The sequence below is a fragment of the Solanum lycopersicum genome, chromosome 10, assembly GCF_036512215.1.
Source record: "Solanum lycopersicum chromosome 10, SLM_r2.1".
Taxonomy (NCBI): domain Eukaryota; kingdom Viridiplantae; phylum Streptophyta; class Magnoliopsida; order Solanales; family Solanaceae; genus Solanum; species Solanum lycopersicum.
In genome coordinates this window covers 360,510-414,248 of record NC_090809.1, presented here as the reverse complement: position 1 = coordinate 414,248, position 53,739 = coordinate 360,510, and the positions used below count along the sequence as shown (strand labels likewise).

The window sequence follows — 53,739 nt, the reverse complement described above, 5'->3', positions numbered from 1 at the left end:
TTTCTATGCATACGGTTGGCCATCACGGCTTGTACGACCCATTTGGAAGGTCAAACGAGGCCCAAAGCGAGCATACCCCTCATTTCGACGATTTTCGTGTGCTATAGCACACCATTTTTTGGGTGATTCGGATTCTGACATCAAAAATGCCAAATTTTTTCGTGGACGTCTGTAAACACCTTGTCTATGCATACGGTTGGCCATCACGGCTTGCCCGACCCATTTGGAAGTTCAAACGAGCCCCGAAGCGAGCATACCCCTCATTTCGATGATTTTCGTGTGCTATTGCACATCATGTTTTGGGTGATTCAGATTCCGACGTCAAAAATGCCAAATTTTTTCGTGGACGTCTGTCAAGACTTTGTCTATGCATACAGTTGGACATCACGACTTATCCGGCCCATTTGAAAGATCAAACGACCCTCGAAGCGAGCATACCCCTCATTTCGACGATTTTCGTGTGCTATAGCACGCCATTTTTTGGGTGATCCGGATTCCGATGTCAAAAATGCCAAATTTTTTCGTGGACGTCCGTCAAGACCTTGTCTATGCATACAGTTGGCCATCATGGCTTTTTCGACCCATTTGGAAGGTCAAACGAGCCCAGAAGCGAGCATACCCCTCATTTCGACGATTTTCGTGTGCTATAGCATACCATTTTTTGGGTGATCCGGATTCCGACGTCAAAAATGCCAAATCTTTTCGTGGACGCCCGTCAAGACCTTGTCTATGCATACGGATTTCCATCACGGCTTGTCCGACCCATTTGGAAGGTCAAACGAGCCCCGAAGCGAGCATACCCTCATTTCGACGATTTTCGTGTTCTATAGCACACCATTTTTTGAGTGATCCGGATTCCGACGTTAAAAATGTCAAATTGTTTCGTGGACGTCCGTCAAGACCTTGTCTATGCATACGGTTGGCCATCACGGCTTGTCCGACCCATTTGGAAAATCAAACGAGCCCCGAAGCTAGCATACCCCTCATTTCGATGATTTTCCTGTGCTATAGCACACCATTTTTTGGGTGATCCGGATTCCGACGTCAAAAATGCCAATTTTTTTGTGGACGTCCGTCAAGACCTTGTCTATGCATACGGTTGGCCATCATGGCTTGTCCGACCCATTTGGAAGGTCAAACGACCCCCGAAGCGAGCATACCCCTCATTTCGACGATTTTCGTGTTCTATAGCACACCATTTTTTGGGTGATCCGAATTCTGACGTAAAAAATGCTAAATTTTTTCGTGGACGTCCGTCAAGACCTTGTATATGCATAGGGTTGGCCATCACGGCTTATCCGACCCATTTGGAAGGTCAAACGAGCCCTGAAGCGAGCATACCCTTCATTTCGACGATTTTCGTGTGCTATAGCACACCATTTTTTGGGTGATCCGGATTCCGATGACAAAAATGCAAAATTTTTACGTGGACGTCCGTCAAGACCTTGTTTATGCATACGGTTGGACATCACGGCTTGTCCGACCCATTTGGAAGGTCAAACGAGCCCCGAAGCGAGCATACCCCTCATTTCGACGATTTTCGTGTGCTATAGCACACCCTTTTTTGGGTGATCCGGATTCTGATGTCAAAAATGCCAAATTTTTACGTGGTCATCCGTCAAGACCTTTTCTATGCATACGGTTGGCCATCACGGCTTGTCTGACTCATTTGGAAGAAAGTCACAACTTTTCATAGAACTCACAAATTTTATTAAAGTCACAATAATTCATAAAAGTCACAACTTTTCATAGAAATCACAACTCTTCATTAAAGTCACAACACTTTATTAAAATCACAACTTTTCATGTAATGGGAAAGCTAGTTTTGAAAATAAATAAATTAAAAGGAATTTTTGATTTGTGATAGCGCCATATAGGCTGGCACAAAGTTCTCTTTTATAAAAATATATGATTGTTGAAAAAATAAATTTTGATATCGAAAAATGAAGTCTTAAAATTCATGTCTAAGTTTATTCTCTTTATATCATGGTAATGGATTGGATATGACAAGCTATTCTTTTTATTATGCTATGTTTTCTTTTGTTTAGTCTCTATTTTATTGATTTGCTTTTATTTTATATTAGAAGAGTTTGTTAAAACATGAAATATATCTTTACTGGTGAAATAGCTGTAAGGATCATGTCATATACATTGCAAGTTTAAACATGTCATATGCAAAGTTAAGAGTTGCCAAAGAAAGAGACATTATTTTTAAAAACGAACTAAAAAGGAAAGTACGACAAAACAAATTAAAACATAAGAAGTATATATATGTAGGGTTCAAGCTTAAAACGTTGTCAAACCCAAAACATGTGGTTGGACTTGGATCCGCGTTGGGTCATGCACATTGGGCTTCTAGGAGTGCATTGAAATCTTCCCTTGCCTTGCGCATGCGAGGAGTCATGCAGGACGTAGGCAAGCCAGAGTCAGAGTCAAGGTCAGGGTCAGGGGATGAGGTAGAAAAGCGAACATGGCGCGCTGTGGACTCACTAGTTTTTGCTGTGGTGATGTTCTTTAGGACCCCTTTTGGTTCCTTGTCAAAAACAAATCCAGTTGTTACTGGTGAACAAGTCATGTCCTTATCATCCCTGCATTGGATTAGCTCAATTGGTAGATCAAAGAAGAGATTGGAATCATCATTTTCATTTTCTTCACCATTGATTATAGCTGATGATGTCCATGATCCACATTCAAATTTCTCCAATGACACTTTTCTTGATACACTGTGTACTATTTCAGTTTCTATTTCTACCCTCCTGGCTCTCACTTGTTTTGCTTTTCCTAAACCAGGAATAAACAAACACATAGCACCACATTTGAACTTTTGATCAATAGATTCTGCTTTATCTACTTTGCTTTCCTCAACATGTTTAACACTACTATTATTCATTACCTTTGTGATTAATCCAACAACATGTTTATCGGGTGGCGCGCTTGATCTTCCTTCACCACATGATTTGCTCCTCCTTAAGTGGTCTTCTTTCAACCGTTCGAGGTTTGCCAGTGCCACAGAGTGTTGTCTAGCCAAAGGGTTGTTGGAGAGAGGAGAAGGTTGGTTTTTGGACTTTTTCTTGGATGCAAATCTAGGTGATGAAGTTGTTGAGTTTGGAAGGCTGTTGCTCAAGAACTTCTTTGATGGTGGCATAGGCAGAGGAATTGTTAAAATGTCAGATTTTTTTGATTCTTTCAATGAAATGGGGAACTCAGATTCATTTGAATCTTGAACATTTATGAATGAAGGCATATTTGAAGTTTGGAGTTTGAAAGTTGAGTGAGAATGGAGATGTCCATCAACTATAGATTTTAGGTATTTAAGGGGCAGAAAACTAGGCATAGATATTGTGGGAGACATGTCTTTGTATTGTATCTTAATTAGTTATGATTGTCACGTCTTCTTGTCCCAACGTGTGTGGAAAACAAATCTCATTAATATAATTATATGTGATACTTCGACTAAATTAGCATCAACTAAGTGGACAACAAGTTCTAGTATGAAACCAAACTCTAATAGTACCTTCTTTATGCACAAACCTAGCTAATTGAGACAACAAACAAAGGTTCAATATTTATTGTACCCTCTCCATCACTCCATCAACTCAAAAAGAATAAAGAAAATCTCTAAATATTCTTATATTGATGTCTGGTGACTACATGAGTTGCTATATTTTAGACAACTTAATTCAGACTTTTAAACTCAAGTTTAATCAAATGAACGTGCAATCACACGGTTGAATATAATAGAATTATAATTATTGAGATGAGACAAAATGACACCGTCGCCTATGCAAGAGATCTAACTGATTCACTTACATACATATAACTAAAAACACACATTCACAGAGTATATGTATAATGGATTTGATGCCAGGAGAGGGGAGACTTTACTCAAAATACATCATGAGCTCTATATTACAACTGATACAAACATACATTTTCTATAACAAAATTTAAGTATCCACTATTGTTATGATTCGAAGGACAAATCGTGTACACTGACAATTTATCCACCCTGCAAAAATGCCAAAAGGTGTATCACTGTAGAGAATTATAGAACAGAATCAACACAACAGAGATGCCAATGATGATTGGTAATGCAGAGACCAAGTATAAAGCTCCATATCCCTGCACGAAAATGTCCCTCGTCAGAACCAGCTCCAAATGAAGCGGTAATGACAGCAACATATCTAGCAAAGTTCCATATTACAATCAGATTTTATGACTTAAGTTTTATCTCAATAAGCACCTGATTTCGCTAATCAAGCACATAGTCTAAAACTAAAACCTACAGTTAAGAGAATTTTCCGTAATTACTACTTGATGGAGCTATATTATATATAATGCATCTGAAAAGATTTGAGCTCTTTGCAGCTATGCTTTATTCTACCAGGATCGTAATCTTTCATGAAGCTAACTTTTTTCTGGGCTACCAGCTAAGCTTGATCTATAGACTGTTGGCCAAGCTTCCAAAACACCTTATTTTCAAAAATGATTTTTGTCAAAAGTGCTTTTCAAAAAAGTACTGTTGAAAATAGCAATTTGTGCTCGACTAATAAATTTAGAAAGAATTTGTGCATGCTAAGGTTCCAAAAGTGCTCACGGGGAAAAACTACCTTTTTCGCTTGGCCAAACACCTTTACTATCTAAAATAAGCATTTTTTTTAAAAAAAAAAAAGGTTACTTTTGGGTTTTGGCTTCTCAGAAGCTTGGCCAAACAGGATTAGTCATGATCTGATGCAATTAACTTTTTAAGAAAAGTGAACTAGTTGTTTTGCCAGGTATTCACTCAATAACATGTAAAAGTTGGTGCATTTCACGTACTCCATTAAATTGCAAGCTGATTATCGGAAATAGAACTTAGCCAGCCTAATGAACAATCAGAACATGAGGAATAACCAGAGAAATATCTAAGCATTTATATCATCGACTAACCAGAATTGGAGGAACATCTGGTTCGTCACTATCAGCTGCCTCCTCAATCTCAGCTGCTGAATCCCAGTCAATCTTGAGCCGCTTAGCAGCCTCTTTTGGATCAATACCAGTGTCAGTGGCTTTTGCATACAGGGATCTGCTCTTATTTTGCTTCAAGGCTTCAACCTAAATCCAACAAGAATACAGTATAACTACTAATTGTCTGAATGATGAAATTGGTTCCACTACAAAAACATCGCATTCCCAGGGGATGTACAATCAATCAAGGAGTCTCATTTGATTTCAAGAAATGAAAAAAATAAATCAAGATTTTCTTTCATGTAAAAGCTTAATGCATGAAAGAAAATAGTGCTGGAGTACGAACTTCCAAAAAGAAAGAGAAGAAAAAGAAATGATTTCTGCTACTTTTCAGAAAAGGAGAAAATGGTTTGGGAAAGATATAAAACTGTCCAGAAATCAAAACTTGACGAGAAACTATTCAACCAATAAATCAGTGTTAAAAATTCCAATGCAATTAAAACATCGCATTTTGATCAGCGTATTTGACTTTGGGAATGAAAGGTTTAATTCAACACCATGGACTGGATGGTTAGAATTTGCTTTCTGTTGATTGGTGTAAACTGATAAAATTTCACTAACATATCACCAAGCCATTCAAGCTAACTTTTATTAGGAAAAGAACTCGACTTATATGTCAAATCATTGAGATTCTCCCCAAGCAGTATACATCCCTCATTTAGAACATAAGAAAATTAAATTTCTTATCAGAGGCCATCTCATTTACTTTAGATGACTCACTATAAAAAGGAGTCTACCAAAAGAAGTAGTATCTTGTTGAAATATTTTTAATTTGAAATGCAAATCAAGACCACTTCTTATCCATGGTCTGGATCGTAACATGTCTCGATCTTCGATAATAACCTGAGTAATGCTATTGCAGTCTCTCCCCACCTCCCACCCCAACATTAAGTACGTCAACTGACTCTGGCTATTAAAAACTAGCACATTTTATTAGAACGACTGATAACTGCATAAACCTGCTTCAAAAAGCATATAGTGTGTTTGTCAACCTACTATGCAGTGCAGTTGAGTAAAATTGTGAAATCAAAATATTAGATTGTTTATGGATGACTTTGAGACACAAGTGAACCTAGTAATGCATTTGTTGGCCGAGTGCTATGGAAGAAACAATCAAGCCACCTTACAGAGAACTGAATTGCCATTTCACAGCCCCTCCTCCCCTCCCAAACTAAAAAAGTAAGTGTTTTTTCTGCCGCACAGGATGGAAGATGAACTGTGAGCGTTGACTATCATGCTTAATTGTAGGATTGTGCCCAGAAGAATGTTTGATGTCACAGTAATACCTCCAAATTAGGCCATGAATTCATCTCTTCCGCAAGCATCTGCAGAGCAACCCGATCTTTTGGTACTTCTCCTTCATTTATCTTCAACAAAAAAAAATTATAATAAAGGATTAAGCAAGGCCTTAGAAAATATATACTTAGAACCATGTAATGCAACATTAAGAAGAAAGAAATAATTAATCAAGATGTTTATGAAATCTTCGACACAGGTCTGCATTAGGGATGTATGTAATCAGCGTGATTCAAATATCTATGGCTTATTTTAGACTACAATTTCAGAAGTCTATCTTTCTTACTTAAACCCTGTGGCTAGTCAAACACCATCACATAAATTGAGATGGAGATAGTAATATTTAAATTATCTTCCTTGAGCACATCAAACTTTTATTTTTACCTATTTAGGTTCATTTTCATATTTTCTCCATATTGCTAGTTTTACTCAACTATCACATTGTCAGAATATATAAATGTGTATCTACCATACTGAAATTTTATCTTTGTTAATATTTGGAAATCTGCATGTAAATGTCATCTATGGCTATCACGTTTGTTCTTCGCAGACAAAACCTCAATAACATCTTCTATCGGTCCATATATGGAAATTTTGGTATTGCGTTGTCATCGAGAACCTCTGTTCAATTGAGCAAACTTTCTATCAGCGTGATTCAAATATCTATCTGATTCAAGATGTTATGAAATATTCGACACAGGTCTCATTTGTTCTATTCTTATCGTCAATCAATTCATCAACTAGGCTTGGATCATAAGCATATGAGCATTCTAACTAGATATCCTATATTTCAGGTAACATCTGGAACCAACAGACTTGGGTGCTTAGTATTCCAAATCATAGCTCCCGGTCACACTTCCAGAACCAGATTACAACTTCGATCGCAACAAGAAGAAATACAGTTCCGGAGAAGCCTCCCGAGTAAAAAGCCATAGTTGATTTGAGGCATTTGTGGAGCAAATACTTACTTCTTCTAAACAGGCAGCTAGGTCATCCCTTGTGGGAGCATTTTCATCGTCAATGCCAAGAAGCCGCTTTCGCTCAATGTCCCTGGGATCTTCAATCATTATAGTCAATTTAACCTGTAATAAACCCAAAGGATTTAGTCAATCTAGAAACAATTTGACATCTAAATTACCCCATCGAGATAGTTAACTAAAACAGTCTACCAATCAATTAATTAATCAACTATTCCTGAATCCCAAGTTAGTTGGGTTTGACTATGAGAATCGTTAGTATCCATTCCACTGTATTCAAGTCCATTTCATTTCAGTACTGAAAGGCAAAACAAACAAATTAAGTCTCTTTGTCTAACTCTCCCGCTTACTCCTACATGGACTTACAGGTCCCGTATTGAAAGAAAAAGATCTCCTCATAAAGACCAGCGCTATACACATGATGGCATGAAACTCAGTTGTGCATGTTATTTGTTCGTCCACTTCAAACACTAAAAATATACTCTTTTTGGTTCAAAATGACAAGTGTTGGTTTAGTTACTTAATTAGGGCAATGAAGGCTCATTTATTATTAGATAACGAGCCAGCTGCAAGCACCTATCTCTATCAAAATGTAAAGCAACAAAAGGAACTTGAACTTGAACTTGAAGAAGCAGAGGAAGCTAATGTAACTAAGCTTTTAGTTCTAACTCTAAGTAAGAGGAACCAACATCTTTCAGATAACATTAGCTGAATAAAAACTGAAAATTTGCACAAAACATTACAAATTTGGAACGCAGTGAGCTTATACTAGTAGACAGCCTCGTTACAATATTGTAGAAAATTCAAAAGATAAAAGTGAAATCCACACCTCACCGAACAGCATATCCCGATTTCTCTTAAGAAGCTCCAACACCTACAAAATTTACAACCCTATATACATCAGAAACATCACAATCCGGATTGGGTGAAAGCCAAAAAAAAAACAAAAAGAAAGAGACTAAACTCGTTTAATTTGAGAAACATATTCAAGCGATTCAGGATCTGGGTCATCGTCATCTTGTTGGGTAGCAGTGGAAATGGAACTTTCTTCCTCATTAGTCAATTGGGTGTCTTCTTGACTCACAAACAGAGAATTGCTTCTGCCTCTGCTACTAAATCCAAAATTTTGTAGATTGGAGTGAGATAAAAGGCGTTTATGTGTAAAGGGTGAGATGGAAATTGAGCAAATTTTGCAGTTTGAAGAAGTTAACAATGGGAGTGATGATGATAAGGAAGAAGAGATGAGTGGGAATGGCAGCTGAAGCGCCATTGGAGACGGTGGAATATTTATTTATTTAGTAGAGATAGAGCATTTTTGCGGTTAAACAGAATGGATAACAAAAATAAAATACTCACTCACTCCTCTATTGATTTTTTCTTTTTTTTTTTTCGCATGAATACTGTTATGCCCTGTCATTTTTTTAAATATAAAACATGAAAGTTTTATTAATTGAGATTAGTATTTATTATTCGGATATGATTATAAAGCATTTTTCTCAAATAGAGACTTGACATATATTAAAAGTTTATTTCTGAATTATTTTTTTTATTCGTCACATAAAATGATTTGTAAATTTCAAAATAACCTAGGTTGTTTCCATTTTCTAAATTGATGCGTCTGTCGGCTTTCTTAAGAACATGTTTCAACGGTGTCTCTAATTTCAAACGAGAAATTAGCAATGAATAAAATTTCATTATTAAATTTAGCAATAAATTAAAAAATCAGTGTTTTAGCCAGAATTATGTTACCAAGGAATTCCAATGTATTTCCTCTGTTTATCTCACTTGTGCCAAATTCACAAATGTCTTTTAATATAATTATTTGAAAAGTGGATAGTCTATTGTGAATCACCAACCATAAAAAAACGAAAAAATATTGTGATCTTATTTGAAGTGTTATATAGAGGGTTGTAATGGCTAAAACTTATGTTTGGAATATTTCTTATAACTTTACATGTATAAAGTAGCGGAGATGTAATTTGAAAAAAAATTAGAAAATATTTAAGAAAAGAAAATGATTATTACAAGACCTAACTTCAAGTGATCATATAAATCCTTGTACAATCATAGTGCACAATAAATTTCAAAATGAATGGCACAATGATGTATAGGATCTCAATCATAGAAACACAAAAAATAAATATATTTATCGACATGTCTAATTACATATAAAATCATGACAATAACAAGCGGAAGCATATCACTTTGAAAAGATCCAAATTGGAACTCTAGTGTAGAAACTACCATAAATTTCTAACATTCTAACTAGTATATTAGGTTTTGGAATCAAAATATATATGTGTGTGTGTGAGAGAGAGATTAATAACTTCTTGACTAATTGTGTGATATGATTGACATAAAAAACTTTTACAACATGTGAGTGATATCATAAAATTAAATATATAGCTATGATATTAAGCACTAGCTAGCTACTCAGCTAGCTACGACACTCAATGATATATCTTCATATGCTCATAATTAACTCATGATCATGATATCTACAAATTATAATCTCTATTCAATAAATAAATAGAAACCCTTTTAGAAATATATTGGCCTAACCTCACAAATAAGGGTTGGACCTTAAAATCAAGTAGTCACACAATTTATAACAAAATTAGACATTTTATGATAGTAAACATTTTTATTAGCGTACAATCGTATTATGTAGGGTGAAAATATAATATAAATATTTATAAGTCTTCTATATATATAAATATTATTAAAGATTTATGTAATTTTGAATGTAATAACACTAATTTAATTATCGCTAAATAGTTTTATGACAATAAATAAGGAACATCATTTACCACTTGATAAAATGCAATGTGTTTAGATTATTACAACATTATAATCTCTTTTTATCATCTATGTGGATAACTTGAACTTTCTGCCAAATATAGTATTTTTTAATCCTATCTAATTATACACATATATGACTTGTATAATTATCTTCACGTTATTAAAAGTTAAAGGTCCTCAACAGAATTGACAAAAAAGGTAAATTTTTAATATTTAATCTATAAGTTAAAATGGAAAAGAAGGTGCGGTCAAGTTTAAACTTCATACTTAATTAAAGACTGTGTTAACCATTTAACAACTTTTCAATTTTTTCATATATAAGTTTGTTTCAGTCATATATAATTGAAACACATGTTAAACTTAATTAAAGTATCAGTCGTATATATTTGAATGCAAAAGCAAGAAAGAAATATATTATTTTACCTGAAAGTTATATAGTATTAGGTATTCATAAAAAAAATATATATATTAAAGTGTTCGATGGATATTATTTAAATAAAATGATTAAAATAATTATCGATTTATAACCTATTAATACTAGTTATCTTTTTACTTAATGTCCTTAATTATGTTTTTGCAAAATTTAGATATATATTCTTGTGTCTTCTTCTCTAACTGATGTATTTGGATTTAAGTCATTTGTGCTAACGATAAGATCAGTGAAGTAAACAAAATCCTCAAAGTAGATCTTCTTTTACTTAAGGATCTAAATAATTCCACTTATTGGTGTTTGGTCATTAATAAACATGATATAACACAAACATGTAAATATTTAATTATGTGAGGGTATCTTTTTGGATCTTAAAAAGAAAGAGAATGTTTAAAGAACGTCGCCAAGATATGACATTATCAAGCAGTCAGTTTTCTTATAGTCATACTGGTTGCATGAACTCAAATTAAGAATTAATGAGAAGAAAGAAAGGCAAAAAAATGTAAAATGAACTTTTTTTCTATTCTCCATTTAGTTTGTTACAAGGGGATCGTCTTCAAATGGAGGATTTTTAGAACACGATAATACTAAAGCACTGACTCAAAACAAACATAAAAAAAGCAATATGAGTAACTATTATACTAGTAATAAAAACAAAAGCATCATGCATCGTCCGTTGTCATATTCTTCTCTTCATTATTAATAATGATTTTCTCTAAAGAATCATCTTTCTTCTCTTCCATTTTCTTATACATTCCATACAAATACGAAGAAAATCCCCAAATACATAACAAAGTTGAAATTACTTTAATCAAACCAAAATTATCCTTAAACACTATAACCCCTCCCAAAACATTAACCGTCATTAACGCCGTCATGCAAACTCCTCCTGTTAATGAACTTGACAAGAACACCATCCCAGCAGTACCCATAAAACAAAACTGCCACGTCACCACGTTAACCATCACCGTTAACCAGTATGTTTTTTCACCCAAATCGAACACATTTTTGGCCTCTTTTTTCATCTCATAAAACCCACCGTTTATAATCATTCCTAACGTGGCCAAAACGGTAGCTGATAATTCCATCACCATTTGCATTTCCACAACCATAGAATAGCAACAAACCTCTCTATATATTTTTTCCATTAATGGAAGATAAATAGCGAACAATAATCCAGCACCAATCGTTGAGAAAAATCCTATGAAATACTTTGTTTTCGTCAGATCCTTTGGTTTGTCATGACTCGAACCCAAGGCCAATAGTACTGAACTGAGGGTTAGTAAAAAAACACAATTGATATTTGTGTACGTGATTTTTTGTTTCACAATAACGACAGAAGTGATAAGAGTGAAGACTAGTTGCAGCGATAACACAAGAGAATTAGTCGAAACGGGGAGGTAAGAATTACCCCAAGAAAATAAAAGGTTGTTGAGACCTAAGAAGAGACCAATTACAATAGATAGTAACAACATTTTTGGTGTGAAGTTTGTAAATGGTTTCCTATTGCTTGATTTAAACACATAAAAAGGTGAATAAACTGGGAGGAGGAGAAGAGGGAATCCAGCAGATTGGACCCAAGTTGAAACCCAACGACTATTACCTTTGTGGTTAAAGTAAAATTTTGATAGTAAAGAGGATGAAATTGAGCCAATAAATAGTAACATATAGTTCATACCTAGAAGAAATAGGTAGCATTTATTAGTGGTTTCACTACTAGTACTCATGTTTGTTTCTTCATGTATAATTTGGATTTGGACAATTTCATCACTATTTTCATTGTCAATGATCATCAAATCTTTTAGATTTCCTCTTTGATCATCATGTTCTTGTGGTTGGGGTTGAGATACAAACTCCATTGAAAGAAAATTTAGATTAATTGGTTTGGATGGATGGATTGGGGTGGTGGTGGGAGGGGTTTCTTATATAGAGAAAAAGATGCTTTTGGTGTATATATATATATATAGGGGCTTGGCTATATAAAGGTAGACTCTAGTGAGGAAAAATAGATCAATAATAAAAAAATTATTTTTCTTTTTACCCTTTTAAAAATCTACACACCTTATATTATGCAAAATTTACTTTTACATGTTTCCCCATATCTTTTTATATATATATTTTATCAAATAATTTTATTTTTTATGAATGAATTTCAAAAGATAAAAATTTTAATTCTTTACAAAATATTAGTTTTCGTATACACGTGCATTGTACATGAGTATTTTATTCAAACAAGTAAAAGTTTAAGAGTTTGAACTAACTTATAATCCAAATAAAAATATAAAATTTATTTTAAGTGTAAAATGAAGTTCTTTTCTTCTCAACTTTTTTCTTGTTTTCCGTTCTCCATTTAGTTTGTTCCAAGGGATTGTCTTCGAATGGAGGATTTTAGAATTTAGATACACGACAATACTAAAACAAAAATAAAAATGCAATATGACTAACTATTATACTACTAATAAAAACAATAACAAAAACGTATCGTCCTCATGTATTGTCCGTTACAATTTATGTCATATTCTCCTCGTTCATCTCCATCATCTTTATCGTTATTATTATTAATCAACGTCTCTAAAGACTCATATTTCTTCTCTTCCTCCTTCATCTTCATATACATTCCAAACAAATACGAAGAAAATCCCCAAAGACATAACAAAGTTAAAATTACGTTATTCCAACCAAAATTATCCTCAAACATCATAACCCCTCCCAAAATATTAACGGACATTAACGCCGTCATGCAAACTCCTTATATTATGCAAAATCTACTATTACTGTTGTATTTTATTATATTGGATTTGGATTCTTTCCACTATTTCTTTTTTTATATATTTGTATCAAATAATTTTATTTTTTAATTTATGAGTTTCAATTTTAAAATTATTTGTTCTTTTTAAAGTATTAGTTCTCGTACATGCACGTGTGTATTCTATGCTAACAAATATAAATACTTTAGAAGTTTAAGAATCTAAACTAATTATAGTACAAATAAAAATATAAAGACAGAGAAGAAAAAATACATTCTTCTTAGGACTTGATATATAACAATATATATTGTAAATGAAAAAAGAAATACAAAATACAAAAAAAAAAAAAAAAAAGAGTTATAAAATGAAAAGGTATAAATCTCATGAAACAAATTAAAGTTACGATATCAATTTTATTTGACTTCATTAATTTCAACACAAACAAAACTATATGTGAAAATTTATTTATTTAAAGTATTTCAATTCATAAAATTTAAATTTTGAATCTAATAAAAAACAAGCCTAAGCAAAAACCTTTCGGCTGATCATAAATAGGCTAATTGAGTATCCAATATTACATATGAACATGCATGATGATGATGACTAATGCACATTTTAGTGAGTAATGACCGAACGATATGAGCAAAAAAAATACTTAATTCGTTTTTATTTACTCGTTAAATTTTATTTTTTTTTGATTTCTTCGATGCAAATTAAGGAAGATAAATTTTTTTGTCTTCCTATTATATATTCAATTTATTAATATTGACAAATTATTTAAATGTCGCTTCTGGGATTTTAAAGAGTTTAAGGGACGACATAGGGATAGTGCAAGTAAAAGTTTAGTGAACTCGGAATGTTCTAGGTCTTTATATAATTATGAATAAACTAAAAATCTTGTAACCAAAAAAAAAGAAAATTATTTAAATGTTTTTTTGTTAAGGGTAAAATTATATAATTGCAACCTTCTAAATAACTGAATTTTTTATAAAAACAAATCTTAAAAATCTATGACCTGATTCAAATCATTGACCGAAAAAAAATTTAGAATTATATTCATTCCAAAATACATAGTCAAAGTACACTTGGTAAGTAAATCTCTATTATTATATCATAGCTGAGTCACTATATAAACTCACCAAAAGCCCCCATTCATCCACCCTAACGATCGAGTCCAAATTTTCATTGTTCTTTGTTTATTTCATTCAATGGAATTTTTAGGTCATGAAGTTGAGACAGGATTTTCAAAAGAAACAAACACTAGTTATAACATGTTTCTTCTAGTAATTAACTATATGTTACTTTTTATTGGCTCAATTTCATCATCCCTAGTCTCAAAATTCTATTTTAATCACAAAGGTGATAGTCGATGGGTTTCAACTTGGGTCCAATCTGCTGGATTCCCTCTTCTCCTTCTCCCTATTTATTTACCTTTTTATGTTTTTAAATCAACTAATAGAAAACCATTTACAAAATTCACTCCTAAAATGTTGTTACTATCTATTGTAATTGGTTTCTTTTTAGGTCTCAACAACCTTTTAATTTCTTGGGGTAATTCTTACCTCCCCGTTTCGACTAATTCTCTTGTTTTATCGTCACAACTAGTCTTCACTCTTATCACTTCTGTTATTATTGTTAAACAAAAGATTACATTCGCGAATCTCAATTGTGTTATTTTACTAACGCTTAGTTCAGTACTATTGGCTTTGGGTTCGAGTCATGACAAACCAAATGGTTTGACGAGAAGAAACTATTTTATAGGATTTTTCTCTACGATTGGTGCTGGATTAATGTTCTCTCTTTATCTCCCATTAATGGAAAAAGTATATGGACATGTTTATTGCTATTCTATGGTTGTGGAAATGCAAATGGTGATGGAATTAACAGCTACGATTTTGGCCACGTTAGGAATGATTATAGACAGTGGATTTTATGAGATGAAAAAAGAGGCCAAAAATGTTTTTGATTTAGGTGAAAAAGCATATTGGTTAACGGTGATGGTTAACGTGGTGACGTGGCAGTTTTGTTTTATGGGTACAGCTGGGATGGTGTTCTTGACAAGTTCATTGACAGGAGGAGTTTGCATGACGGCGTTAATGGCCGTTAATGTTTTGGGAGGGGTTATAGTGTTTAAGGATAATTTTGGTGGAATTAAAGTAGTTTCGACTTTGTTGTGTATTTGGGGATTTTCTTCGTATTTGTATGGAATGTATAATATGAAAAAGAAGGAGGAGAAGAAAGAGGATTCTATAGGGATTGAAGAACAACAATTTGTAGCTTGAGGATATATAATGCTCATTTGACAAGTTAATTATTACTCTAAAATTTTTGTTATTGAGACAATATATGTTCTCTAGTTTCTTTGGTTGTTTATCACATTGGAAGAAAATTTTCAGTTTGAATCAACGACTTGTCAATCTATCTATATATTTTCTATCTTTTATTCTTGTTCCTAGATTTAGAGTTTTGTTTACGAATTTTTGGCTTACATCAATAGGTATATACATATAGTAGTAATTTGTATTTAAGGTACTAGGTAATTGTGCTGAAAAATAGCTAGAGTCGAATAAAAAAGGGATCTAATAAAAATTGATAAAACATTCTATTAGTCCATATTCGATATGGAATAAAAGCCGGGTACACGAACAAATAATATGGATATCTACTACTTTTTTTCTTATGTAAAAGAATGAGTACTCTCAAATCATTTTTTTTTTCTTTTTAGGGTATGTTTGATATGAATAAAAATATTTTTCAAAAATATAAGTGATTGAGGAGTCGAATCTTGGATTGAGAGCCAGGTCACGCTTTAGGTTCAAGGTCAGGAGTTTGATCCTAGGTTGGATTTTAGGTCTAGGTTTCTAATCCTGACTCGAGATTCAAGTCTCGGATCGGAAATAGGGTCCTGTGTTGAGGTTGAAAGTCTTTTATATATATATATATATACTACACTCAAATATGAATGAGTATTGTGATGAACATGATCAGTTTAGTTAGAACCCAAATAGGTCAAGATCAGTTTGGTTAGAATCCACGTAGGTCAAAGGACAGTCCAATGATACATAGCTCAGGTGAAGGTTTGCCAAATATATGATGTAATATCCGGAAATTATATATAGGTGAATTTGTTGATATACATCGATCATAAATGTGATAATATTTGAGTTTTCTAGTAAGTTTTTCGCAAAGCCCAAATAAAAAATTTAAAATGATTATTATATTTTAGAATATTTAAACTGATTATTCGATCAACCCCCAACCCACGGTCATTTATGATGGTAAAAAAAGCATTCAATAGGTTTTCTCTTTAGTCATACACAACCATTACTATATAATGTTTTATTTATTTTTGGTTTGACTTTCATCACCTTTTTTTATAGAGAAATCACTATATAAACACTCACCAAAACCCCCCATTATATTCATTCATCCATCAAAGTTCCATTGTTCTTTCTTTTCTTTTAATATATACTAATAATAATAGCAATAAAATTCGATGGAGTTTGTAGGTGAATATCAAAGTGAGATAACAAATGATTTGATGATCCAAAATGATCATCAAGTCGAAGAAACAGGTAGTAGTAGTAGTGCTAGTACTACTTCAAACGGCGGTACTAATAAACGTAACCTAACTCTTTTAATAATTAACTATTTGTTACTCTTTAGTGGTTCCATATCATCCTCTTTACTATCAAAATTTTACTTTAACCACAAAGGTAATAGTCGTTGGGTTTCAACTTGGGTCCAATCTGCTGGATTCCCTCTTCTCCTCCTCCCAATTTATTCACCTTTTTATGTGTTCAAATCAACTCATAGAAAACCATTTACAACCTTCACACCAAAAATGTTGTTACTTTCTATTGTAATTGGTTTCTTCTTAGGTCTCAACAACCTTTTATATTCTTGGGGTAATTCTTACCTCTCCGTCTCGACTAATTCTCTTCTTTTATCGTCACAGTTAGTATTCACTCTTTTCACTTCTGTCATTATTGTGAAACAAAAAGTCACATATTCAAACGTCACTTGTGTTGTTTTACTAACCCTTAGTTCAGTTCTATTGGCGGTGAACTCGAATCATGACAAACCAAAGGGTATTACTAGGAAAAAATATTTCATAGGATTTTTCTCAACGCTTGGTGCTGGATTGTTATTCTCTCTTTATCTCCCATTAATGGAAAAAATCTATAAACATGTTTATTGCTATTCCATGGTTATGGAAATGCAGATGGTGATGGAATTAACCGCTACCGTTTTCGCAATGTTGGGAATGATTATTGATGGTGGTTTTACAGAGATGATAAACGAGAGTAAACAAGTATTTGATATGGGTGAAAAAGCATACTGGATAACGGTGATGTTAAACGTGGTGACGTGGCAGTTTTGTTTTATGGGTACTGCTGGGATGGTGTTCATAACAAGTTCATTGACAGGGGGAGTTTGCATGACAGCGTTAATGGCTGTTAACGTGTTGGCTGGGGTTATAGTGTATGGGGATAATTTTGGTTTAATTAAAATAATTTCAACTATATTATGTGTGTGGGGATTTGGTTCCTATTTGTATGGATTATATAAGAAAGAAAAGGAGAAGAAGAAGAAGAAAGAGGATTCTTCTACAGACAATGATGATCAACATTCAGTAGCATGAACAAGTGTCACAGACTTAGATTCTTACTATTGATAAGTGACGAACGTTTTGAACGTTTATGTATTATGAGTCAATGTTTAAATATTGTTATGTACCCAAATCTTCATTAGAAGATAGATAATCAATCCCTTGTATAACAAGCAAAAGGATGAATGGGAAGAAAAGATTTTTATTCTATATCTATCTATTTATTTTATTTAAAAAATGAAATGATTGAAATTCATATATCACTTCTCATTTCTAGTAATTTAATTTCATTGAATTTTACTAACATGTTCTTAGATCATATTTATTAATGGCTAAGCACCCATAAGTAGAATAAAAGAGGATCTAAATTTAAGAATTTATTTTTTCTTCATTGATTTTATTATTTTTAACAGAAATGACAAAAATAACTGTAGAAAATAATGAAGGTCATTAAGTTGAAACTTGACCTCACCTTTATTGTATAATTAAGTTTAAACTTGACCTCACCTTTATTGTATAGTTAAGTTTAAACTTGACTTTACCTTTATTGTATTATCTAATCTCTTGTAGTAATTAAATACTCATACCAATTGTTCGAAATGACTCTATTGAACAAAAGAAAATTTATATGTAATTAGACAAATATACATGGACTAAATAATATACATATGAAGATACTTGGTACGAATAAACCAATCAGTTAGAGAAAAAAAATTTAAAAAGTAAAAGGTGACTTAAACCACAAACATAGTGTACCAAAAATAATCATCAATATCAAGTGGCTAAACTAGAAATTAACTTAATAGATAATTTAATATATGTCCAGATGAATTTATTTGAAAAAGCTCATCAAGTGCACAGTAATATTATAAATATATATGTTACAAACAAATATAAACATTTTTTTCTACAACCAGATCTAAAGTAGTATGTTACAAACAAATATATATATGTTTAACATACATTAATATATAAATCAATTTTTCCTCTACCAATATTAATAATAGCAATAATAATAATTATTATAATATTATGATATAAACCATCTCTTTATTTTTAAATTCTTTTTATATCTAATGATGGCAAAGTGAAGGTCGAATTGGGCATGAATGGATCAAAATGATGATATGAAAACAAATAAAATACATTTGAGTCGAAAAGTCAAATTGCAATAAGGATATTTTTAGAAAAAATGGTGCATGGTCACACTTTGAGTCTACAAGAATATTGCTATTACTAATATTTATATTAAGATAAATTTTCTATATTATACGTTGATGAAGCAGTTTTTTTTTTTCTAATTTTATGCAAACACAAAATATTTTATATATCGAGCTAAATTTTTGTGGTAACCTTCACACCTAAATAATCACGCGAAGGGTTAATGCGTAAAAAGCTCATTATATAGTAGTATAACTTAATTCATTTGTAATATGTGTTACGATTTATTTACCTTTTGTTTACTTGTAAATACAGCCACCTAACATACCGTAATACTCAAATAAGACGAATCTCGATATAGTTATTTTAAGTTATTTATTATTTGCAAGGTTTAAGATAAAATTATTATTATTATTTTAATCCTAATTTGTAGCTTAAATGCCAAATGAAGATAGATTATATCTTTATATAGACAACATGAATGAAGGTAAACTAGGTAAAAGTCGTCTTCCGAATTACTAATATTTAAGAGATGAGTAAAAAAAATAAAGCTCTACATATAATTTGAAAGCGAGAAAATAATATATTTATAGGAGAATTGGTTGTAAAGGTTATTTATAATTATTTTTTTTGTTTTATGATTATTTTTTTATAAGAGATTTTAATTTTTTATCCACATAAGAGATTTTTATTTTGAAAAAAAATATTATTTATTTCTAATTTGTAAATCATTAAGAGATTTCATTTCCTCCATATTTACCCTATATCATGTGAGAGTACATATTACTGAATTAATAGGGAATTATCGTCTCCAGTATAAAACTTTCAAATATGGAATTACGTAATTATTGCATGTTGCATATAATATCAGATACACTAATCAACTGTAATTTTATATGACTATTGTTGTTTGAGAAATTAACCATGATTTGAAAACATAAACTCGACTACTAGTGTTCCAATAAGTTTGAAATTTTTTGTGATTTAACAATAATGATAAATTTTTAAAAACTACATCTCTATTAATTTGCCAATTCATAAGTAATATTATCATTAATATATGGAAAAAAGATAAAATTATACCCCAAACTATCGTAAATTTGATGCAAATATCTTTCGTCATATTTTTAGGATATCAGTGCACTTGTCGTCCAAAATTAGGACATATATATTCTTTATACCAACGGATGTGCTCGTGTCATAATTTTATTCACTGACATGATATTTATTAGATATTGGATAAGATTGTGTCACACGTCCCTATTTAGTCTGTTAGAGTGAAAGGCGTATATGCTCCAACTTTTGAACGACTTAGACACTTATGTCCCAAAAATATAACAAAAGATATTTACAACCATTTAGGATAGTTTAAAAATTTGTTTATCCTTTTTCCCTTAATACATTTAACTAATAAGAACAACTGAACGAGTATGTTCTTCTTGTATGCGGTACTTTTAAATAATTATAAACATATAACTATATATATGTTAAAATTTTATAGTAAATATATATTGATACATTATTCTTGTATGCGTGTTTGTATATGACATATTATCTATGTATATGTTTAATTTTAATAATAATATTTCCTCGATCCAATAATAATTGTTTTTTTGATGAACGGAGTATAGTAATATTTTTCTTCGTTCTTCAAACGAGACGTGGTTTTTGGAGCTGGTGAGTCTCCCAACTAGGCACGTGTCCAGTTGGCAAATAAAATGTACCCTATTACTCAGACCAATTGTCTTCAAGGCCCTTTCTTCTAAGATAGACTCCTCAATTTCAAGTTAAAATTCAAGATTTCCACACAAACTTGATGGTTATACGAGAAAGATAGTGAATATCTTTTGCCATTACCATATTCATGCAATGACATATTCTTTTAATTAGTACAACAATCCAATAGAAAGAGAAGTAGTCTAATCAATCTATAGGCAAGTTTGTAGGGAAGATACTGATTTCTTCGCCAATTATCTTTTAGCTTTTCCTATTTATTCCAATCAGACTACTATGTCATTTTAATTGCTTTTTGATGAATTAGTTATTGTTGAAACTTGGTATGGTTGTGTGTTTAGAATCGTCTTTTCTCTTTCTTCACACTTGAGTAGTGATTTTGTACGCGAGCTTGTTACAAATCTTTCATCGTGAACTTTTTCAGACCCTGGGAGATGTTGTCCGTGCATTCTAATTTCCCATTTATTCTAGTTCAATTCTACTTCACTATTCTCTTTATCACTGCTCATTCCTTCTCACATGAAGCTTTTTGTGGTGAGAAATGTGGGGATTTTCACATACCATTTCCATTCTACATGAATCAATCTATATGCAATTCATCACTCTCAGATGATTTTCGTCTTTCGTGCATCAACTCAACCTCACCTTTCCTCAACATTGGTTCTCAAAGCTATCGAATTCTCCACTTCTTCTCTGATGGAGTGCTTGTGGACTTCCCAAACACAACTTATTGTCGTCAGTACAACGACTTAAAGTCGTTTGGATTTAATGGAAATGACTACTTTGGTATAGCTCGAGATAATATCTTAGGATTGTATGACTGTGAGGATTCATCCTTGTGTAAACCAGATTGCGAGAAAAGCATAATGCCTCATTGTGATGGATCCCCGGGTAGAAACAGCTATCCTCCGTGTTGCTATCCGTTATCTGATAGGAGTGCTTGGAGTGCAGATCAGAGAGATGGTTTCTCTGTTTTTTCACAGTTTGGATGCAGGGGATTCTCATCTTGGGTTGACATATCTGGCAATCAAATAGGAAAACGCGGTGTTAAGTTGGAGTGGGCTGTTCCAGGGAATTCAACCACAGCTACTTGTGCTGCCAATGCAGATAGCATCAATGCCACAACTGTTGCTTCCGGGATTAGATGTGAATGCCAAGATGGATATGTAGGTGATGGTTTTGCTGTTGGAGTAGGCTGCCTCAAATGTGAGTTCACGCTTACCTAGTGTTTTATACGTTACTATAAACAGTTACGCGTTGTTGTAGGTCATCTTTAACTTTATGGTGTAAAAAAGTTGAAGTTTATTTTTCCATGATTAACTAGTAACAGAATGTGAGTTATTTGACAGCTTGCATCAAAGAAGGAAAGGAAGCATATGGCAAAGCATGTTACTCAACTAGTCATGGCAGAAGGAAAACAAAAATTCTAGCTGGTCTGTACTTTGTACTGGTGACTCTAATTTCAATTGAATACGGCACGTTTTAACTCCAGTGCACATCTAGACACCTCAACTTGGTCCCAACTGACAACGAAACACTCCAACTCGGTGTGCAACTGATACAGTGGAGAGGCGTTTAGATGTGCATACTCAAAGTTGGAGTGGTTTACTTGTCAGTTGAGGCTAAGTTTTGAGTGTCTACTCATGTATTATGCCGTAATTGTTAACTCATAGAAATTGTGTGTACATATATCCCACAGGAGTTGTCACTTCAGCACTCACCATTACCTCCTTGACAGCACTTTTCTGTGTTTTAAGACGGCCTATGAAGACGGACATATTTGATCATCCTAGTATGAGACGGAGTCAGGGTAACGTCTCGTTCCAAAAACCTTGTACAATTCGAATGTTTACTTACCATGAGCTAGAACAGGCCACAAAAGGTTTTCAAGATGCGCAAATACTTATTGATCATGGTGGTGGCAAAGCTACATTATATTCTGGAGCTCTAATGGATGGATCAAGAATTGCTGTACACAGACTCCAATGTGATAGTGAACGAGAACTCGTTGAGGTCTTGTCACGAGTGGAGGCATTACATGCTGTTTCACACAAGAATATTCCACACATTCTTGGATGGTCTGTCGATTCTGGATACACCCCGCTAGTGGTGTACGAGTATCCTGTTAATGGAACGCTTGGAGAACATCTTTTTCAAACTAAAGATGAGACGAAACGAGGCCTTGATTGGCACCACAGAACAAACATTGTTGCTGAAACAGCAAATGTTCTTGCATTCCTGCAGTCTGAGATATGTCCCCCCATCGTACATCATGAACTCAACGCCAGTTGCATCTTCCTAGATGAGGACATGACCGTTAAACTTTTTGGGCTAGAGCTCCCCACAAACGACAAAAAGCATAGCGATGTTTACAACTTGGGGTTGGTTCTTTTGGAGGTTATTACTGGTAGCAGCTCAGATCATGTTCCATCAAAGACAGCTTTACAGAAGATAACAAGTGGGAAAGTAGAAGAGATCGTTGATCCACGTCTTTACTATCACGAGCAGCCTATTTTGAGGAGGGAACAGATAGAGATAGTTGCAGACCTTGCAACAAGATGCATAATATTTGGTTGCCAAAATGGGAAATTTCACATGGGAGATGTTTCAAGAGAACTTGTTCACATAACAAAAGATGGAATTGATGGTAGAAGTAGGAGATGTCCATCAACTAATAATCTTGAAGAAACTTTTTCAAATTCAAGCCTTCTTCAGATGATATCTATGTCTCCTGATTCAATACATGTCCCTGCAGCCAGAGGGTTCTCTTAAGCTATATAGGTTCACATCAAAATACATGCTGTACAGTAATGACCTGCTGCTTTTATTTCCATATTCCGATTTTTGTTTCAATAAACTTGAACAATATCCTCATACTATTGCATGCACTTTGTATTTTAATAACAAATTACCTCATGTTTTAGCTTTAGCTTTTGCTTGGTCACACCACACCCTTTAAGAAAATTACTAATCCTACAAAGTGAGAGAGATATTCTTACCCTTAATAAATACCCTGAAAAAGATGAGTTTCTTGATTAGTCCTTATCCTTAATATAAAAAAAAAATTAACTTTCTTTCATATGGAAACCTTCTATACTGATATGCTTGCCTAGCCAATATAAATATTAATGGAGCAAATCACTTTTAAAAATGAACAATGTAGAAATGAGGGGAGAAAGTTTGCAGATACTCTATACATCAAAACTCATAGAATTCAATAGAAATGTGCAATCAAAAAGGTGTTTTTTCTTATACAACTTGGAAACTCCAATATATATATATATAGACAAACTGTAATTGGAATACATATAAGTTACACCAATTCAATATAATTGGAGATGAGAAATGTCTGCAGTATAAAGAACTGAATACCATATATATAGCTAAAGAAAGAAGTAGCATAGTTCAGCAGCGTCTGATAGAAACTGAAAACCAAAAATGTAGGTACGTCACGCCACAAGACTGGAGTTGAAAAAGATTTTACGAGTACCGTCTATTTAAGAGTTCCAATAGAAGAGCTGCTGCGGAATCCTTGGCTTTCTTTACACTCGGCATAGGTTCCCCAATACATTCATCTGTAAATCCTTTGTCTGAAATATTTACGCGTACTCCATATGTAAACCTCTTTGCATGTGCTGGACCACCCTCGTGCACACATCTGAGAAAATGACCAAATTATTAATTCACCAGCAATATGATAACAATTGCATAGCATTGTAAGATGAGAGTGCTAAAAACTCTTCCTTACCGATACAGTGGCATAGGCCAATTTTTGCGCAAGCATATATCATTTAGTGTCTGCCTAGTAAAACTCGGGTTGCCATTCTTCTTTTTCTTTGTATCATCAGCCTTCTTAGCTTCAGCTTCCTCCCTCTCTTTCAACACAACAAGGGCATTCCTGGCAGCCAACTTCTGTGCCATTTTCTTCTGAGGATTCTGCGCCATTCCAACCTGAACACCATCCACATATACTTCAACTGTAGCCATATTCCCACTTCGAGTTGCTTTGTACTCTAAGCCTTGAGCTTGTTGTTGACAACGCTCTTGCAATTCTCGAACTGGATGCATCGGCAGTGTTTCTGGTGTAACCATTGGATGCAATAGCGGTTGAAAAACCTGGGAAAATTCACAAATCAAGTAAGTCGACATACCAACTCAAATTCATGTGCCAATAGCTCAATCGCATGATACAGCACCGACTTAAATTATATTAAGGCCCTTGAAACTAACCTCCCATACAGATTTAGTATTACATCCACTGTCTAGAAAAATAGCCCCAGCAATTGATTCAACAATATCACCAAGAACTTTAGGAGCTTTGCAATCTCCCAAACCAAAGGAGTTGAAACCTGGTTTTGATAGTTCATTTTTAACCTCATTCACAAAGTCACGAATCTGGAAAAGACGTAATAAAGAAAAGTCATTGGTAAAATTATACTTGGCAACCATAGAAGGCCCAATACTGACTAGAAAAAGGAGTATGCAAAGTGGAAGCATAACTAAAGAACCTGTTTTTCTAGAGCACTGGATCCATGACGAAGGTGTAAATGAAGACTGTGCTTAACAGCAACACGTGCAAAATTTTCATTGTTGACAGCCGCAGCTCGCAAGTCAGTCAATCGGCCTGGGGGAAGATCTGTGTATGTAAAGAACAAGTGCCTCGTGATGAGATGATCTAATACTGCATCACCCACAAACTCCAGTCTTTGATAACAGGAGACCCCAGAAGATGGGCGTGAAGCATGGGTAATTGCTTCTAGCAGTAGGCCTTTATCATTGAAGCTGATGTTCAAAGCACCTTGTAATGCATCAAACTCAACACTCTTGAGTACATTCTCAGGAATGCTACAAGACCTAATAGAGTATTCTGTCTCTTTGAAATTGAAATCGAAATCAACCTCAACTCCAATCCATTTCATGAAGTGGTTTGCAGCATACTTTCCACCCTCAACGTAATATACTCCTATTAGTGCTTCCACAACATCAGCCATAGTCTTACTAGAGAGTACACGATATGACCCTGAATCATTATCAAGCTCACCTTCTTCAGTTTCCTCATCTTCAAACTCATCACCAGCTAGAGCCTTTGCTGCTACAGTACCATTTTCTGCTGTTTCATGATCAAATATCGATGTTTCATCCTCATTGAGGTCCTCGTCATAGACAGGCAACACCCCAGGAGCGGCCCATCTTGATGGAGAAAATCGATCTGCTTGGATATACGACTGGATTCCCTTACTCAAGGCATTTTGATACAGTACCATGTTGCTTACCATTTGCTGTCTCATCCTGGTGAGTTGGCCTTCATGTTTCTGGGGATACTTAAGAAAAAGATACCGACTAACAACCCATTTCAGATATGCATCTCCAAGAAGTTCTGCTCTTTCATAGCAGAAAGTCTCCTGACAAGAAGCAGCGGTCAATGCTTCCAAGATCTGTAAGAAAAAAAATGGCTTAAGCAACCAAGTGAAATTGCAAGACAAACTCCAGAAAATCATGAGGTTTATTTTACCTTCAGTGCTGGTACAGGGTAACCAATCATTTCCTTAAGCTGAACAGCAAGCAGCATGCTCTCAATCCTCCTCATGATCGAGGGCAATCTTTGAGCACCCCGAACAAGGGATCCAGGAAGTGGATGCAAAACACAGAGCTCAGGAGGGAGGAAAACATAATACGTTTTGTCAGTTGCCTCTTCGAGTTCACCCTCATGTTCTACAAAAAGTTCCAAATTTAAGACTTTTAAGGCATGAGAAGAGATGAGATCAGTCCTTTAAAAAAGGGAATGCCAAGTATAACCAGACCTTCTGAATGTTCAAATCGTGGTGACAGAAGGTTTTTGCAATATGAAACACCACGCCCTCTTATTAGAGGTTGCTTTTTATAGACCAAATCAACTCCATACCTGCATACAAATTGGACTGGACAGCCAATTGCACCAAGGTTGTACTTGAAAACAATTTAACCTTCTACATGAGAAGCCTTTTGTTATTCAAGTACAACCAAGGTGCACTGGAACCACCCAATCCTTGCAAACAATTAAGCATTTGTAAGCTGCAGAAATCAAGAAATGCGGTTCAAACTTCAAGGACACGGAAAAAGAGGAGACATTAAGATATTAGTGGAAACATACTGAGAATGAGGAAAAACTAAGATAATAGTTGGAAACATACTTTTGCTTATAATATGCAGCATAACTGCTGTACTCAAGAGGACCTAGGTAACCTTCTTTCCTTGGAAATGAGTTCTCTGCAGTCATATCACTACGAATGCAATCAACATAAAATCTCTTTCCAGAGTGAGCTGCAGTGACAATTCTTCCTACAATATCTTCGGCTCTAAGAGAACAATCAGCCATCATTATCTTGTCTTTATTCAAATCAACTTCAACATCATCAAGGCTACTTCGGTTAGGGACCAAACCAGATGCTTGGACCAGATCATAGTGTGCTATAGCACCTCTAACACCATATGTAGGATGAGACTTCAGTCCGATGGCCATGCCATGTCGCAGTTTCGCAAAGCCATATTCTCTTCGGTCTCCACCAAGAGAACGCTCATTTGTACCAAGATATACATCTGGGCGAGCTCTCTGAAGAGGATTGCTCCATACACCAGTTTCGGTAATTTTTTTAATATGATCCCAGTTGATATCTTTTATAGGATCTCCAGATTCATCACCACTAACAGGGGCAAATAGATATGCCTTTGCAGGGTCCCATGGAGTGGTGGACGGCTCAACATCAACATCCAAAACAATGCTCATCATTCTTACATGAAAACTCTTGAGGGACGCCAACTGCCAATCAGCAGAAATTAGAATTTTGTTCAAGGTACTTAAATGCTAAGCTTAACAATAGTTCATTATAACTTAAGATAATAAAAGCAAACCCAACCTGAAACTCTGTAACATCTATTGGCCCTCTGAAGACAAGAGTCGCCTTTGTTACTACAGTTCGAGCAATAAATAAATCCATTGACATCGATAATACCTGTACCGATAAATGATATTAGGTCAAAATGATTATTAAGTGAGGAAACAGTAACAGAATTCATATCTGGTAAACATATGTTCGTGTTTAAGATATGAAAGGCAAAAAAGAAAAAACCTCTGCATCCAGCTCGTTGCCAAATAGTATTGCAAACTCTGACACATCAGTTAAGAATGGGTCCTTCGAGGGGCCAATATTTACACATTTGATAGCATACATATAAAGATGAATGAACTTTGAGCTGACAAGAGGATCCTTTCCCGACAAAATCCAATCACCCTTCAGGGAAAAAAAATGAGTTGTCCATAAGTGTGTTGAGAATATTGAAAGACAATGATTAAACGAAAGTTTGTTCCCCAAGTGAGAAAAATGTATAAAAATTATTCCTTTGTCATAACATATATAAATTACATCTTTGGTTATCAAAACAAGAAAAATAGTAGGATAGCCCGGTGCACAAAGCATCCCGTGTTAGCAGGATCCTTAAATAGATAAGATTTTTCTTTCTGTAACAGTTTTATCATGGTCGGTGTGTGAGCCACCTCAACTATTCAGTTGGGTACCCAATGTTTGACTAGTAAGCCACACACATGGATGCAATATGTAGATCAGATCTTATAGAAAAAAAATAAGAAAGATTAGATATGACTATTAATAATTGTTTTTTTCTACAAGCTCATCAATTGATACTACAGGTCTAATGAAAGAACATTCTTACCACTCCTTCCACTCATACATTGCCATGCCCAGATTTTTCAAAACAGAAAACAATAAACTTAAGGATCAGTTAGATTGGTGTCTGAAGCTTTCAATAAACCTGCATATTCCAATGAAGCTTCTACAGGCTACAGCTATATTTAATGTTTACTATCTCAACACATCCCACAAAAGCATTTGCTTTCTTAAAACAAGAGAATAGAATCTACGCCTTTATCATTCACTCTAATTTGTTTAACATAGCTCTCCTGTTTTTTTTGTGTGACAGAGTAGGACGCAATACATCCTTTACAGGGGAGGATTGCCCAAAACCATATAAAAAGACCAAGGATCCCTTATCCTACCGACATGGGACTCCATCGGTTATTACAAAGTTTCTATATGATAGTTTACCAACAATTGAAAAAGTTTCACCCACGTTCTCATTTTATGAGTGCTAAAACTTGAGCTTTATTCTATTCATACCTTTGTAATCATATAGGCATCCAAACTTGATTAATTAACCATCCTTATAAATGTCGATTGTTGTCTTATTCTACCTATGACTTCCTTCTAAAGAACTCATATCCACGCAACCAATTACATATAGATTCTCTGAAAATTGACCAAACAAGTTTGACATTTGGTTGAAAAGATGATACAAGTTTTTGCATAAAGCTTTTCAACTTTTGCAAACTTTGTACGCAAAGATTTCCTAAAAAAAGAAAGTAGACAAAACTTGCCAAGCTCAGACTCGAAAAAGTCCACTTCTTTGAAAACTGAAGACCTACAAAAAAGTGGCTTTCCAACCAAAAGCCTCAAGTTCTGAAATATACTTGAGCCTGAGACAACTATTTGGGGTTTCCTTTCCCCTATGCCAATTGAGTTCTCTCATTTGATAATTTTATTCGTCAAACAAGAAAAGCATAAAGCAAAATAACTAATAATGAATACCTTCCTAAGAAATTAATAAATGCAAGAATAATACATCACAGAAGAATTCAAGCACTAACCCTCAGAATATCAGCTACACCTTCAGGATAAAATTCCCTGTGCCTGGAAGTTCCAGGAATTGGATCTCCTTCTTCATCCTGTTCAACTTTCTCCGACTCCACCCCACTTCCCTTGTCAGGCAAGAGCATGTCCGTAAATGCCCCCATCTGGTGGAGCTTCTTGCAAGCATCCAAGCAAGCAGCCTGCATCAAAACTACTTTTAAAACTTGCTATACCAAAATTGGTAATTGAGAACAAAAGGGAAACACAGACCTGCTGGGCGAGGCGCATTGAGCTGCATACAGGGCCATCAAGTGTCTCGAAAGGTGCATTGCAGGGCAGTTGAAGCCTGCATGAATATTCAGTAGGGCAACCTGACTTCTCGTGACTCTCCATTATAAACTCCGGACGGAGAATCGAGTACCTGGAATGAGACAGAAAACCTGTAAAACCGGTCACTAAAATAAGTTTCTGACTGGTGTATGTATGTAATTCCACCTGTCACTTGGTAATTGGGAGCAATAAAAGTGGATCAGCCCAACAGCAGAATTTAAGCTCACAACAGCTCCAGTTGACTCCACCTGATAAACTGAATCTGTTGGTGCCTCCGCAGAGATCAACTTGGAGGCATCTTTGAGATGACTAATATCAGTCCGCTCAATTGCTTCTTTCCGCAGCGTTTCTTCACTGTTTCTGGCATTCCTCAGAAATGCTTCATGTGATGAATTATCTCTACACAATGATTTATTATAACGGTTTAGAATCCATATAGCGCACAAGGAAGAGGACAATACATGCTGGAATACATAAAGATGCAGATACCTCTCAACCATCAAAATATAATCTGATCCGGGCTTACGGGCACGGCCCCTAGACTGTATATACGCCAAAATAGTTTTGGCCAGATCAAACCGAATGACAACATTGCATTGCCGGATGTCAAGTCCTTCTTCAGCTACACTAGTAGCTACTAGCAAATTAATCTAACAAAAACATGAAAACAATAAGGAGAAAATAGAACAAATTAATCTGACAAAAGCATGAAAGGAGTTAGTAGAAAATAGAATTATCAACTATACACGAGCTGCTTTTGACACACAGCCAAAGTTCTAAAGCAAAAAATTTCCAGAGTTTCAGTTATGCATAGAGCTGACCACATGAAATTAGGAATTCTCAACAGTAAGATGCAATAATGAGAGCATAATTTGAATAATATTAGGCCATCAAAAGACAACTTAAATTACTTCTTAATAGGTATTAGTACTCTGCAAAATTCCAACAGAATAAGTTGCGGCAGAAAATTCAAATTATATCTTGTTTTAGAAGTATTTAATCAACAGAGACTATTTGGATGTGCTAATAACTTTATGGCTTTTGGATATTAGTATTATTTTGGGTTTTAAAAAAACAAGCTTAAAAGCATTGTTCATCTTACCCAAACACTATTTAAAACTTATTTTGATTTAAAGCACCTAAAATATGTCAATCTAAATAGGATCTTACAACAAGAAGAAAAAACATTAAACAAAACAAAACTCTACATTTAAAATTCAACAGCATTTTCAGCAACGAACTCAAGAGTAGCAAGGCAGGCAGTAAAGCTTTTAAGTAGCCATGTAACACATAAAAGTTGACTCCAACATAAAATGCATAAATAAGTCAAGGCTACTAATCTAAAATATCATATAATTACAACAATCTACAACCAATAAAAAACAGAGCAAGCACTTTAAATGGCATTGATAGGTTACTGATGTAAAACTAATAACAAAGAAATTGAGACATAGCTTGGTAATGAGACATACACGACCATCTCGAAATTTGGCTATTGTGTCCTGCATTTGACCTGTTCGCATTTCTTGACTATTGTTATGCCCGATTAAACTTGATGAATTGATAAAACTTAGGGAAGGGAGCTCCTCAAAAACCTGCATGCTTAACAAAACTTATTATAGCGCATAGTGCTACGACAATTGACTATCCTGTTAAGAAAATGAAAGTAGCAACAATGCACCTTTGGAAGAACCAATGCAGTCACAACGCGTTCAACAAATATTATAGCACGAAAATCTTCAGTATGCTGATACTTGAGAAGAATCTTAATTAATGATTGAACTTTAGGTGTCACTTTCCCATCAGCCACTGCAGCTCCTAGAATCACATCTACATGCTCTCCAACAGATACAACTGCAATAGACATCTCCAATTATTTCAAAGATCACAATTACATGCTTGGTAAAAGATATAAACATGAGAAGCAGACTCCAGACAAAATCCAAGAAATAAAAGTTCAGTGCATAAGGATATTGGCCACTATCTCACTTTCCAAAAAACTGGTAACGTTCTTTTGATAATCATGGTATCCAGGCCATGTTGCGTGTACCTCAACTAATTGCACGGAGTACATAAATATCTGATTAAGAATCAAATATATGTAATATGGACACATAATTAAACTGACTGTAATAGGCACCATGACTTTCAGAAAATTCAAATATATGTTCTCCGCATTCACAAAATTCAATGTATGAGTTGTAAACATTTTTTGTAATATGGACACATAATTAAACTGACTGTAATAGGCGCTTACCATGACTTTCAAGAAGCTCGCCCTCCTCCATCTCATCAGGCCTATCACTATTTGGATTGTCACCTTTATGCGTCTCTGCATTCAAGTTACTTTGTGCTACAGCTCCCTCTGATAACTGACATTGCAAGAGAGAGACAACCTTATCCAGGTAGGATTCTTGGAACTTGACATCAAGCTGGTAACTTGCCCTTTCATCATTTTGTAGAGCTGTCAAAAAAGAATGTGCTACCTACAACAGAAAAGGAGTTTCAGAAGATGCTGCATGCAAGAACATCACATTTACAAGGTAATAAGGCACAACAAAAGTGGTAACATCTGCTACCTTATAGGCACACCACTGTCCAAGTTCACCAAGAGCATAGTTGATAGCCCTCAACTTTTGAATTAGATTAGCAGCTCCATCACTTTCAGTTCTTTCAGAAACACCATAGACTTGGCGCAGCTCTCCTCTAGCTCCAGCATCACAAGCCCCCATAAACTGCCATTTACTTCTTCTGGAGCTTAACAGAGCAGCTTCTTCAACCTCTGATTCCATTTTTTTTATTTGTTCATGAAAAGACCACAGACTAGCAGCTTTATCATACTCCACTACTACTTCTGACGGCATTGGCACGTGTTTTTCCAGCTCCTTGCGGTCTTTTATGGTAAAGACGACAGAATCTAATTTAGTCTCCAAATTACGAATCTTTATTGCACAGTCAACCTGGCTGGAAACACCTGCATCAATCGATACATGACAAGTTTATAAAATGCAGTAGCTAATTGGCAGTAAGAATACAGAGAAAAATAACATGAATAGAGCCAAATTTTTAATATTTAATACAAAAAGGAAGAGGAAACGTTGTCTCATGGCCATCACTGTCGACATAATTCATGCATCCCAAACATACAGAAAAATAGAAAAGGAAAAAGCATGACCAAGCCGAGTTTAAGATTTAGTAACAAAGTAGTGAAGAGGAAACTTCAACTGCAAATTATAAATTACGATAAAACCAAGTTCAAACCATATTAGGGGAAAAAAAGGCTACCCTTCAAGTTAACAGGTGAAGCAGTCATGCCAAAAACAGATGGCCTTTTCTCCTTTTGTGTTGTATGATAGAACTCAGACATTACTAAAGAATATGGATGCTTCTTCACAGCATGGTGGCATTCATCCATAATAAGGAGATTAATTGCTTCCATTTTTATTATACTGTGCCTCAATATGTTCAAGAGAATCTGAGCAGTCATAACTAGGACCTGCAAAAGACAGAAGTACTAGAGTGAGAAGGAATGGGAATTTCAACCAACTCCCACAACACAGTGATGTGATAGTTTCTCCATCTTGTTTCATATACAGAGGTTAATGCGCAACCTGAAAATGAGATCACACTGACGCATGCAGCAAACAACTCTAGCTATTTGTTCAACTTGAGACTAAAGAAAAAATACCTCTTTGCATGGATGGGTAGGCTCAATAGAAGAATGAGATTACACCAACATCCATATTCTTTAATAACATTAACACTATCTTGATATATTATCAATCAAAAGTGGATATTTGTTTATCAAAAGAAAATTCTAGCTAGATTTCTAGCTGAAACCAAGAACTGGAAAAAATTGAAGCAATTGTGATCCTTCAGAAGGTTGAAATATAGATCGAGAATTCAAATAGAAGATCAGCCTTCCAGTAACACAAAAATGGCTTCTGCTGATGGAGAAAGAGAAGACACCCCAATTAGATTCAGCAACATTGTTCATATTACACTTTACATTTTTTCAAAGAAAAAAAGAGAGTGACTCTGAAGTAGAATATCCAGATTACTTTGGTACATTGTTTCTTTTTTTATAAGGACTTTGGTGCATTATTTCTTCAGCAAGTGAATTAATGAGTTTGAATTCCACCAACCTTTGGATATGAATTACCAACAACATAAGCAGTGAAATCTCATAGGTGGGATCGGGAGAAGGTTGAATGTGCAAGACCTTACCCTTACCTCGTGGAGGTAGCGAGGTTGCTTTCAAACAAGCCTTGGCTTAACTAACACATATCAAAGTAGATTTTAAAGGAGAAACAGAAGGAAGTCATTGCAATGGATGTGTATTCCCTCGTTCCAATTTTTAGTATGCGTGGAGATCAAGAAACAAAATCTTGCTAAGTCATTATCACGTAAAACACAAATTCGAAGACATATCAGGTGTGTTTAGTATGGAGATTTACCAATTTTTCCATGTTACTAGTTCCTTGAAAATGAGGAAAATAACTTCCCCAATGAAAATAGGGAAAAGAAGTTTCACAAGTGGCATTCCACATTGATTGTGTCTCCTCCCCACCACCATCCAACGCACCTCATCTTCTCCCGCCCCCGTACCCCCACCCACCTCTCATAATACTTATCTAGATTATATAAAATGTTTTTAGGATAATATTTGTGCTCACGTACCAAATACAAGAAAATAAGTAAGAACTCCACTTATTTTCCATGGAAAACATATTCCTTCATACTGCACACACCCATCATCTCCAACACCGCAGTCTCTCCAGTATCACTAAGATCATCAAGTTATATACTTTTGCAGACGCACTAAACAAGGGACAGTTTTGTCAATGCATAGTAGGTGGATATAGGGAAGGACCAACACTCCTTACGGTGTTGAAGTTGGGAAGAACATAAGCATGTTAGACACAAATATTACTCTCTTTCTGTTACTGGATAGCACAGCACAAGATGGCACTGGAAACATATCTAGAAAGAAAAATCTCCTTTCAATGGTTTGTTTCTCCTGGTTGCGTACTTGGTAGCTAATAATGTATGTCTGACTCAAGAAAATCTGCAGAAAAGGGGAATTTAAATGAGCAGTAGATGGTTCCTACGTCATACAGATACAGAAAATAATAGTCATCTATTTCTGCATTTTGGAATCACTGACCAACTGTGGAAGCTCTATTTATGTATGCCTGGTCATAGCTGGGCCATGCCTAAGAATACACACGATCTTTTGAGATGCTGGAACATTGTAGGAGGATATCTTTTTAATCAAGAACAGTGTAGAAGGAATTGTAAGACAAGTAAGACGGATAAAGTGGACCGGGTAAAAAGAAAGAAATGGGAGGTCTGTTGAGAATGGAAGTAGTTAATTACAAAAAATCAACATGAACTGCATTTTGACTTTTTATTTTTGGCGTAAATAGAACTATGTAGATGAAGCTGAAACCTTGTTAAGAGTATTTAGATTCCTTCTAAGATGAACAAGGATGGTCTCTGGTTATTTCTAAATTTTAAATATGGTTTCCAGCACAAAGATGATGAAGATATTGTCACCTGTCACAAAAGTGTCTGTAATAGCATAATATGCGGTTTTCTTTAGTAGGTACCAGTATGTGGTTTGTAAGATATCCGAACATGAACTGATATGATCATACCAGGTCCAATATAATGCAATTTGCAATTTGATGTACAACATACCGTAACACTGTTATATTCTACCCATCTGGTTCTTGCATCTATTTCCTATTGATTAGACCCATGGCTATATAGACAGCAATGGAACCTTTACTTCATTAAAAATAAAGACTCGTGGCTATATTTGATGTTTGTGACGATAAGCCAATGTGCGATACAGACATTAAAAAAGAAGAATCATTACATGCTGATTAAACCTTTATTGTTTTTACAAAATGTAATGATCGTAAATGAAGAAAGCTTCAATTTTTTAACATTAAAAATACAAAGAAGCAGATTATAGAAACTTTCAAAAGGAAAACAGAATTAAAGAAATATCACAAACAACCACCCAAAAAGAACATTTAATCAGCTTACTTCCACCAATATGACTTCACAAGAAGCTATTATTAATACTAACAAGTGGTAGAAAAGGTATGACAAGGTCAATAAGAATATAATTAAATTCAGCAAACACAAACTTGTAGATAGATAAGTCATGATAAGCACAAGATTAGAAGAGAGAAGCTTGACGCAACCTGTTTAGTTTCGAACTCGCGCTGCCACCTTCGTGCATCCCAAAAATCTTGGCCCATTTCACCACAATAATGGCCAACTTGATAGCCAGTTTGCTCACGAATAACTTCTGCTTGCTGTGTTCCAAAACAAAAAATCAAATTCAATTCCAGTTTTCGCAGATGTGAAAATGGGGAAACAGGGAGATGTGCTAAAGAAGTACCTGATAAACAAGTGGAACCTTAGGAACCAGAAAAACTGCCAGCATTTTCTTGTTCTTCTTTTGCAAGTCACTACATAGACTCTTCATGAGGAGGATGGCAATAAGCGTTTTTCCTGCTCCTGTTTCAAGAAAAGCTATTGTATTGCTCTTTCTGGCATGCTCAAGTACATCCAACTGATACTTGCGTGCTTCCTCTTTGGGAGCTTGTTCCTTTAATTTGTCATCTTTCTTCTCAATAGCTCCAGAAGGTTCACGGCTTCTCTCAGTTGGTAACTTCCCCTCTCGATTTCTATCAGCTTCCCATGAACCCACACGATAGATCATCTCTTTCTTTTCTTTGTCCCATTCCCAAAAGCCACTCCCTTCCCTCCAGTTCCTATCTCTTCCACCACGACCACCATGATATTCTCTTCTTTTTCTTTGATCCCTCCCTACTCTATTGATCTCATCATTCTCGCGAAGTCTCTTTCTAGCCAAAGGTCTATCACAGCCTCTCCTCTGGTAGCTATCATCACCAAGCCGCGCCCTTTTTCCATTTTTCTCTTCTTTATCACTACAACCCCGTTCCTTATGCCTGGAAAATCCATTTCCTTCTTGTAAAGACTTCTTCCCCAAATCACCTTTGTTGTGGTCCACATCCTCTTTAACTTGTGGCCCGTTGTCCTTGCAAATTCCAGGTGCAGCTAAAGCTTCAGTGTGTACATTACTGTTGTTTCCATCCACAGAATGTACAGAACCATCACCATTCTTTAATTTCTCGAGAATCCCATCAATACCACCAAAGAAACAAGGATCAAGAGTCTCATCCGGACCCAATTGATTCAATGGTGCAACGGGTACAGTGTTGGACCCAACAAAATCTTGGATGAGATCATCACATGAGATGTCCTCATAAGCATCAATCCAATAAGAAGGTTTCTCAGAAACTCCACTACCATCACCATCCATTACAATATACTATGGTGTTACCCAATTGAAGAACCCCAAATAAATAAAAACAACAATAACACAAAAATAAGGCCAACACAGATCCTGTAATCAACCCAAAAATCATAACTTTATAAATATGCGCATATAAAACAGAACAAACTTAGAATAAAATGGGCTAGATAGAATAGAACCTGCAAAATAGTGGAGCTAAAAGATCAATTCAATTTATTCGTTTCAAAGATTCGAACTTTGTTCAGATTCTTCAGCTTCAGTGGACTCTCTGGAAAGGGGAAAAAGGGGCGGCGATTTCTTGAGTTTTTGCAAATTCAGGAGGAAAGTACACTCTTTGCTCCTGTAGACCTAGCAACCAAAATGTCTTTTTTTGTCAACAAAACAAATAAAAATGCATGAAAGCAAAAAAGGCAAAATATTTATGTAGTTTCTTCGAAGTGACATATTTATGTCGAACATATAGTTTAGTTATATATATTAGTGATAAGATAGACTTTTGTATTTCATCCAAATGTATTTTGTAAAAGTATACATATGAAGAAAAAAAATACCTCAAGTTATATAGTATATTTTACCTAGTTTCTTCAATGTTTTTTCTTCTATAAAGAAAATAATTATTTTGTAGAATTAATTATTGCCCTTATAAAAAAAGAAATTGAATTTTTATTTATGATCAAATGATCTTTCGGACTTTAATATCGTAATCTCTTTTATTTTATGTTTTCATTTAAAAGGATATATTTTGTTTTAAAGTTAATTTTAATCGATAATAAATTTAAGTGCTTATGAATAAATTATTATTATCCAAGTTTTATATAGGTAATAAATTTAATTAAAGCAAGATATAAGTATTAGTAATTCGAGTAAAAAATCAACAAAATTAACACATGTAGGTCGTGAAAAGAAAATCTTTTTTTTTTTGACAAGTAAAAAACTTAAAGATATAGCAATTTGCAACTCGAATAAAGATAAACAAAATTAATTCACGTAAGGCATGAGGGAGGAAAAATCTTAATGGTTAAGTAAAAGATTTATTTAAGCAACAATAAGAAAGATTCGGCAATCAAAAACATGTAAAGCGAGGAAGGAAAATCTTGTATGATGAGTAAAGCGCTTAAATATAGATACGATACAGAGTGCCCATAATTTTTTCAAGTAAGGAAGGATAAAAAAAAAAAGGAGTCCGGTAAAATTTAATACATGTCGTGTGTGGAAAAAAAAGTCTTAAACATTAACAAAAAAAATGGAAAATCATTAAAACACTCGAACAGTAGATATGTACAGTACATATATCATACAATTATCACAAATCATCTATGAAAGTAGAAAAGCATATCAATGGAACACGAGAAATATGAAGGAAGGAGTTTCTAGACTTGGACACAAGATGAATCATTTTTGTCGTAAAATTTTCAAAATGTTAATATTTTGATACTTAATAGGTTATCTTAGCTACATTTTTAATATTTATTTAAAATGTTAATATTTTAATTTGTTATGTATTTTTTATATATTTTGATACTTAATAAAAAAATTTAGCCACATTTTTAATATTTATCTAAAATGTCACTATTTTAGTTTGTTATGTATTTTTTATTTGTTTGATTTTCAAGGATTAAAATTATTTAGAAAGTAGAAAAAGGAACACATCAGTTATAATTTCAAAAAAAAAATCCTTTTCCATTATATTAGATCAACTTTTCTTTTTATTATGTTTTCATTGTAATTGTATATCAATATCTTTTACATTTTATATGCTCACGTAACCATTTAAATTAAAATTTTATTTTTTTTTACTTTCAAACTACAAATTGTATTTCGGTTATCAAAATTGTATTATATGATTGCCAAATATAATTTTCTTTTTTTTTGTATTGCAAAAAATATTATTTATTGTATCTCAATATATATGAATATGATTTATAAAAGGATACAAGATTTTGAAACTAACATACTTGGTGGAAATAATAAATCTGTTGAGGAAGGATATAATATTCTAAAAAATAAATATAAATTGACTATGAAAGAAATAAGAATACAAGATTCTAAAAAACAGATAACATACATAGGTGAAAATAATATAATGAGGATACAATATTCTAAAAAACAGATAACATACATAGGTGAAAATAATATAATGAGGATACAATATTCTAAAAAAAATTACAAATTAACTGTTAAAGTAAGGATACTATATATGCTTAAAAAATACAAATTCATATGAGATAACATACATATTGAAAATGATATAATCAGGATTCAATAGTCTAAAAAAAATACAAATTGACTGTTACAAAATAGGATACATTTATGCTTAAAAAATACAAATTCATATGAAATATATTTGAATAATTTCAAATAAAAAAGGAATACAATATTCTTAATAAAAATATAGATGAGTAAAAGAAAAATAATTGACAAACAAAAATTAATATGAGGTATGAATACAATTTTGCAACCTTCTTCTTTGATTCTTTCTTTCTTCTTCGTCTACTATGTTCCTTTTTCAATTATTTTCACCAAATTCAAATCTGAATCTGTGTTTACTTGTGATATAAGCAAAATTCAAATTATTAAATATGAATATAAAAAAAAAATCAAACAATATATTATGTATGAATGCTAATGTGGATCACTACAAATTACAATCTACTAAATCTCAAATATGAAAATAAAATCATAAAAAAAATAGTGTATAAAATACTAAAAATCCAAAATGCATAAATATTTGATGAGTATGTTAACAAACTCACATAAAAATAGAAAAAAAAATAACGAAAAATTTGTAATACGTACAATCCAAAATTCAACATAATTTTTTATTTTGAAAACAAAATCTCATGAAATCTCGCAAAATAAATGATGATTTCAAAAATACCTTTATGTATTGAAAGATTTATTGAATTAATCGATAGACTAAACAAATTGATATGAACTTGAATAATTAGTTCTTCTTCAACAATAAGAGAGAGAATAATGGTGAAATTTTGGTAAAAGAGAAAAAAAAATTGAAAACCTCAAAGGTGGAAATAAATTTAATGTTATTAAAGTCTAGGAAGAAGTCTAAATGTATAGTCAATATTTAATGTTGGACTGTTTTGAGAAATAAAAGGAAAGACAAATAATAGTATTCGGATACAAATTATTTTTTAAAATATTGACATTTTAAATAATTATTTTAAAGTATAGATATTTTTACTAATTAAATTAGAAATTATGACTAGTTTACTAATTTTCCCATACTTATATTTCAGTACGATATATATTTTACTTATTTGGGTCGGGTATCAGTTTGAACAAGGTCGTATTTTATTGAATTTGTTTTGATCTATTACAAATGAATAAATTCGGCCCATAAGGCCCAAAATGAAATATATAATGACAGAAAGAGGTGATGACGAGCAAAGGTAACATCAATTAAGAAAACAATAAATGAATAAAGTAACATTAATGAAGAAAACATGTCCGTTAAAAGTAATTAAAAAATCACTGATAATCAGTTGTGAATTATTGAAGAAAGTTAAAAAAATGTATATCAATGATAATGACTTATGAATAGAAGCTTCACAATGGAGAATAAGAGAGAGAAACTATATTGTAGCAATTTTATATAACATTAATTATATGGTGTTTGATACACTTATTTATTGTATTTCGAACATCATAGTATGCACATGGTATACATATTATTTTTTTCATCGAGGCCCTGACTAATTTGAATTCGCGCTACGTAGGGTCCTATTCGTGCTCAAAAAATTCACGCCCCATGGGGCTGCATAGAGATGTTCAATTGCAATAATATATTCAAAAAGCTTTTCTTAAAACCATTTTGGACTACATAAATTGTAGGGTAATAGGGAAGAAAACTTGTTTGTGAATATTTATTGATATCTTTAGAGAAAAATGAACAAAAGTTGTGTTAAGTTGAGGTGTTTAGTCCATCTTGATCTAACTATCTTCATAAATGTTGGTCAAAGTATAACACAGAGATCACTTTTTTCTACATTTTGAATGAATAATTGCAGAAAGAGAGTTAACAATTAAAGTAGAAGTGCATCAAGGTTCCTCTTCCCTTCTGGCCCTTTAGTGTACCATGAGGAGACATGGTCGCCATAAATCACTGGACGATGTCTAGGCGGATGGAAGACTGGAGAAATTTGCCTGGTTTTGGCAGGGTCATGGAATGTGGCAATTGAGAGTCGGGATCTTCCAGCATTTGTCACTGCCCGGTGTTGAGCACTTTTATACTCGCCATTAGTTATGATCTGCAGGAAAATAGTGTTCATTCAAAACGGTACTAACACGAAAATACAACATATATTGAGATACTTAAAAGAATATTGAACACACCCCTCACTAAACAACAACATACCCAATATAGTTTCACAAGCAGAGTTTGAGGAGGATATGTGTAGAGAGTCTAGGGAATATAGGTGTAAAATAACACATTTAACTTGAAAAGGAATAACATTTCTAACACGGATATAAATTTTCTATAGCAAAGGATGGTCCTCTGTGGGAGGAAAAAACTGTCGTTTTGTTTCTCGGCAAAAACCCTCTATCAGTTCAAAAGAACTAAAACCTCAGTGCCTTGACGGAATTTGTTGAAGTGATCAAAGTTAATAATGTCATCAATCAAGTTCACATGGTAGAAGAAAGATGAAAATTGCAACAACAAAAGAGAAGAGGAAACGAGAGGCCTGGGAATAATAGTTTGCAGAAGAGTTTTGAACGACTGGGCTTGGGTGTGATTTTATATATTATTACGAGTTTAGTTGCTTATAATTCAGCCCTCATCCCTTTCAATTAGTGTTTAAAGGTGATATTTTGTGTGAAGGAAAAAAAGGCCGGTCAATTCATCTCCTTTTCAATTCGAGACTCACCCGGTCTTATCCTCTCAATCCTCTCTAGAAACTTCAGAAGTCCTAAAACTTACACATGAAACAAACAAAATGAACCCCCCCCCCCCCACCCCACTAAATTAAAAAATAGGGCCAACAATATGCTAGCAGATGCAATAAAATAGAAAGCAAACAGAGGAATTGTAAATTTTCTAGCTTTTCTCCAAGGCCAAATTCAACAAACATGACCACTTGGGATTAAGAAACATTAGCACAGTTACTAACAGACATTTATAAAAAATTGCTTAAAAAGTGGTACAGATACCCACCCCTTTCTTCAGGATTTTGGTCCAGGGCCATGAAATTCTCAATAGGAAAGTCAACTGGAATAGGGTTAACAGATACAACAGAATGGAAAGAATTTGTTCAACAAACATGTTCCTTTATTAGTGATCCCTTAAGCATCAGGTACCCATACCTTTCCTCCGAATTCTGGTCCAGGACCATAAATTTCTCAATTTAAAAGTCAACTGGACTAGGGTTACCCCCTTAACCAGCTTGTCACATGGTTGGGGTGCAGCAGGGTGGAAGTGATTGAAACAGAACCACAAAGTCACATACAACACTAGCACACACATTAAAGATTCACTTATACACGATAATTGAAAATAATTTCAGCTTCATATGTACAACTTTTTCTTCCTTGATCAACATCTAAAGCAAGTTTTTCAGTATGATAGTAATATTTTAAAATTTTAAAGCAAAACATGGCATGCAAGAAGCATGAATTAATCAGTAACCATAGCGAGAAACAGTACCTCAGTTTGGTCTGCTAAGATCACACAGATAGCATTTGACATTGGATTAACAGAAACCCATTCTCCATTATTGAAAACCTCAAGACCCCCCACGTCATCTTGGATGAGAAGTGTAATAACACCAAAGTCAGAATGTGATTGCAGTCCAAGAGTAAGCTCCGGTTGAGGGCAGGGTGGATAGTAACTAATAGTGATATTTTGGTAAAACTCCCCAACAACATTTTCTATACACTGACATGTCAAGTCTAGACTCTCAGAGACTAAACCAAGAAGTTCCTGTGCAAGAGCTTTCATGTGATCGCTGTATTCTGCCACAACTTTTCTGCAACAAATTGACATTGTCAGTCAAATTTAAGTGATAATCAGGAAAAAGATGAATTAAGAAACCCCTGAACAGATGGACACTCAATGCAGAAGTTTATTAGTACATATCTCACACAGGTGTGTAAACATCCGCATTCGCTATGTGTAGTTTTTCTTTTACTAATTTTTAGTGTATTTTGGAGAATCCACAAAACCTACTCATACCAAAGTCACATCCTTTCAGCACGGGTATATCAAGCCAAGTGAATGATCCATGTAAGGATGACAAGGTAGGATTCAATGTTTTGCCTCTTTTTATTTCTTGTCCTTTGGCCTTTTCAATTTTGTTTTCTTCTCTTAATTTAGACGTCTCAGTTGACGTGGCTGTAACTCTGTCTCAAGAACTAACTCCAAGCAAGTACTTTTTTAGGGGCCATTTATTGCAAATTTTAGCTTAATATTACTCTAAAGTCTAATCTGTACACAAACTTCTTCTATGAATGAAAAACAGCAGATTCTTCACTTGTATTTAGTTTGGTGAGGGGAAATGTAGGAACATGAGTACACTGAAGCAGCCTGATGATGGTGATTTGGGACAAAGTGTGCAGCAACATTAGGGTCAAGAAAATGCAGATCAGTGCTCATAGGGGTTGGAAATTGTTGGAATTAAGAGGTTTTACTTTGTTAATAACTTAGGCGAGCTTTATGCATGAAACATGCTTAGAAAGGAAATAATTGATACTCATGTCCTGAACAACTTCCAATCACTGTGTCTTCAATTAGTTTCTTGTAAAAGAATTTATTAACACTTAAACACAGAGTCAGATATATTTGAGCACTGCAGGAATTTCGAGAAATTATCAGTTACCTTTCAATTCGCGGTAATGGAGTTATTATATAATGTTGTGTTTACAAAAAAAAAAGAAAAAGAAGTGAACATTCCAGAAAAGCAGTCGTAAAAACATAAAATGACCATTACAGACTCTTAACAGAGACGCTAAAGACTAGTAAAAAGACTCAAGTTTCTCCCTACTAATCAAATAAGAAAACTTGAAACCTCCAAAATTTGTACAATCTTGGCATTTGCATTATTTTAGTATTCTATGCTAATGCTAAATCGTAAAGCCTGTGAGAGTAAAAGCCATCATGAGCTATTTGATGAAGTTAAGCAATCTTCTAGTGTCTTTTTTATAACAATAGTTTCTGGGCCAGCACCTCAAATGTAGATGTTATTTTACTTGTTCATATTAGCAAAGCAAGAGAATTTATATGTCAGGTCAACAGATGCCAGTTAATATGAAAATGAGGGAGTATTTGTATTAGTTAGGGGAAGAACCTGTAATCAGCTGGAGAGTCGGGCCAATGAGAAGTATTGCGACGAGATAAAGGCAAGGTGTGGTGATCAAAATAATCTCTCCAATCCAAAACCGTTTCATTTGATGCTACAAGCATGCGACTGCCATATCCTTCAGAAGCAGGAGAAGCAGAATCGCAAGAATACTTAAGCTTCTCTTCCATTTCGCAACCTCCAAAAAAGGTGCGACCAACACGCATTATATCATCCAACAAACTAATCGGAACCTTATGGTTTATCACTTGAAATACTCCCCATTCTTTGCAAGCTTTCTTCAGTTCATCCAGGAGGTTCGTTCGTGAATTGAGATCGATTACTGGTACTGCTGATTTTACGTTAGTTTTTTCTATTTGTGGTCTGGTTTCCGGTGGTTGTACGTACTGTGATGGTACTGAGATCTCACTTTTTTCAGCCAATAATTGTACTCTCAGAGTCTCCATGAGTTTTAAGTGACAAATCGTAAAAGTTAGGAATGATCGGAATATTGAAATTCAGTGGTTGAGGACTGGTGATTGAGGTGAGACGGTCACTGGGAACGGCCGTGCGCGGTGGAGGATTGAACTTGAATCTGGAATTAATCACGTCAAATTTTGTACACTTTCCCGAGAAAATCACTTTTATGAAAAGGTCCATTATTTTCTTTTGGTTACAATTTAGCCCACAAACTTTTAGGTCAAAGGCAAAAGAACTCCACAGAGTTATTTCTTATTGCAAAAATAATAATGTTGATACAAAGGTATACAAGATGACATTGCAAGTGTAGTGTATTTAGTAAGAAAATAATGTCCGAATATTTGCATAAATTATCACTCATTTATATCTAAATTATTTTTTTCAAAACATATGATAATTGTGATTTATATAATAAGTTTATAAATGAGAATTGGAATCACTTCTTTGTGAATGTATTTGTCACTTGATTTACAGAGCAGCTAATATAGCTAATTTAAAAAAAATTTAAAGCTATTTTTTTTTGACAAAGTAAAAATCAAGCTCGATATACTTAGTGCAAGCTTAAGAGAAAATGTTGATTATAAAATTTACTATTTGACAAATTATAACATCAATATAATAGTAGACAAGAATTTTGATTAAAGTTTGAATATATACTTAATTCTTTTTTTTTCCATCCAAATATAATACTAGCAAAGTTGGGTATATCCCTTTGTAAGGTAATTTCTTATCCCAATAATCTATTTCTTATCTCCCCATTGGTCATACCCTTTATAAATCTAATTTAAGCAACTACTTCCTCATTTTTCTCTCAAATTTTCTTCATCTACAATGTTTTCTGCAGTTCTGTCCTCTCCTTCATCCTCTTCCACTTCCACTTTCCCACTCAGATATTCCTCTCTTTCATCAGTAGCCAATCTTTCATCACTTCCACTTACCATTGGATGCAGAAGCACAAGTAAAAAATCAACACACAACAACTGCTCCATCAAAGTCCAAGTGTCATCAAGGATGATTGAGAAGGAAACCCCAGAAACTGAACGACCACATACATTTCTAAGAGAATCTGATGAAGGGTCATCGGGGGATGAGTCGAATTCGGTTGGAGCACGTTTTGAGAAGATGATTAGGGAGGTTCAAGACAGTGTTTGTGCTGCTTTGGAAGATGTAGATGGAGGGGGTAAATTCAAGGAAGATGTTTGGTCCAGGCCTGGTGGGGGTGGTGGGATTAGTAGGGTATTGCAAGATGGGAATGTTTTTGAGAAGGCTGGTGTTAATGTTTCTGTTGTTTATGGTGTTATGCCTCCTGAAGCTTATCGAGCTGCTAGGCCAGTTGATAATGGAAATACTAAACCTGGTCCTATCCCCTTTTTTGCTGCTGGCGTTAGCTCGGTAAATTTCTCACGTTTCATTCTTTCTTTTATATGTGCTACCACTATATCACGGCTGGGATAATTCTTCATCTGTATTTGTATGTGCTACCACTACCCTCATTGTTCCAGCTTGCTAGAGCCTGACCTGCCCTTTTAGACATAGTACACCTTATGCATCTGAAATTAGTAAACAGGTTCCATAGCTGGCGCCTGCTTAACCACTTTACACTGTAAAAACAAATGGTCAATTCTCTTTGCCTGTTGCTCACAAAAATAACATCTTGGACACATCTGTATGCCCCTCTTCATGAGATTCTCTTGAGTTAGAGCAGCCTCTTTCACTACCAGCCAGATCAAGACTGCAACTTTGTAGGGGATTTTCACTTTTCATATAAGCTTCCAGGCTAAGAAACTGATTTGAGACCCCCATCCGATTCAAATTCGTATAAGTAGAGCTGACTGTGAAAAAGCCTTTGTTGTGGCATTTCCATCCTTGGTCCTGTATAGCGGTGATCTATGGTGCCATAAAATTCAGCCAGTCTTTCCACCTTTCTTTGGTCCAGATTTCTTACTTAGGCTATCTTCTGTTTGGATGGTTGTTACATATTGTTTCATAATGTATCATATTGTATTGTATCATATACTTGATTGTTTTAATGAATACAATGTTGCAAATACACCAAATCGGTTGTCACACAAAATGAGATTTTTCGTTGTTACCTAAAGATGGATTTGCCGATCCAATAATCAAAAGAAAATTGTATTTAAACTAACAATATACAACAAGTAACGACCATCAAACAAGCAGTTATAAGTCACATTCAGATTTTGGTGATTTAAGGGATCCATGTTGGTTTTGTGATGCTTTTATGAAGGACCTGATATTCTTCATGTATGTTACATTTGGTAGTTTTATTTTTGTTTTCCTTCAGTCTCCACTCACTTATATAAACTCTATCCATATGAAGTACCAGTTGATTTACGATGAATCCCATAGTAATGGATTCCCGAATTGAATGAAATATATAAACAGATTAAAAATGCCTAACCTAGTTAGGTTGAATTGAGGCTTAATTTATCAATTTCACTTGCTTAGCTAAGAACCAAAAGTTATCCAAAGGGATTCACGTTGATTTTTGAATGTCTTTCGGAAGATTATGGCATTCTACAAGTATATTGCACTAGTAGTTTTGATTTTATTTCCTTTTTGTTTCCACTTGCTTACTTGAACTCCACCTATGAACTTAGAAGGTTGCTGTTGGCCAACGATGTGAAATTCCCTTTTCTTTTTGTTTATCAACATTTTTTTGGGGATTAGTGTCTATCGATCAAGAGGCAAGTAAATTTTCCCTTAAGAGTTACTGTTATGATTTATCACTCATCTCGCTAGTAGTTCACCCAAAAGCTTAAAAATTTCAGTAATAATGAATGCCGGATTAGAGTGGAACATATAGGGGATTCATATCTCTGACGTCAGCTAGTTTGAGGTTGAGGGTAGTTAATTCATTCCACTTGCTTAGTTAAGAATCAGCATGGACTAGACTACTAGAGTAACTACCTTCTTATAGTATCATTCTCTGGGAAAATCTTGATCTATTTTACTTGAATATGTCACTGAACCACTAGCCAAACATTATCATCACTGATAAAGGTTTTATTTCTTTACCAGGTTATACATCCAAAAAACCCCTTTGCACCAACTGTACATTTCAATTATCGCTACTTCGAGACTGATGCTCCTAAAGGTATTCCCCTTCATAATTTTGGTTATTCTTCTGTGATGCTGATCTGCTTTCGATGTAAATGGAGTAGAAACTATGAGTTATGAGAAAAGAAGAGATTGCGCAGGAATAGATAGTGTTCTTGATACCTATTGTGCTTTTCTTTGAGATTTTGGAATAAAATAATAATAATAAAAAGGTATTGCAGTCATAGACATAGACTAGAGAATCCACTTATCCTGCTTCTCACAGAAAATAGTAGTGTTGACGAATGTAAATCACATGTGCACATTTTGCAGTTTTCCCTCACAGTCAGAGTAATTCTTGTTGGAGTAGATATCAAAATTAATGCAGCTACAAGGTGTATCATATTTGCTTTGCTTTGCTTCCTATTTTCTGTTGGGCCATAGTGAACTTGTCATTTTCTGAGGTAGTTATTTCTCTAAAATGGAGTAACATGCCATCCTAATACTTTCCTATTTATTGGGTAACAACAACACAAGAACATTATTCTTAAAATGAAAGCACTTTTTGCACAATTTAATCTTTGTAGTGCAATCAGTAATTTTTTTTATATATAACTTAATCTCCATCCGTCATTAGAATACCTCAAATGACAGAAAAAGTAACAAAAGTAGCGCACCTAAAAGAAGAAGATTCATTCAGAAAGTAAATCTAGCAACGTGGATGGTGGTGGTGGTGGTGCATGGGGGTTGGGTGCAGGGAATGGGAAGGATACACTAATGGTTTGGGATGGGGAAGAAAGTTGATTGCAGCCAGGGATGGATAAGAAAATAGATCTCTTGACGAATGCAGGGGCTTCAAGGTATAGGTGGGCACGGGGTTGAGTGTCATTAGGGTAGAACGATAGATTTCTGGTTGGGATAGTAATGAGAATAGATTAAGTCATTGCTATCTAGGGAGGGATAAGAGAATAGAACAGTGGTGGATGGTGCACATTTGGAATTGTGGATGAGGGCGGAGATAGGTATTGCTTATTTTGAGATGGGCAAAAAAGAGGTGTACCAAATGAATGCGGTGGTACGAGTGGCAGAAGTCTGGGATTCGGGGAAAGGATGAAAAGGAAAGAGTGAAGAAGGATGAGGAGTGTGCCATGGGTTTGCCGAACTTCTATTTATACATGAGTAGTGCTGAATTGTGTAACTATCTCAAACTACAAGGATACACAAGGATACAAGGAGATGTTGAGTATATAAGGAACCAACATACAAGGATACACAAGGGGTGGCTCTGACACTAATTTTTACAGTCTAGTACACAATTGCCTGCATGGCTTCAGAATGAATTACTGTGATCTAATGCTTGCTTCCTTATATACTCAACATTTCTCCATGTTTTTTAATGATGTAAGATTTGCTTAAGATGTTCATAGCTTTACCCAAGCAACAACAGCTTCAAGCGGTTTTATACTAGATAAGCAATGATGTGAAGGAGGCCTCCAGGCATGATGCATGCAGCATTATGAAAGGGAGATATGAAGGATTATTGTGCCTGCAGAGAGATACACGGAGGGTGGCTGGACCTGTAGAGAGGCTAGGGTAGTAGGCAGTAATGGTCCAGAGCATTGCATCAGTAAGCAGCACACTATGGAGACAGAAAACAGAGCTATGGGGTGGAGGAAGCTTTGGCATGAGACCACTAGTAGACGATTGAGAAGAGCTTAAAGTGGGAATATTATGGTAGAAGTGCTAATTCTTAAAAGAGCTGCTCAAAAAATTTGTTACCTTTTTAAGATAGAAAATACACCAAATCACTAAGATATTTCGTTGGAATTTAGTGTTCTTTCCCCAATTGTCTTGTTTGCTTCTTGCATTTTATGAATCTTTTCACTGGTTATGTTTATTAATGCATAATATGGGTCTGCAACAGAAATGAGACTAGCAGTATTTAAGTTGTTAGCTAGGATTGCCAATGTATACCTTTGGTAAGTCCATGTCTGTAATATCTGCATCTTGATTTAAGTTGAACTATGTTAATTATATGTTACTTGTGGTTAATATTAATGCAGATACTCCAGGAGCACCTAGGCAATGGTGGTTTGGAGGTGGCACTGATCTGACACCTGCTTACATTTTCGAGGAGGATGTGAAGCACTTCCATTCGGTATAAGCATGCCAAAAGATTACACCTTTGTAGATCTTTGTTTCATTAGTTCAAAATTTCTGATGTCTAATTTAGAAAATTTACCATGGAAAAGCATTGAGAGATTTTTTTTACAAGCTGCTTTATTTACTCGAAAGTGACAGAAAAGTCCCAGGTCTTTCCTGGTTGGCAACAAATCTAATGTCTGGAAGTGCTTCATTCATTGGGGTATGTCAAGCCCTACAATCTGACCTGACCTTATTTCTTCTGCCATCTCTTACGAAGGATCCGTATCTTTTGCGGAGTCTTCCCTGCCTGTTCTGGTCTTTCCACACGCTTACACCCTGCAAAGTAGTTACTGCTCTTTGAGCACCACTATTCAACATCATCACTATGCTTGGCTAGAATGAAAGATCTTCATATTCTATCACAGACTTTTCTCTTGGATTTTCAAAAGTTGATTCCAACCCTCTGTTTGCTTTGCAGGTGCAAAAAGGTGCTTGTGACAAATTTGATGCTAGTTTCTACCCTCGTTTCAAGAAGTGGTGTGATGATTATTTCTATATAAAGGTATTAGAGTTTCATGTACTAGCAGATAGAAGTTGTTTTCCATATGAAATTCTATTCCCATAATCTGTCAGAAGCTGGAATAATAGGTTAATTGTGCTAGAGACTGTTAAAGAATCTGGAGTGGAGATTTACCCACTAGGCATGAAAATGCTGTAAACGAACCATCGTTAGGGAATTTTAAACAGTTTTACAATTCCAACTGCATCAGAGTCATGGTTTTGTGTCTATCATGTAATTAAGTTGTGGCATTTGGATTGGAAAAATTATAGAAATAATCGTTAAAGTTGAAATCAATCATGTTTCATTTGATAACTAAACTTTGTTTCGAAACAGAACCAAAGAGTTCCTTGAAGAACCAAAACAGAAAACAACTGCTTATTCCAAAAAAGAAAAGAAAATCCAACACAATGTCTAAAATAGTTTTCAAAAACTATTTACTTTAGAATAAACCAAAAATTGAACCAGACACTAAGGGCAATAGTGTCGAGTTACACGAAATCCTCCAAGCATCTCTCCTCATTAAGGTGTACCTTAGTGCTCTTTGGTTTTTGTGTTTGCCTCTGATCAGTTTTTATTTCTCTATATTTAATTCCGGAAATTGTACGTCAAGCTTTGGTTTCTCATGAGGCGTGCTGTAAGGATCAAATATCTATATTAATTGCAGTCTTGCTTAAGCACCTAATACGATTCCCACATGTGAATTGCCCCCCTTTGCTGAAGGCTGCTATCTTCCTGAAGATAAATCAGGCATTCAGAGGGTGTCAGGAAATTAACAAACCCTAGAAATTTCTAAGCAAATTGATCCTTTAATGAAACTGTCGAGGTAATAGCAGACCCTACTTTGTCATCATCTTTTAGCTAGGTTAACTTGTTTTAGTTTGATCCATGACTGCTTTGAACTTTTCTGTTTTCTGGGAGCTTTTGATCCTTTTCTTGGATGTAATTATGCATTCTTTTTATATCTATTGTAACATGAGCGGAAGCAATATCGTAGAAACACTCAGTATGCAGTCTTGCCTTTTTCACATTCTACATCTGGAATTTCTGTCGAGGACTACAGTCCTTGTGAAGAATTGTTGCTGCATTCTGGTTATTAAGTGGTGATAAAGTACCAGAAGCTTTTAGTGGGGTTACTCTTCCATGGTTGCATGTTACTTTTTTGTCCGATTAAAGTAATGTCACAATCATGTTCTGACTGAGCTCATTGTTTTGCAGCACCGTGATGAGAGGCGAGGTCTTGGAGGAATTTTTTTTGACGATTTAAACGACTATGATCAGGAGATGCTTCTCTCCTTTTCTACAGGTAAATGGTGTGAAAAGGCCACCTGTAAATTTAGAATCGCTCTGGAAAGCTTGTTTGTAGCAGGGATTATATTATGCTCATCTTTAGATGCATATCCTAGATGGGGAAATACAATGTCCACAGTTTAAGTTCTCCATTGGTTGACTGGTCTTTTTCCAAGTAGAAAAATTTACTTGAACCTTAAATAGCTGGAGACTAGATTTACTCCATTCCTTTTTCTGAATAATTAGAAACATCAAGCTGTTTGCTTAATCTGATGATGGCAGTTAACGCACAGTTAACTTTTCAATTGTTGGAATGGATAAAATACCCTCTCCTAATGTATTTTTTGTTGAGTGCAGAGTGTGCCAATTCCGTCATTCCAGCATATATACCTATCATAGAGAAGAGGAAGGATACCCCATTCACCGATGAACACAAGGCATGGCAACAGTTACGGAGGGGGCGCTATGTGGAATTCAACTTGGTGAATTACTTTGTTCCCTAAGTTCTTATTTGCCAACAATAATATAAATAAGAAACAATTGTTTTGACTTGGTTCTTTTTTGCTTTGTACTTGAAGGTTTATGACCGTGGAACTACATTTGGTCTCAAGACAGGAGGTAGGATTGAGAGTATTCTTGTTTCTCTTCCATTAAGTGCACGTTGGGAGTACGACCATGTAAGTTTCTTTTCTGCATTGGTAATCCATTCTGCTGATATCCTTCTTAAGAAGAAACCAATTAGTAAATAAACTGAGTTCATACCAACTAAATGATTGTATATTCTATGCAGCAACCAGTAGAGGGGTCTGAAGAATGGAAACTCTTGGATGCTTGTATCAACCCTAAGGAATGGATCTGTTAGTTTCAATCCATGTAAAGTTTACTTGTTTTGGTCTTCTATATTTGTTGTCTTTGCATTTCTTTGATTAGATTTCCTGTGTTTAGCCCCTTTCCTTTGGGGGTCATCCTGAGGGGATTGAGGAAGGATGGAAATGGTTGATGTAGAGGATATGTTAGAATCTGTAATGTTAACTAAAACTGAGGCTTTTAACCTAATGATGTGATGAGAGGAAAGTTTGTTATCTTGACGTGTCTGATGCCAAAAACTGTCGATGATATGTATATATACAGATATTGGAAGCTCTGATTGAGGAGAACATATTAGAATAGAGCAGAGACATATTGCCTCCTCAATCAACTTACATTACTTGTAAATGTGTCTTACCACAACCTTAGTCGTGTATTGTCTGTCCTCACACTGTACATATTAGACGATATAGTCTCCTTACACTTCCACTAGTAAGAATGATTTTATCGGGATGTAAAGGCATAGATAGTAGCTATTGCAGAACAGGCCTCTGCTTGTTCACCCATGGATTCGGGGTTTAGATGCAGTGAGTTCTGAGAAAATTCTGTCTGAACTTGTGTTAGTCAAAAGGCGCTTGGCAGGACCAACAAGAGCAGTACTTCGGAAGTTTCAGGTTCGAGCCCCAAGTTAGGGAGTAGTTCACCCTCCTTCCAGCTCAAATTAGACTTGGATAAGTGAGTGTTGAAGACCAATTAAATACGTTCAGTTTAGCTATCTCTGGAATTAAACATCCTTTCCACTTGTCATGCAGCAATCTCAAATATCTTTGGTGGAAAAATGACAAAAAAGAAAATTATGTTCTTTTGTTATCCTTAATATTAAAATTATTTATTTTTCAAGACTTGGAATTATATGTTAATATGAATATTGGTAAATTACTTGTACTAATCATTATTGTTTAAGAGGGCACG

General features: G+C 34.5%; 9 protein-coding genes across 10 annotated transcripts; 4 read left to right on the top strand and 5 right to left on the bottom strand.

The window, feature by feature from the left end:
- Positions 1-2,125: 2,125 nt before the first annotated feature.
- On the bottom strand, positions 2,126-3,549 carry LOC104649498 (uncharacterized). Its single transcript, XM_010328941.4, has one exon. The coding sequence runs from the start codon at positions 3,350-3,352 to the stop codon at positions 2,339-2,341; it is 1,014 nt and encodes a 337-aa protein (XP_010327243.2). The 5' UTR covers positions 3,353-3,549; the 3' UTR covers positions 2,126-2,338.
- A 179-nt stretch (positions 3,550-3,728) lies between these two features.
- Positions 3,729-11,028, bottom strand: LOC101259586 (ycf3-interacting protein 1, chloroplastic). 2 transcript variants are annotated; one of them, XM_004248360.5, is made up of 6 exons: positions 8,245-11,028; positions 8,110-8,154; positions 7,272-7,385; positions 6,294-6,374; positions 4,930-5,094; positions 3,729-4,122 (listed from the first exon to the last, which is right to left on the bottom strand). In XM_004248360.5, exons 1-6 carry the CDS (start codon positions 8,548-8,550, stop codon positions 4,033-4,035), a joined length of 801 nt encoding a protein of 266 aa, XP_004248408.1. In that variant the 5' UTR covers positions 8,551-11,028; the 3' UTR covers positions 3,729-4,032. The 2 variants fall into 2 exon arrangements, with proteins under 2 accessions (XP_004248408.1, XP_004248409.1); XM_004248361.5 differs by having other exon boundaries at positions 3,729-4,009.
- Positions 11,016-12,444, bottom strand: LOC101246570 (probable purine permease 4). The gene has a single exon (XM_004248465.5). It carries the CDS (start codon positions 12,369-12,371, stop codon positions 11,175-11,177), a length of 1,197 nt encoding a protein of 398 aa, XP_004248513.1. The 5' UTR covers positions 12,372-12,444; the 3' UTR covers positions 11,016-11,174.
- A 2,086-nt stretch (positions 12,445-14,530) lies between these two features.
- LOC101246869 (probable purine permease 4) lies at positions 14,531-15,541 on the top strand. Its single transcript, XM_004248466.3, has one exon. It carries the CDS (start codon positions 14,531-14,533, stop codon positions 15,539-15,541), a length of 1,011 nt encoding a protein of 336 aa, XP_004248514.2.
- On the top strand, positions 15,305-17,985 carry LOC101247166 (probable purine permease 4). Its single transcript, XM_004248467.5, has one exon. It carries the CDS (start codon positions 16,756-16,758, stop codon positions 17,902-17,904), a length of 1,149 nt encoding a protein of 382 aa, XP_004248515.3. The 5' UTR covers positions 15,305-16,755; the 3' UTR covers positions 17,905-17,985.
- A 2,811-nt stretch (positions 17,986-20,796) lies between these two features.
- LOC101247469 (probably inactive receptor-like protein kinase At2g46850) lies at positions 20,797-23,695 on the top strand. Its single transcript, XM_004248468.5, has 3 exons — positions 20,797-21,972; positions 22,116-22,199; positions 22,466-23,695. Exons 1-3 carry the CDS (start codon positions 21,201-21,203, stop codon positions 23,536-23,538), a joined length of 1,929 nt encoding a protein of 642 aa, XP_004248516.1. The 5' UTR covers positions 20,797-21,200; the 3' UTR covers positions 23,539-23,695.
- A 298-nt stretch (positions 23,696-23,993) lies between these two features.
- Positions 23,994-37,579, bottom strand: DCL1 (endoribonuclease Dicer homolog 1). Its single transcript, NM_001302898.1, is given in 21 exon segments — positions 23,994-24,424; positions 24,515-24,882; positions 24,997-25,161; positions 25,275-26,201; positions 26,279-26,478; positions 26,568-26,668; positions 26,937-27,562; positions 27,660-27,755; positions 27,873-28,034; positions 29,465-29,647; positions 29,718-29,868; positions 29,943-30,176; positions 30,267-30,427; positions 31,250-31,372; positions 31,459-31,631; positions 32,035-32,263; positions 32,357-32,751; positions 33,063-33,273; positions 35,996-36,109; positions 36,196-37,227; positions 37,317-37,579. Coding segments are annotated over 20 exon segments (5,745 nt in total). The 5' UTR covers positions 37,144-37,227; positions 37,317-37,579; the 3' UTR covers positions 23,994-24,246.
- A 3,501-nt stretch (positions 37,580-41,080) lies between these two features.
- Positions 41,081-45,045, bottom strand: LOC101260380 (jasmonate-induced oxygenase 4). Its single transcript, XM_004248363.5, has 3 exons — positions 44,436-45,045; positions 42,797-43,118; positions 41,081-41,402 (listed from the first exon to the last, which is right to left on the bottom strand). The coding sequence occupies exons 1-3, from the start codon at positions 44,891-44,893 to the stop codon at positions 41,178-41,180; spliced, it is 1,005 nt and encodes a 334-aa protein (XP_004248411.1). The 5' UTR covers positions 44,894-45,045; the 3' UTR covers positions 41,081-41,177.
- A 540-nt stretch (positions 45,046-45,585) lies between these two features.
- Positions 45,586-53,042, top strand: LOC101260673 (coproporphyrinogen-III oxidase 1, chloroplastic). The gene is made up of 8 exons (XM_004248364.5): positions 45,586-46,298; positions 47,949-48,024; positions 50,030-50,124; positions 50,590-50,673; positions 51,889-51,976; positions 52,318-52,442; positions 52,539-52,637; positions 52,751-53,042. The coding sequence occupies exons 1-8, from the start codon at positions 45,738-45,740 to the stop codon at positions 52,820-52,822; spliced, it is 1,200 nt and encodes a 399-aa protein (XP_004248412.2). The 5' UTR covers positions 45,586-45,737; the 3' UTR covers positions 52,823-53,042.
- Positions 53,043-53,739: the final 697 nt, after the last annotated feature.

What these genes read in the sequence shown, in the direction of transcription:
- LOC104649498 (XM_010328941.4), bottom strand. Translation starts at nt 3,352, where the DNA reads ATGTCTCCCACAATATCTATGCCTAGTTTTCTGCCCCTTAAATACCTA.
- LOC101259586 (XM_004248360.5), bottom strand. Translation starts at nt 8,550, where the DNA reads ATGGCGCTTCAGCTGCCATTCCCACTCATCTCTTCTTCCTTATCATCA. An exon ending in TAGCTGCCTGTTTAGAAGAA is followed by an intron (nt 6,375 to 7,271) that starts GTAAGTATTTGC and finishes TTTTTGTTGAAG; the next exon opens with ATAAATGAAGGAGAAGTACC. An exon ending in CAGATGTTCCTCCAATTCTG is followed by an intron (nt 4,123 to 4,929) that starts GTTAGTCGATGA and finishes ATTTTCGTGCAG; the next exon opens with GGATATGGAGCTTTATACTT.
- LOC101246570 (XM_004248465.5), bottom strand. Translation starts at nt 12,371, where the DNA reads ATGGAGTTTGTATCTCAACCCCAACCACAAGAACATGATGATCAAAGA.
- LOC101246869 (XM_004248466.3), top strand. Translation starts at nt 14,531, where the DNA reads ATGTTTCTTCTAGTAATTAACTATATGTTACTTTTTATTGGCTCAATT.
- LOC101247166 (XM_004248467.5), top strand. Translation starts at nt 16,756, where the DNA reads ATGGAGTTTGTAGGTGAATATCAAAGTGAGATAACAAATGATTTGATG.
- LOC101247469 (XM_004248468.5), top strand. Translation starts at nt 21,201, where the DNA reads ATGTTGTCCGTGCATTCTAATTTCCCATTTATTCTAGTTCAATTCTAC. An exon ending in TGGAGTAGGCTGCCTCAAAT is followed by an intron (nt 21,973 to 22,115) that starts GTGAGTTCACGC and finishes GTTATTTGACAG; the next exon opens with CTTGCATCAAAGAAGGAAAG. An exon ending in GAAAACAAAAATTCTAGCTG is followed by an intron (nt 22,200 to 22,465) that starts GTCTGTACTTTG and finishes TATATCCCACAG; the next exon opens with GAGTTGTCACTTCAGCACTC.
- LOC101260380 (XM_004248363.5), bottom strand. Translation starts at nt 44,893, where the DNA reads ATGGAGACTCTGAGAGTACAATTATTGGCTGAAAAAAGTGAGATCTCA. An exon ending in GACTCTCCAGCTGATTACAG is followed by an intron (nt 43,119 to 44,435) that starts GTTCTTCCCCTA and finishes AATTTGTTGCAG; the next exon opens with AAAAGTTGTGGCAGAATACA. An exon ending in TCTTAGCAGACCAAACTGAG is followed by an intron (nt 41,403 to 42,796) that starts GTACTGTTTCTC and finishes ATTTTCCTGCAG; the next exon opens with ATCATAACTAATGGCGAGTA.
- LOC101260673 (XM_004248364.5), top strand. Translation starts at nt 45,738, where the DNA reads ATGTTTTCTGCAGTTCTGTCCTCTCCTTCATCCTCTTCCACTTCCACT. An exon ending in TTGCTGCTGGCGTTAGCTCG is followed by an intron (nt 46,299 to 47,948) that starts GTAAATTTCTCA and finishes TTTCTTTACCAG; the next exon opens with GTTATACATCCAAAAAACCC. An exon ending in ATGTGAAGCACTTCCATTCG is followed by an intron (nt 50,125 to 50,589) that starts GTATAAGCATGC and finishes TTTGCTTTGCAG; the next exon opens with GTGCAAAAAGGTGCTTGTGA.